The sequence below is a fragment of the Podarcis muralis genome, chromosome 4, assembly GCF_964188315.1.
Source record: "Podarcis muralis chromosome 4, rPodMur119.hap1.1, whole genome shotgun sequence".
In the NCBI taxonomy this organism is placed as follows: domain Eukaryota; kingdom Metazoa; phylum Chordata; class Lepidosauria; order Squamata; family Lacertidae; genus Podarcis; species Podarcis muralis.
The window spans coordinates 58,525,542-58,597,630 of NC_135658.1; positions in this window are offsets into that span (position 1 = coordinate 58,525,542).

Sequence of the window (72,089 nt, forward strand, 5' to 3'; positions counted from 1 at the left end):
TGTGTGTGTGTGTGTGTGTGTGTGTGTGTGGTGAATTTGCACTTTTAAAAGAAGACTTCAGTTTTGCAGGAGTCCAAAGAAGGTGAAATGGATGAACAGTGAAACTAGACCTTTCCAAGAGAGTAACCTTTCTTCTAAGTCAATAAATAGATTCCTGAAATCCTTCTGTGACAGTTCTGGGACTGCAGTCTGATATTAATGCCAATGCTTGATGTAAAAGTGTAGTGGGGCAGAATTGCAGTCACAGCAATGCAAATGTTTAATTTCAATGAAGTAATTAGACTGACTCAGACAGAGCTACTTCGGAGTCACTGAATTGTAAATTGGCTCAAATTTTTGCCCTTTGTCCATTCCGGACAAGCGTCTCATATCACTACATAACCGAGTCTCCTTTGAATATTTATGAATGGCCTCCTGTTAAAAAAGAAGAAGAACTGAAATGGCCAATATAGTTCAAATGAATAATGGAACTAATAAGTAAATAAAACTTACCCATTTAAAACACATCTTTTTAAAAGAACAACAGCAAAGTGAGTGTAAGTGAAAAAAGGGAGATTTTGTGCCGTTTCCTTAACACCAACTAATCAGTATATTGTGAAGCCACACCAGTCAGAAACTTCTTCACAGAGACTGCCTTTGCATCTGGCGAGTGGGAGTGAAATGGTAGGTTGCTCACCTGCTTATCTTCCTTTTCCACTGCAAGGCCTTTGTGTGAGATCCTACAGTTCCTAGGTACACAACTTTAGAAGTTTCTGCACCACGCAGTGAAGATTCGTGAGTGTTATACCACATTAATTTAAGTGTTAGATGCAGATGTTGCTGAGTGATTTTATTGTACTGAGCCTTAATGGAATCTTGTATATATGCCAATAAAGGTTTGAGAATTGAATTGAAAGTGTCTCTGCATATCATGAGAATCTCCAGCTAAAAACAGAAGATGCTTTATACTGAGTCAGACCATTGGTCTACCTAGCTCAGTGTTGTTTACTCTACACTGACCCATAGAGACTCCCTGGGGTTCCAGGTAGGTGTTTTTCCTAGCCCTTCCTAGAAATATAGGATATTTTGCATACAAAGAATGTACAGTGGTACCTCGGCTTAAGAACAGTCCGGTTGAAGAAAGATTTGGAAGAAGGGCTCCAGTGGCGGGAGATCTCATTAGGGAAAGCACGCCTCAGTTTAAGAATGGTTTTGGTTTAAGAATGAGCTTCTGGAACAGATTAGGTTCGTAAACCAAGGTACCACTGTACTCTGGTATTGAGCTACAACCTTTCTGGTATATTCATATAGGTACACACACACACACACACACACACACACACACACACGAGTTAAAAATAAGCTCAGATAACTGCTAAAGGAAAGAATTAAAAAATATGACATCATGTGTGCACACACAAATATTGGAGACATTGAAATAACTTCCACACAGGAGCTGAAAGCCTGGGGTGTTTTGTTCTTCCACAATTTGTCCAGGATTTCAATATAGTGTTATAGCAATTCCCAGTAATGTCAGCTACACAGATTTGGGGCCATACAATAGCATGTCTAAGTTCTTGCACACTGTGTGTGTGTGTGTTTGGGGTGCAATTAGAGGCGCAGAATGGGCCTGTGGATTGTATGCAATATGCGCAGAACCAAAAAAGAAAGAAAAGAAATTAATAACCTTCTGCATTTTTAAATTAAGGCAACCCTAGGGGTTGTTTAAAATAAATTGGGATTTTAAGGTATATGAGGCAAATTCCCTAGAACGCTGCTAGCAAGTTGATTCACCGAGAATTGCACAGCTAAATCAGGAGCTATCCTCACAGTTCAGTGGAGCGCAGCTGTTCTCTAGGGATGCCAGTATCAAAGGCAGCTTTATGGATGGGGCCAGGCTGCAAAAATAGCACTGATCAGGATGAGAGAAAACAATGTGGTGGAGGGGGGTGGGGTGGGGAGGGTGTTGCTACTTCTGTTTGATTCTGCTCCAGGTATTTGGGGGAACCTTCCTCTACCAGACTCACATTCTTTTCTTTTTATTCTTGTTCAAGGAGTATGTCAGGGGAGCAACTAACACTCAGTGTAAACAAAGCAGTGCTATATTTCCCCTTTCCTCTTCAACCACATGTGAAACCCTCTTAACAATACTATTTATTTCTGGAAGGGGTGCCTTCAGTCCCTGAGCCTGTCAGGATCTGAACGGCTCTCTGCACCACAGCTCAACTCCTCTAGTAAGTCAGAGCCACAGTTGACATGGAATGACTCCGAGGCGTATTGTGCTGAGACTAAGAACCATCATGAAAAGATCTCCTGGAGGTTTCAGTAGCTTTTGACAAGAGTGCAGTTGCAGATGATCTGACCAGATCTATTCTTAGACGAGCTGGAAAATTGTGAGGGAAAAGAAATGGGAAAACTGGATGGGGACTCATACTTGCAGCCTGAAATACAATCTAAGTTCCTGTAGGCATATGTAACATTGGTAGGGTGAGTGTGTGTGTGTGTGTGTGTGTACGGCAGGGGTGGGAAACCTTTTCCAGCATAAGGGGGCAATCCCTCATAGAGGACCTTTCAGGTACATGTGCCAGTGGTGAGTAGGGTGAGGGGCAAAACTGACCAGAGCAATGGATATGATGTCTCTTTCTACAGTAGGTTAGTGCTAGCTTGCAAATGTCAGAGGTTTCTACACACACCACCTCTCCATTCTACATCTGGCAAGCAAAAAGACATGATCACAGTTCAAGGACACAGCCACACATCCACAACCTCAGTTTTGGGATATGGTTGGTTCAGACATTAAATCAAACGATAGTTTTGCATTATATCTGAACCAAGCTCCTGGTGGATACATGGAACTAGTTGCACAGTTATGACCCATACAAGCAGTATTTCCAGTATTTGGAAGAAGATGAAGAATGAGGAGGGTCCTTCTCTATATCCGTGGAATTTGGTTGTGATGCGAGAGAGAGTGGTTGCACCCAGATTGTAGAACTGGCTTCCTCAGGAATGCCTGGCTTCAGCTGCCTACTTAAGACATTTGATTGGTTTGTCTTTATATAAACAAGTGTGGGCTTCAATGCAGCTCATTTTAGATGATCCTTATGTGCTGTGTAATTTGTTTTCATGATATATTGTTCTTTTGATGTAAATCATCTTGAACATCACTTTTACTGTGGAAAGGCAGGGTTACTTTAATTTGTTAAAGTAATTAAATCTTTAGCACCTTGCAAGCCAACTCTCTTTGTAGAGTTGCAACTAAATAGCTCTCTCTCTTTTTGCATGCTTGTATGTGGTTGTCTGCATGCATGCAGCTTTCAAAACATAAGAAATCAGTTCCACTTTCCTGTTTCTCAGTACAGTGGTACCTCTGGTTACCAACTTAATTCGTTCCGGAGGTCCGTTCTTAAGCTGAAAACGTTCTTATCCTGAGGCGCGCTTTTGCCAATGGGGCCTCCCGCTGTGCATGTGCCTTCAGCGTGCATTTTCATTTGCATCCTGGGGCAAAGTTCGCAACCAGGAGCAGCAACTTCCGGGTTAGCAGAGCTTGTAACCTGAAGTGTTCATAACCAGAGGTACCACTGTAGTGACAATAGAAAGAAATAAAGTGTTTGGGAAGTATTATTTGAGGGTGGTGAATAGAGAAATTGAATGGAATGAGATTTAGTTTGGATTATCACTTAGAGGTATGCCTGAGTAAAAAACAAACAAACACTGTCCAAGCTATACAGGCAAATAGAGTCTATCACATTTCTGTGGAAAGTATCCTCGGATCCTGGCTTGTGTCCAGCTCATGCATCTGTGATGGCTTTTGATGTGTGCATCCAGTAGTACTAAATGTTTTCTTGCAGGGAGGGGGGGGGAGTAATGCAACATGAAACCATTAATTGACTTTGCCCACTGTCCAAATAAAGAATTTCAGTATGGATTTGATTCAAGTAAATGCCCAAGCCAATGTTTTATCTTGTTTGGATCACTTTGCTCATCCCTCATCAGAAATGAAAAAGTGAATTGATTGCTTCTGCCTACACTGCTTCATTGATCTCCTCTGTCCCAATTGCTGAATTGATTCCTCTGTCCCCTCCCCACAGCCACCTGGCTATGTGCCTCCTTTGCTTTTGTCATTGGCAGCTTCAGATAGGGCAGGATAGCTTTGGTCCTCCTTTCTGCTAAAATGTCAGCTGTGATTAATTTTGCTGACATAAAAAAATGTTCCTGAGCCTAGGGATTACCACTGTGCAACATTAATCACATATGTAAATGTTTGCATGCTAGGGGTTTAATTTTGGGGATTACTCAGATGAAAGATGTAATATAACTAATTTACAAGACCCTTTATTTACTGAGCTCACACAGACAGCTTGACAGCGCTTAGGACTAGGCTTTTAAAAGTGTAGTGGATGTGCTGCCATTTTGAAAGTACCCCCAAATCATTTGAGTCTCATTCCAGAGAAGTGCTGTCAGTTGCTATCATTTTCAAATCAAATAATCCTGCTGCAGAACATGGTCATTTTTTATAATATAGATGGGTCCTCCACACATTGTCTTGGCCTTCAGCTGAGATTCTAACCCTTTGATGAATACCATGTTTGAAAACAGTTCTTCTGCTGGAGATTTTCCTAAACATTCAAAGTCCACACTTTGTGTTAGCATTTCGATGAAGGGTGGTATACAAACTTAAAATGGTATACATTTTTAGAGGCAGACAGGCATGTGTCCAGAAAAGTGGCCTTAAAGTATATTAAGTAATATGATCAGTACATAAATAATGCCAAACACATTTTGTACTTAAGCCTGGCTTCCACACTGATACAGTGGAACCTTGGTTCTCAAACGGCTTAGTTGACGAACAAATTGGCTCCCAAAAGCCGAAAACCTAGAAGTAAGTGTTCTGGGTTCTTGAACGTTTTTTGGAAACCGAACATCCAATGCGGCTGTCGGCTATTGTTTCCGGGGTGCCTGCACCAATCTGCAGCCACACCTTGGTTTTTGAACATTTTGGAAGTCGAACGGACTACAGGAACGGATTGAGAACCAAGGTACCACTGTATGGAAGACAAAAGATCTACCCACCGTGGAAGAATGGCAGATGAATGTGATAGACTATATGGGATTGGCAGAAATGACCGGCAGAATCCGAGACCAGGGAAGAGAGACGGCGGAAGAAGATTGGAAGAAATTTAAGGACTATCTTAAGAAACATTGTAAAATTATTGAATGTTAGAACTATGTTGGTTTAGAAATTAAGTGGTTTCTAGCTGTAATGATCATGCAATTAAGAAAAGAAAGGTTGAAAATCAATAGAAATTATGGGAGGGATTTGTTGAATTAAATAATTAGAAATTGGAATACAGAAAGGGGAGGTATGAGGAGGTCGGGAAAGTAAGGTATAAGAAAATAAGGGATTGAAATTATACTTGTTGTTGTCTGGGTTTTGTTTGTATTTTTGTTCTTTTTTATATAACTTTTTGGAAACTTCAATAAATATCTTTAAAAAAAAGAGAGAGAGAGAACCAAGGTACCACTGTATATGCTTGAGCTCTTAAAAATGATCTGTCCCCAAACTGAGAAATATTTTAAGAATATGGGTGGATCCCACATAAGTATGATGTTCAAAGAGGGGAGAAGTAGCAATGCCACTACCATTCCTGTCTTCATTGCACCCAGGGGCTATTTACCAACAGCGCTAGACCAATATGAGATAGGGCACAACCATTGTGGAATTTTGTGATAGCGGGCAGCACCAAGGTTCATATTTCTAAGAAACCATAACCAGCACCATGTTTCTAGAAAAAGAGGTGCCAGAACTCACCAGGAACGCCTCCCTTGTTCTCTTATAATGGCAATGGCGCCCACCTAAGAGGTGCCAAAACTGAGTTCAGGTGAGTTCCAGCTGAAAAAAAGCCCTGACCATAACCATATTTTGAAACTTCTCTCTGTGCATTTAATGAACATGCAGATGAACAACAGGCTTGTGCATCCAAAGTCAAACCAAATAATCAGAGAAGAACCAGCTTCTGCTTTGTATGCAGAAGGTCTCAGCTTTCATCCCCAGCATCTCCTGGGAGAGACCCCTCCCTTAAACCCTGGAGAGCCATTGCCAGTCTGTGTAGATAATACTTAGCTTGATGGACCAATGGTCTGACTCAGCGTAAGACAGCTTCCTTCCTATTTTAAACACATGAATGGCTTGTCTTATTAGGACTACTGTGGAGTTTCACATGTCTGTCGGGAGCTCTCTCCTCTTAACTTTATTATTTTTTTCAGCTTGAAATGTGGGAGTTCGTACAAAAGCACAATAACCATACGAGCCAACATTTCCTTTGCCTAGGAAATCCTAGGTAACTTTGCAGAGACCATACACAAAGAATAATCCTTTAAGCAAATTGCTGGGATCAGGAATGCCAATTTGATTAAAACTGGCAGCAGGGGGTGGGCAGGTAAGCTCTGCCCTGCATAATCGATCACAGGCTGCGGCATATGCACACCATTGGAATGGCAATGCCCATTAACTTTGTAACAGGGCTCAGCCCCTAGGAGTTGGCTTGTATGGATGGGATAAGGTAAAAAGGTAAAAGGTAAAGGTACCCCTGCCCGTACGGGCCAGTCTTGACAGACTCTAGGGTTGTGCGCCCATCTCACTCAAGAGGCCGAGGGCCAGCGCTGTCCGAAGACACGTCCGGGTCACGTGGCCAGCGTGACAAGCTGCATCTGGTGAGCCAGCGCAGCACACGGAACACCGTTTACCTTCCCGCTGGTAAGCGGTCCCTATTTATCTACTTGCACCCGAAGGTGCTTTCGAACTGCTAGGTTGGCAGGCGCTGGGACCGAACAACGGGAGCGCACCCCACCGCGGGGATTCGAACCGCCGACCTTTCGATCGGCAAGTCCTAGGCGCTGAGGCTTTAACCCACAGCGCCACCCGCGTCCCGATGGGATAAGGTACACTTTAACAAAACAGACCTTTTGCAGCTGACTTTATTTATTCTCAGACTTGCCAAATGGATTTCTTATTGAAGATCTATATTTTACATGGAAGGGATCTCATGATAGCGATATACAATTAAGGAACCTATTTTTTGCTTGTGTTTTCTTTGCTGTATTTAGCAAGCTTCATATCTGTAGTGTCTACAAGCATATGCACGTACATCTAATTAAGATCTGTTGTTTACGCTGAAGTGTATTTTTTCTCCAGTTCCTGCTTATCTTTCATTTCTAGCTTCGCTTTGATGAGGAACACACACAAACAACAGTATAAATAAATCCTCCCTGGAAATAAAGAACATTATAGCAAGGTGATTATAGCCTCTCTCCCTGGTGTGCTAGTTTGTTGCTTTTTAGTATTTACTTGCTAGAAGTTTGGGGTTTTTTATTTTTATAAAACCCATGATATAGTACACTGAAAAATGACAGGTCCATCTCTAGGCGGAAGACTAAATGAAAACAAATCTGGCATCGGAAATGTCAATATCATGAAAAAAGTGAGAGGATCCGTTTCAACATATCAGAACACTCTGTAAGGTGACCATTCAGGAACCAAGGAACTTCAAAGGAAGAACACAGTGTGAAACTGCTCAATTGCAATTCATCAAGAAGTTCACATGTGGGTTAAACTGAGACGAAGGAAGCATTTTTATCACACTACATGTATTAATTAGCTAACCATACATATCTATGACTTTCTTGTGAATGATTCCTTGAGCCATTACAAGTGTTGGTACAGTCATCTCAGCAAATTATCACCAATCTGTTACTGTGAAAGGTATGCCTATTTAACATATGTTCAAGCTCTAATTATCCCTGACATTAATTTTTGCCAATCCACTTTCCCCTTATCCATTTCTCACTTATATGGCTACCAACTAAGTTTTTGCTTTGTGAATTTGATGAATTGGGTTGGAGTCCACAAACAGTTATGGCAATAATACTTGCTGGTCTTTGTGACTTTTACTGAAACACATTGCAAAGCAATTTGCAAATAAAACAAAATAAAACATTAAAATTATTCATAAAATACAGTGGTACCTTGGGTTACAGACACTTAAGGTTACAGACGCTTCAGGTTACAGACTCCACTAACCCAGAAATAGTACCTCGAATTAAGAACTTTGCTTCAGGATGAGAACAGAAATTATGCAGCGGCAGAAGGAGGCCCCATTAGCTAAAGTGGTACTTCAGGTTAAGAACAGTTTCAGGTTAAGAACAGACCTCCAGAATGAATTAAGTTCTTAACCCGAGGTACCACTGTACAGTTAAAACATTCAAAACTATGGGGTGTTTTCCTCAATATTTCTAGTAGTTCTGCTTTTTAACACATTAAGCATTTACACAGCTTTCCCCCCCTCCAAAAAACCGATAAGATTGTAGGCAATAAGTATATCATGCAAATTATTATTATTATTATTATTAGTAGTAGTAGTAGTAGTAGTAGTAGTAGTATTTCAAATCCCATCCTTTTCCCTTGTGGGACTCAAGGTGGTACTTTTTTACTATGGGGTCTAAAATCAATTGATGAAAAAGCAGAACAGAACATCACTGGCTGGCAGGCTAATTAGATAAATAATCATTCACTAAACCTTTCTGTTTCTGTTTAGATACATCGAGACACACATATTGGAAGCTATCCATTTTTACTTTAAGTGAGGGTTATGACAAGAAAAGCAAGCATGATAAAACAGGGCAGGCAACAGCCACAAACTTGATTCACCGCATTTACTGAACTCAAGAGATCTATTCTTATCCTGGACTTTCAGATGCCATATGCAATATATGTGTTGCTTCTGTCTAGATGAAATAACAACCACCAAGCTACGGAGCTGTCTCAGTTCACAAACAGCCACAAGACATATTTCTTTCTCCATGCTTATTTTGTCCATGTTAAATTAGCTTTCGCACAGAGAGGTTTTCAGTAAACCCTATATAATGCACTCGCAAACCTCCACCAACAACCTGAGAAAATTTATTTTGCCATATGTACTGAGTCCTATCATGATTTACTGTAGTTAGTTGCCTGTTCTCAATAATTTGCTGCTTTGTTTAGGGACAGAACGAAGTTCCAGGTTGTCTGTGTGTGCTCAAAATTCACTTAAAGCAGAATGCTGTATTAGATGAGCCGTGGGTCGGATTCAGCAGGCTCTTCTAATGTTCTGTGGCTTGAATAGCTCAGTTGGTTAGAGCATGGTGCTGATAATGCCAAGGTTGCAGGTTTGATCCCTGTACGGGACAGCTGCATATTCCTGCATCACAGGGGTTTGGACTAGATGATCCTCAGGTTCTCTTCCAACTCTACAATTCTATGATGCTATGATTCTATAAGATGTTGCTGAACTACAGTTCCTATCATCCCTGACCACTGGCTACGCTAGCAAGGCTAATGGGAGTTGGAGTCCAACAACATTTGGAGGGCCACAGAACATAAGAAGAGTCTCCTGGATCAGAACCAATGGCCCATCCAGTCCAGCATCGTGTTCTCACTGTGGCCAGCCAGATGCCTATGGGAAGCCAACAAACAGGACCAGCACACTAGAGCACTCCCCCTTTTGTCGTTCCCCATCCCTGACACAAAAAGCTACAAGGCTCTTTGGATAACCTGCCATTTAAAAAAGAGGGACTCTGAGGACTTGCTCACACTTTTCTGTTTGCCCTGCGACTTCCTGCAGAACGTGCTCTTTAGTGCTCAGTTCAATCCAACATCAGTCCACAGAACACGTGACTGACATTTACTCTGACACAACAATAAAGAATGGGTTTTCCTGGGGGAAAGCAGCAGGACAAGTGGAATTCTGGACAAGCCCTTATATCAGCTCCTCTTTAGCCTCTCAACAGGGTTGTGCGTGACCTCCCCACCTCAGAAGGAGGATGGGGAATCCCCAACATAGAAGCATATTACATTGCCAACCATATAATCCCATATATACTAGAAGATGACAATGGATACACCTAGAGAGGGACACAATTGAAAATTCCTGCACCACAGCATACCCACTCCTCCCAAACAAACTAAGGAAAATTCCCACAACACTTAACAGGTACACACAGACCATGCTCAAAGCATGGAAAACAGAAATAGGCAAACTATCCCCAACCTCATCCCCACTAATTCCCCTGGCGTACCACCCATTATCCCACCATGCAGCACAAAACCACCCATCTCTCTCCCCCTTCCCCCCCTTCTTCTTCCAAATGTCTCAACAAATGAAACTGATCTGTAAAAAATGTTACGGGGGGTGGGGGAGAGAGACATTGCACATACTTTTGTAAACTAAGAAAATCTTTAATAAAAATACATTTAAAAAAACAGGGGTTTGTGTGTGCTTTTTTAATGGATTTCTGCATGCATAATCTTTTACACCTCTTTCGTGTTTTTATAACCTATAGTGGCAATGCAGCCATGCTTCATCATCTACATGCACCTGAGACTGGGGAGCGGGTGGCGCTGTGGTCTAAACCACTGAGCCTCTTGGGCTTGCTGATCGGAAGGTCGGTGGTTCGAACCTCAGTGACGGGGTGAGCTCCTGTTGATCTGTTCAGGTTCTTGCCAACCTAGCAGTTCGAAAGCATGCCAGTGCAAGTAGATAAACAGGTACCGCTGTGGCAGGAAGGTAAACCGCATTTCCATTCACTCTGGTTTCCATCACAGTGTTCTGTTGCACCAGAAGCAGTTTAGTCCTGCTGGCCACATGACCCAGAAAGCTGTCTGTGGACAAACACCAGCTCCCTCAGCCTGAAAGTGAGATGAATGCCACAACCCCATAGTTGCCTTTGACTGGACTTAACCATCCAGGGGTCCTTTACCTTTTTTACCTTTTGCACCTGAAACTGCCTCAGCATATGGAAATGAAAGCCTTTGTGGTGATGTCATGGACCAAATAAAGGAACCAAATTAACAAAAAAAAAGGAGCGCAAAGAGACCTCTGATGATCATGCAGAGAGAGAAAAGAGAGAGTACTGTAGGTGAGGAGAGAAAAAAGAGAGAAATATGCATATTGCACTGAGTGAAATACTGGGGGGGAAAGCAGGCGACTGAGAGGTGAGGGTGCGTTGCAGATCTTTGATGGCGGGAAGAGAGAGAATGTGCAGGGGGAAGAGAATGATTGCAATGGGTTGAGAGAGAAAAGAAGGGAGAGTTAACAAAGAAAGAGGTTTAGCGATAACTGGCAAATAGAAGGTATGCTATGGACTGAAGGGGGTTAACAAAAATGTCTGTAAAAAGAAACTATGGAAATAAATTTATTATCAGTTCTTGTACTGTTTGCAGAGGGCATCTAATGAGTTGAACAAAATTAATTTAATGAAATTTATAATTGCTGGAGACATAATTCTCCTACATAATTTCTTTATTTCTTTTTTGCATATGCAGTGGAATTGTCCCATTGCATAAATGTCCTGAGATAAAATATATTAAGGAAATACATAGAACTGTGATAGAAGATAACATATAAAGCGTATTGGATAGAAGATAACATATGTTGCGTATTGGAAAACAGATAGATGGTGCTAATATCAATGTTAATTTGGCACTGGTGTTATAGGTTCTTTATGCATGTGTTACACAGTGATACATGATATAGAATCCCTTCACTGGCAATAAATTTAATAAAATAATAATAAATAATGAAAATTCACACACACAATATTTTGACGTCTCTTGACGTATTTTTGGGTGATGTAGCGGTAGCTGTCATACTCAATGTGACATTTGTATTTTTATATAATACATATTGATTTTTGTTGAAATGTGTTAACTGCCTGGAGACTTATTGAACTATAAGGTGGGATACAAATTAAATAAAGAAAAGGACATAAAGCAAAAATGAAAATGAGGCATTGCAAGGGATTATGGGTAATCAGCAGTGAGAATGAATTTTAGGTCTCCCCCATGACCATAACTTGCAGAAGGCAAGCCTAGGCCTTCTTACATTCAAATAACTAAAGCACACACTTTCCAATAATTCACCTGCTTCTGACTCTTGGTTCCATGAAAGTGACCATTGGAGGCCAACAGCTGTCTAACAGTGAAACAGAGTGCCTTGGAAGGTGATGGCCTCTCTTTTATTAGATGTTTTTGAGTGGAGGCTAGATGGCCACCGACCAGGGATTTTCTGCATTGGCAGAGGGTTAGGCTACATGATTTTGGAGCCCTGTGCCTTCCAGCTCTATAATGCTATGATCAGCCAGCAAAAGTTTCTCTATTTGTTGAAGTTTCAGCTGTTGCTGAGCTACAACTCCCAGCAGCCCCATCAAGCATAGTCAGGGATGGCCAAGGCTTCCCAGTGCCTTTTAAAAAATGCCCCCTTCCTGATTCTTCAAGCCAGTTTACATATCAAATTAAGAATACTCCAGGTCTAATGAAATTAAACAGCCTGAGAACAATGCACAGAACAATTCAAATAGACAATTCTATTTGGTTGACGAGGAAATGGAGAGCATTTTTTATCCTTCCCTCTGACGACAAGAAGCACTTCCCAGCTTTTCCCTTCCCATTTTTAAGCCTTTGTGGGAAACCTCCCAACATGTTTTCAGGTGTTTCAGAAGCAAATTATTAATAAACCTGAGATGGTTACTTAAAAGGCAAAAGGAGGGATTCTTAGGATGAGAAATTCTCCATGCCTGTACAATGAAGCCATGGATATCTAGAATACATTGAACTTTGCTGGTAAGGAAGGGATTTCCAAATTCAATTTAACCTTCCATGTTAGAAACACTTTACATAATTATAACTTAAAGTTGAAAATTATATATATACAGTTCTGGGCACAGATGAAAAGTTAGTTACCAAAACTTTGTGTTACACATAATATTGAGTTTCCTATTACATTATTTTTCTCTGATTCTTTGCCAATCACTAGTTTCTCCAGACAAAGAAAAGCTATTATCTACTCACGTTTTGGCAACCAGAGCAATCCTGCCTTACATGCGAGTTTAAAAGGAGCAGCCTTTCAAACTATGCATTAATAGAGAATTCCTTGTGGTTAAGATGGAAAATAAACACTTTAGGTTTTCATGCACCTTCATTTCAAAGATAACAGGCTTGGCCAGTGTAACTGCTCTCATTGACATCAATATTGCTTTTTCCTGTGTGTAGAATTATAATGAGTTTTTTAAAAAAAGGTTTTCATTTTCTTATTAACTGAAGTATGAATTGGATACATCCCTGCACAACTGAACTCAGTCGCTTTGATTCAGTAGCTTGTTGTGGAGGTTTTATTTATTGTAAAAATGTCTATCCTACTGAATCTTCCTAAAAGCAAGACAGCTAACAAATCAGAAGCAGAATACTATGAAAGCAAACCACTATCCTCAAATTAAACCCAGCCACGCAGTCGAGACATTAACATAAAGCTAAAACAAATTGAACAATTCCAAAACAATCATGGAAGAAACAAAGAACTATGCTGGTGAAGAAACTAATTAGCCGAAGGCCCTTTTAAGAAGCCTCGTTTTCACCAACCACCCAGAGCAGTATAATAATGGGGTCTGAACAGTGATGCTTTGTAAGCATTGGAATTGGTAGGGTGGAAGGCTAGGAGGCCAACAGTAGGTGGAGCCAGAGCAAATGAAAGGCAGAATATCCTAGTCATACTTTTGTCCCCATCCTCTGCTGAGATCTTCAAACACAAACACGGTTTTAACAATAAGTCCATAAGTGACTGTGGAGGCCAATTCTGGATCCACACATCCTTCCACAGTGGGGACATTGGTTTTCCGGTGGGAGTTGATTATGGTGTGGATTTGCCAAGCGTGCCTTCTCTTAGCACGTTTCTCCCTTGCGTCCTGAGTTTGAGTGTCTTCAAAGCCCATGACACCTTTGGTAAAGGCTGTTCTCCAACTGGAGCACTCACAGGCCAGTGTTTCCCAATTGTCAGTGTTTATACTACATTTTTTTAGATTTGTCTTGAGAGAGTCTTTAAACCTCTTTTGTTGACCACCAGCATTACGCTTTCCATTTTTAATAGAGTAGTTGCTTTGGAAGACGATAATCAGGCATCCGCACAACATGACCAGTCCAACGAAGTTGATGTTGAAGAATCATTGCTTTGACACTCATGATCTTTGCTTATTCCAGTACACTGATATTAGTTTGCCTGTCTTCTCAAGTGATTTGTAAAATTTTTCTGAGACCGTTGATGGAAGCTTTTGAGGAGTTGGAGATGGCGTTTATAAGTGGTCCATGTTTCACAAGCATACAGTAAGGTTGGTAGTACAATAGCTTTGTGAACAAGCATTTTGGTTTCCCTGTGAATATCCTGGTCCTCAAACACTCTGCACTTCAATCGGGAGAAAGCTGCACTCACAGAGCTCAGGCGATGCTGGATTTCGGCATCAGTGTTGGCCCTTGTGGAAAGATAACTGCCTAGGTAGGAGAAGTGATCAACATTTTCCAACTTTACACCATTGAGTTGGATTTGTGGTGCTGCAGGGGGGTTATTTTGTACTTGTTGGTGTAGCACTTTGGTTTTTTGGATGTTGAGTGATAGGCCAAGCTTTTTGTAAGCTTCTGCAAAGATATTTAGGATGGTTTAGAGGTCATCCTCTGAGCGTGCGCACACTACGTTGTCATCAGCATACTGAAGCTCTGTGACGGAAGTTACGGTAACCTTATTCTTTGCTTTCAGCCTGCTCAGATTGAAGAGCTTTCCATCTGTTCGATATATGATTTCTACTCCGGTGGGGAGTTTCCCTTCGACAAACTGTAGGATCATGGCAATGAAAATAATGAATAGAGTTGGGGCAGTAACACAACCCTGTTTAACTCCTGATCCCACTGTGAATGGTTCACTTTGAGAGCCATTGTTATCTGCGATTGTTGCTGTCATATATCATGGAGGAGCCGAATGATGTTTACCCAATTTTCAGAAGGATAGTCCACAGGGCATTACGATTTACAGTGTTGAAAGCCTTTAAAGCATGTGAGGAGGAATATGTTGAAGAAGGTGGTCTTGAAGGCATCCAGGTTCCAAGCTGGTGAGAGCTTTAAAGGTTAACACCAACACCTTGAATTGAGTCTGAAACCAGTTCAGATCTTGAAAAATGTGTGAGGGAATCAAATTGCCTGGTACTTGTTTGTAACCTGGCTGCAGCATTTTGCACTGGTTGATGTTTTGAAAAGGATGCAATAGACAGAAGTGGTTTGCCTGGCAGGGCAGAGCCACAACGCAAGTTTCCCGGCAGGAGAGTTGCTGCCACCTACTGGGAGGGAAAAAGGAAGGGGTGAGGTGGTGGGGAGGTCAGGGCACACTGGCGGAAGCACCAGATGGGATTTACCGGTGCACCTACACAGCCCTGACTTGCCTGCCACCTTGCTCCTACCCACCCGCCTCCTGGTAAGCAGCAGCAATAACACTTTCAGGAAGCTAGCATTGCAGCTAGCCACTTCTATGCATGGAGATTCCCAACCATGAAAGATTCCCCTTTCATTTGGGCAGATGATGGGTGGGATATACAGCAAAATCAAACCCAGTTGTTGAAAGGAAAATTCAGGGGCTTTCAAATCACATGAAACTGCAGATAGCTGAGTGGAGAATTAGTTCAGCATACTTACTCAAAAGTAGAATTTGATTCTTTGGGGCTAAAGAAATAAATGAAATATGGGCTTGATTAAGATAGAATTGTAGGTATTATCTGCAAAGTTTTATTAACCTTGCAGTGCTTTTCAGCATTTGTTCTCAATGCTTTCTGAAATCTCAGTTCTTGAGAAAATCCATTCCTGCTGGGACTGCAAGTGCCATTTCTCAGTTTCAAACCATTTTTGAGTTGGGAGGTTCACCTTACCTCTGGGAAAGCACTGCAAAAACATTTCTGCAAATACTGCTTTAAAAACGTTGTTTGCCTCTCCCATGAGTCGGGCTCCCACTCACTGTTCCATCAAATAAGCTTAATGGCCAAAATACTGACTGGAACAATAAACTGTAAAAGGGAAAATGTTTCCTTTTTATTTATTTTTTGCTTTTAATGATAGTATGTTCCCTATTTGCTTTTCCCAGTCAGACACCTCAAAACTTCAGGGTCTAAAATCAGGCAATAAAATGTGCTTGTGGAAATATTTAGCTTTATCTTCTGAAATATTGGTACATGATACAGGCCGGTGTGTATAACAAACCCCAATGAGTGCTTCTGTTGGAAGGGGAAAAACAACTTTAGGGTGGGATTATATAGCTTGGAGAAGTGGTGAGTGAAAGGGTAAACAAGACTCTAGAATCCCATGGGAAGGACCCAAATTGGGAGGAGTTGCAGTGAGAAAGCGATGGTTTGAATAAGTGCAAAGCTCTTGCACCCCCCCCCCCAAAGTTAACTTTCACAATAGAAGTGGTCATTTGGGCTTTCTTTGCATTCACTTTATATTTCTATCCCAAGCCACTGCTTGTGAGTAAAGATATATATTCCTCCCCAACTCTGAGATTTCAAATAGCCATTTTTGCCAATACAGTACATTTCTTCACAATACCTCATAGTGTATTTTCAGTAGATGATTGATGTATAAGTATTGGCTGCCCATACTATTGTTGCACCCCACCCTGATCTCTGAGCGGCGAGAGATTCCAGGGGATCCAGGTGTGCTTACTCAGAGTTCGTGTTTCCTTTTGGAAATGAGGCACAGCGGAGACTGTGGTGTCTTATGATATATGGTTTACTTACACATATATACAACCTGAGGGGTTCACAGCATAATTAATACAAGAGGGTCTTGTTTCTCCCATAGCTACAGCCCTGGATGCAAACATAGATATCAGCCATCGTGCTCTGACCCTCTCTCCAGCTTTCCGCCTTTTCCAAATTGCAACCTTTTCCCCTCTAGGTCACATTTCAGACAATTCCACTCTGAGACTCTACTTCAAACTCTGCTTTGTCTTCAAAACTAACACCTGGCACAGAGCCCCTCTTTCTGGCTTTCCTAGTTTAATTTTATTTTTTATTAAATTTATATACTACCTGCAGGTCTCAGGGCGGTTTACAGGATAAAATCACAATATAAAAACACAAAATAATCAAAATAAAAACAAGAACAACCCAGTAACACCCCCCAACACATTTTAAAAGAGCATTGCATGTCAGTCAACCAAAGGCCTAGTTAAAGAGGAATGCTTTTGCCTGGTACCTAAAGGTGTATAATGAAAGCGCCAGGCAAACCTCACCTTCCTTTTGCCCACTCCAAAAAAACCCTCCAAGAACCAGACATCTGTCCACAGATGTACATCTGTCCACAGATGTACAACAAACAGCGCCTCCATAGAAAAGTAACAGAAAAGTTACATCTGAAGGCAGCCCTGTTTAGGAAAGTTTTTAAAGTCTGATGTTTTATTGTATTTTTTATATTTTGTTGGAAGCCACCCAGAGTGGCTGGGGAAACCCAGCCAGATGGGCGGGATATAAACAATGAATTATTGTTATTATATTATGATTACTGAAGGTATTAGAACACACATAATCAAAAACAGATCATAAAACACAATTACACTTTTAACCCAACACACCAAACAATAGCATCTTATTCCTTTCAAGCGAGTCCACATCCCTCAAGGCCTTCCTTCTGTCCTTTGTGCTAAAACAGCACAAGATAGCTAAAACAAAAAACAAAGAAACCCACAGTTATCAGGACACTTCCTAAAAATCATTAAACAGTCCCCATCACCACAAACATGCAAAAAGCACAGATCAACAGCATTTAAAAAACCATTGCCAAAACTTGCAAGAATGATCCCTGCACCAAGTAAGTAAACATTTCCCCAAAGCAACAACCGTACACCCTGAATGTTGCCTGCATAGCTTATTCTCAGGCTTTATTCCCAACCCTACCCTTGCCCGGCTCCCACTTTCAGCGAATATTGAGCCACAATCAGAAATGCAATTTCCATCCCTCCATTTACATTTGTGCATGTATGCACAGTTATTTAAATGTAATAAACAAACCGGCAGAGATTGCTGGAACTACTGAACCCTACACACCGCAGTGAGTTGAACTTCATCACCATGGAGGTTCCTTCCAGTTCTGTAACTCTGCCTATTTTTAAAATTCATTAACCATGGAAGTACTTTCAAGGGGTAAGGTCTTTCCCCCTTAATAAATAGGGGTTTGTGCTATCATTTTTCCCGATTTTGAAACTGTTCGGCATCAAAACAAAGCATTAAACTCACCATACAGCACAAGCCCCAGTGCCACAGTCATCAGCAGGGAAAATACAACTTTCATACAGCAGCTGTAGCTGCTTTAATGAGAAATCTACATAGAGAAAATAGGCAATCAGATTTCTGCAAAGTATGAAAATTTCCATTAAATTGTCTCTTCCTTTTATATAGCACAGCTGCAAGTTTTCTCTATAGTCTTTTGCCCTCCCAGTGCTTCAGCTTAGTTGACATTTGGGCACAGAAGCATTACTTCAGAACAATTGATTTAACATTCAGTAGATTCCATTAAAGGGGGGGGGGCTCATTTGATTTCCAGGAATTTAGGGAGGGGGAAATGGATGAAATCATCAGCAACAAAAATATAAAACTGGCCATTCTAAATAGGCATACTTCTAAAAGTAAAAAAAGAAAAAAAAAACCAAAAAGAAAAAAAAAGCCTGGAGAATGGGGAGGGGGATATGCCATTGGTTTCCTCATGAATATCTCCTAATTTTGTCAAAATATTAATCTTCAAAGGTCTTTGATGTTGTGGGCCATTTTTCTTTGTCTACTGAGCTTCACAGTTTGGGTTTTAATGAGGAAGGGGTTCCGTTGCTTTCATCAGAACAAGCCACTGCTGGTAGATGGAATTTCCTGAGTTACTGTAAAATAAATAGTAAATGTCAGACAATCATCCGATGGGAGTTGTGAAAGCTTTGAATGTGTGGTGTTGTTCTTTTCGTACATTAATTATCACATCTTCATATATTATAAGATTCTCTTTCCAATCCCCTGGGGAAATTACATTCCTTGATCTTGGCAACTATGGGCCATGCAAGCCAAGCAGCTTCTGCTCCTGTTCTATCAGTCTAAAGGTAGTCGCATGGCAATATACGCCATGTTCGACCTTTCCCACCCTTGGTTTCCTAGATATTATTGAGTTTTCACTAGCTCCAGCCAGCACAACCAATGGTGAATGGGGAGGGGAATTATAGCCCAACAACACTTAGGTACCCAGGTTTGGGAAAGGCTCACCTAGGTAAACAGGAGCTGCTGTGTGGTGGGGCAGGACTGGCAAGTCTGCCTTCACCTGGATGTTGGCAGGGCCTAGCAGTGGTGAGGTCAGGGCTCATGGGCATACTGGTGGATCCAACCATCATCACTTTTCATCATCACTTTTAATTTGTATACCGCCTTTCTATCTTACAATACTCAAGGTGGTTTACAAGCTGAAGAGACAAAGAATGTACAGTGGTACCTTGGGTTACAGATGCTTCAGGTTACAGACACTTCAGGTTACAGACTCTGCTAACCCAGAAATAGTGCTTCACGTTAAGAACTTTGCTTCAGGATGAGAACAGAAATTGTGCTCTGGCAGTGCGGCGGCAGCAGGAGGCCCCATTAGCTAAAGTGGTGCTTCAGGTAAGAACAGTTTCAGGTTAAGAACGGACCTCCAGAACAAATTAAGTTCTTAACCCAAGGTACCACTGTACACCTTATAACAATCTAATGCAATACAAAATGTGATAATAAAACATAGCTTTAAAATAGGCAATCTAAATCAAATAAAGTAACATTCAGCAATCATTAGAATAGTATAGAATAATAATATCAGCATATAAAAATTAAACAGAAGCCCACTCTTAACAATTACAATAAATGACTTTGAAACTACAATCAATAAAACAACAGCAAGCCACAATGCATGAAATAATAACTAGGCACTCCTGTCTGTACACACCACTGAAGTACCTCATTTTTCCATGTATACTAAATTTAGCTCTTTGCTAATTTTAGTATAAAAAAGGGGGGTCGTCTTATACACGGACAGTAGCCTTACACACAGACTTTTGGCTTGGGCGGGCTGCAGTGCACGTTTGGCGGGGCGATTGGGGGCTGTGGTTTGCCCACTCAGACAAAAATAGCTTAACAACTTTGAGGGTGATTCCATATGCCTCCCTAAATACTACAGATTTCCATCTGCTTGTAAGTTGCAATGTCATGTGTGGTTTTGGCAACCCTAATTTAAAATATTGATTTGTTAATTTGGGGTTTGAAAAAATAAAGCTCGTCTTATGCATGGGGGTTTCTTATACATTGGAAAATACGGTAAGCTGCAGTGCTGCCAGTGTCAAGAGGCTGGCTTCATGGCACCACACTAGAGCCAGGGCATCACATTGGACGGGACCTCAGTGGTGGCAGCCTCTCCTCCTCCTTGTCTGCTCTCCAGAAGCCACTACGAGCTGCCCAAGGGAGAAGGCCAGTAGCAGCAGCCATGGAGAGGCAACAGGACACTCACTTGAGAACACTGCTCGGGACAAGTGGCAGCTCATCATCTTTCTTGAGCTCAACAATGGCAGCATTGGTGAGGGAAATAGGGACATTCTGGGATCAAATAAGAAGCTGGGATGGCTTTTGTAATTCCAGGATTGTCCCTGGAAAACCGGGACACTGACATTTTTATACAAAAACAAAACAGTTCACAATTTAATGTTAGGAGTGCTATATTAATATATAAATTGAACAACAAGGGGCAAAGATCTCCCTGTTACAATCCGCATATAATCTAAATTGGATCTATCACAAAACACCAACAATGTTGCATGTCATCAGCTACACCACCGAGCTCTGGGTTTCTATTGATCATAAAGGCCTAGTAACTCCCTAGCCCCTCTCAGCTATTCAGAGAAGGGGTACTCCAAACATGGATAAGGTATGGAGCTGAACCTGTCCCCATAATTGAGACCTCTGTCATCTCTTGGCTTTCAGGCCTCACCATTCTGCCCCTACAAGTATTGCTTGTGTTCACATAATATGAGTTTTAGTGGAGGGAGGGAGTGTGCAGCCAGAATAAAAATATATATTACAGTTTGCATAATTTATTTGATTTACAGAATTTGTCAGGGCAGGTATTCATCCTCCTGACCCTAAGCTTTACCTTATATTCCTTATGAATTACAATGGCATGGTGCATGGAAGCATCATGGTCAGCAGGAAATGAATGGTTTACAGTCAATCAGAAAACTAAGTAGCTTGGAAGTAAGCATGTAGACTCATGCCTAAGAAAGAGAGAGAGAGAGCCAGGTAGTCAAGTTAAAAATATACCATTCACAGCTCAGTTTTGTGTGATCTTAGAAGTTAAGTGAGTGCTTTGATTAGCTAATCCCAAATTCATTGATTTAGAAAACTGCCTTACAGATTCACATGAAGTAGATGAGAATATGTACCAAATAGGTGAGAATGTACATTTTCCATGCAGTTTACATTCTTGTGGGATTCAGAAGGGTCTTGGGTCATTTGTCTGTTCTTGTACAAAAGGTAATGCCCCCATTTATTTCATTCTATGAGCTAGATCGACTATATCCTGAAAAGTGCTAGCTGCAGAGGTTATGTTTCTTCTCTGTAGCTGGTATTTCTTCCACTAAAAGAGCCATTATTGTGAGCTAACTAAGAGAGAGAGAGAGAGAGAGACAGAGAGAGAGATGGAGTTTCCTTTTCTATTCTTGTTAGCTTAGAATTGTTTGTATTAAAACATTTTGAGGCATCAGCAAATGCTCCATTGCTTCTGAGGCATGGGAGTCAATCAGCATTCATGGCATGGGCAGGAACAAATGCTGCGGTCTCTATGCTGTGAGGTCTGTAGGAACAAAATAATCTTGTAACCTCTCACCCTTTCACTGCTTTATCATTACAGAGTTGCTTTGCTGGTGGGATGGCGATTTACTGGTTGAAGGGAAATGGCCCATATGATAAGGCAGTAAGCAGTCTAACTCCATCTAAGGTCACGGTAATCTTCTTACTATCACCTTCATTCTGAACGGGGTTAATGTGTGGTTGCCGAATGCCAAGACAAGGTGAACCTTGGCACAAAGAGTGAGACAGTGAGGAATATTTGAGTTAAGCAATGGCCAAAAACCAAAGCAGCAAATTCCAAAGTTGCTTTGTTGCACATATGTATGTGACTACCACAACATCTGGTTTAAAAAAAGGTTTTGCTTGCAATTTCATTTACCCAAGAGATATGGTTACACCAAACAGAAATGCACCTGGAAATGGGTTTGATTTCTTTATACCACTGCAGGCACAGGCAAACTCTGGCCCTCCAGATGTTTGGGACTACAATACCCATCACCCCTGACCACTGGTCCTGTTAGCTAGGGGTGATGGGAATTGTAGTCCCAAACATCTGGAGGGCCAGAGTTTGCCTATGCCTGAACCAGTGCCTCCAGTAGCAGTCAGTGGGATGGCTAGAGTGCATTGCTCACCTGGGTTCCCAATACCATGTGGTGCTGGTGGTTACTGTCAGGGGAAGAGGTGAAGCAATTTGGTGCTCCCACTGCTGTGCCTGCAATGCACCAAGCTCACCACTCCTTACCCTCTCAGTAACCATCAGCAATGCACAGCATTATGAAGCCAGGTGATCAATGCCACCTTGCCTGTATGACCCCTCTGAGTGCTGCTGAGTGCTTTGCTTCCAAGCGATTACATATGGGCACAATCCTCTCTCATGCAAGGGCACAGTGCTCGTGTGTGGAAATATCCCCACGAGGAACAAAAGGAGTCCTCTTTTCCTTACCTCTCACTTCTGTGCAGACACCTGGGTGCATATGGAACCAGCACTTTGAGTGTTGCAGGGAAAATAGCAGGGTCCATGCATGCCTGACAGCACTGCCCTATCCAGTGCCCCCCTTCCCCAGTCTAGTGTCCACCCCCATCATTCAGCCCAGACACTGAGGTCCAGCTCAGAGGGCCTTCTGGTGGTTCTCTCACTGCGAGAAGTGAGGTTACAAGGAACTAGGCAGAGGGCCTTCTCGGTAGTGGTGCCCGCCCTGTGGAATGCCCTCTCATCAGATGTCAAGGAAATAAACAACTATCTGACTTTTAGAAGGCAGCGCTATTCTGTTGGAGCCACCCTTATTTATTTATTTATTTATTTATTTATTTATTTATTCATTCATTCTATTATTATTATTATTATTATTATTATTATTATTTAGTCAATGTTGGGGGTGGGGAAGAAATTCAATCAGTTTGCACCTTCAGGCAAACCCACCCAATACTTTCTGAATTGAGCCAAATCATACCTGTCCGAAATTTGCACTTCTCCGAATCTTGTGATGTAGTTCTTTGACCGAAAAGGTTCACACAAACAGCATATATCAGTCGAAATAGTGTACAAAACTTCATTATATTATGGGAAATTTTCTTGCAGAAGTGCATATATTAGGTCAAATTATGTACAAAAAATGCAAATAGTAGAAATCTGCAGAAAAATGCATAGTGCAGATTTTTAAAGGAGCATTCACTAATTGAGGCAGAAAGCGGAACCTAAGATCAGAAAAGTGAGAAATGGAGAGAAACTGAAATTGGCAGGCTCACCCATCCCTAGTCAAGGTATCAAGAACAGACTCTGCAGTAATTTCCAGCATATGGTGAGGGAGGCCCAGTTGGCAGTATAGGCAGTGTGTAGAGGTCTTACAGTGTTCTTCATTTGTCTATATGCATGTACTGAGGGCAGGGAAGACAGAAGATGCTATCGAGCCCCTATGAGGACTCAATGGCACAGGGAAGGATCACACACTAATTGTGATAGCAGGCAAAAGCTGGATTCTTTCCCAAACACTCCCACTGTAAAGCGTCCCTCCTAATAACACGCTATCACAAGCGCCACAAAGCTGGTCTTACAATGCTCCTGGAAAGTAATGAGATCCTTGATGAGAAGCGGATTGTGCTTAAGTGTTAACTTTAAATATTCATTAGGGAAAGTGGTGTGCTGACAAATCCAATATTGTTCAGCTCCTCGCCCTTCTCGTGGCGTAGTGGCATTAAGTGACATAGGACACCGCCGCTGTGGAAGGCGGCTCTCTCGTCGCTCGTGTGCTTCCCACAGCAGCTGAGAAAAATTAACCTTCCATTCTTGCCATTACCACTCAAGCTGTGAATATTTAATAAGGACAAATCCCCTTTCCTTCTTTGTGTTTATTAAACCAATTACTTACTTTTAGTCATTGTTAATGGCTGAGCTGTAATGTGTGCCTAACGAACTTGGAAACAAGCAACAGGCCTGCAACAGAAGGCTGTGAATCACAGGCTACTTGTGGCAATACAGTTAAAAATCAAGCTGGCTTAGCCCCATTAAAATCAATAGAACTGAGCCAGCTTGAGAGTAGATACGGCAGTGTAGTTAGCATTGTATTTTTTAAAAAAAATGTACTATGCACATCTCCATTTATTATTGCACACATCAATACATTTTAATAATGAATCATTTGATGTTGTGAAGGAAAAGCACTAGGCAAGTTGAAGACAACTTGTTTCAGGGATTAGATGCACATGCTAAGTATCTGATCTGTTGCATTCAATACTAGTATAAATAAATGAAAAGAAGGAACGCTAGAGCAGGCATAGGCGAACTTGGCCCTCCAGATGTTTCAGGACTACAGCTCCCATCATCCCTGACCGCTGGTCCTGTTAGCTAGGGATGATGGGAGTTGTAGTCCCAAAACATCTGGAGGGCAGAGTTTGCCTATGCCTGGGCTAGAGAGTTCAGTTTCTGTAGAACAACAAGCCCCACCCCACCTTGTATAGCAGTAGTGGAGGAGGGGGTTTGTTTCCACTCCTTTGAAGCACAAGGAAGCATCTACACCAGGGTTTCTCAAACTTAAGTCTTCAGTTGGACTACAACTCCCATCATCCCCAGCTAGCAGGACCAGTAATGGGAATTGTAGCTCCAAAACAGCTGGATACCCAAGTTTCAGAAACCATTATCTACACCAGGCACCCCCAACCTTTGGCCTTCCAGATGTTTTGGTCTACAACTCCCATGATCCCTAGCTAACAGGACCAGTGCCGGGGATAATGGGAATTGTAGTCCAAAACATCTGGAGGGCCAAAGGTTGGGGATGCCTGATCTACACCATCTACAGAGCCATGTGCAACTCAACCAGCCCAAGGGAGACATGACTAGATCCCTTTATGGTGACCACACCTCTCCCAAGCAGCAGTTCCCATCCACAGTGGCAAACATCTGGCAGTGGAGGTGAATTTGTCACCAGCAGGGCTGAGTAGGAATGTTTTTGTTCCCAGCAGCTTCTTTTCTTCTTCTGACCTCCACCGCCAATGCATTGTCTGGGTTCAAATCACTGGTTTATTTCAGCCTTATCTACATGGGTCAAAAGTGGAAAGTTCAGAATAGCCCCCAGCCTTCCTTGTTTGGTGGGGCAGCCACTTTTCTAGCGGGGGCATCACTGGTGGAGAGGATAATGCGAGGGCCAGGCCAGGGGAAGGGAAATAGTAGAGTCATAGAATTATAGAGTTGGAAGGGACCCTAAGGGTCTTCTAGTCCAACCCCTGGCAACGAAGGCATTTCAGCTAAACCATCTATGACAGATGACCATCCAACCTCTGCTTATAAACCTCCAAGGAAGGAGAGTCCAGCACCTTCTCCATGCAGAGAGTGTGTTAAATTACATCAGGGGTCCCTAACCTGGTGCCCATGACTGCTTTCACTGGTGCTCCTGGGCAGGTGACCCAGACGCTTGAGTTTTCATTCCTTTTTTAAGAAGGCAAGTCTTCTAGTTCTCCTAGAAAAAAAATGGAGGCAAAGTGTGCAGGTAACTTCTCAGTGATTTCAGTGAAATGAGAGTGGCTGTGGTATGGCATGGCTATCTTGTACAGTATATTTTTCCTGTTATACAGTAACAGCATAAATGTGGGGTGTGTGTGTGCGCGCGCAAAATCAATATTGTGTCACCTCCACAATTGAGACCAGCAGGACATAGCTAACTTCCCATGGTAAGCATAAGGCTATTGGGAGCAACAGTAAGAAGACTGCTTTAAGCAATGGGTGATAAACTCAAGCACCATCTTCCTCACCCTCCAACAGCAGGAGGCAGAGTATTGTCTACTTCAGGCCTTCCAGGTGTTGCTGGACTCCAACTCACACCAGCCCCAGCCAGCATGGCCAATGTTCACAGATAATGAGACTTGTTGTCTAGCAACATCTGCAAGGCCACAGGTTCCCCACTGCTGGTCTACTTTATAAAATGATGGTGCTGGACCTTTAACTCTGCACTTAGTTCTAGATACCTTTAGAATCTGACTGGTGCTACTCAGGGAGAAGAAAGGGGCACTTTTGTCTATTACTATCCCACAAGCTCCAGAGTTAAACAAGAACTTGCATTTCAGCCACATTCGCACCACACATTTAAAGCATGATGATAGCATTTTAAACACTCATGGCTTCCCCCAAAGAATTATGGGAGCTATAGTTTGTTAAGAATGCTGAGAGTTGTTGGGGGGGGGTCAATATTCCCTTCACAGGGCTACAATTCCCAGAGTTCCCAATGAAGAGGGAATGATTGTTAAACCACTCTGAAAACTGTAGTTCTGTGTTGGGAACGGGTTCTTCTTACAGCTCTCTGCCCCCTTAATGAACTAAAAAACCCAGGATTCTCTGGGGAGAGTCTATGACTGTTTATCATAGTCTGTGGTATCAGAGAGTATGCTGTGAATGTGACATAAGCTTCAGGATTGAACTGTATGAACTACATACAGGAGGAGGAGGAGGAGGAGTTTGGATTTGATATCCCACTTTATCACTACCCTAAGCAGTCTCAAAGCGGCTAACATTCTCCTTTCCCTTCCTCCCCCACAACATACACTCTGTGAGGTGAGTGGGGCTGAGAGACTTCAGAGAAGTGTGACTAGCCCAAGGTCACCCAGCAGCTGCATGTGGAGGAGTGGAGATGCGAACCCAGTTCACCAGATTACGAGTCTACCGCTCTTAACCACTACACCACTCTGGCTCTCAGTGAGAGGTGATGCTGGGTAACTGGCTGCAACAGGCAAGTGGAAACGGGTGGGGGATACCCTTCCCTCCTGAAATACAGCAAGGCACTCCTGCATGCATCTATGACAGGACTCTGAGAAGAGCTGTTTCAAATTCTGTTAATGTCCAAGCGGAACGTTTCCTTTTTAACATGCTTGTCACTCACATCCACTCACATGCCTCGATTCTTGAACATATCCTTGTTAGTGAGAACAGATGGTTTCAGTTTCAGCAGACAAACCTCTCAAGTTTGTCAGAATTGCTGTTCAAATTCCAAGATAATTTGCTTAAATTGGAGCCTAAGCCACTGTGCCCTTGTGATGTCATTCCATCTTCCACCTTTCTTTAACGCCGCCTGACAGAACGAAAGAAAGAACAGCTTACCCCTGCAGATGCCGCCAATCACCGAACATTAGTTGGCCATTTGCAGTAGGTAGTTAATTAATTCCTATGCTTTCTAATTATATTCAGTGTAACAGAAGGGAAACTTGGTTCTGAAAACGAAGCTTGCTTGCACACACTCTTGGGTTTGAAAAATCTTGAGTGCGCCGTGCATTAAAAATTCACATTCACATTCTGCTCAGAACCTGTTCCAGCAAGGTCAGGTGTAGCCCCGTTCCTGTTTGTATGACAGTTGAATTATACTTTAAAATAAACATTAACACAAAGAAGAATTGAAAGGGGAGGACTCTCAGCTTCCAGACTCCAGGTTCCTAATTAAAATCAGAATGTTTGTAAAATGACAAGTGGAGGGGGGGGAGGGTTTGAGAGGAACTGCTAGAAAATAATTACAGTATTATATGCGATTTCTCATTAAAGCTTCAGCAATGCTTTGAATGAAAGCCACACCAGACAATCTGTTTAGGGAGACATAACACTGTTGAGCATTAATCCCAATGAAAAACTGCTCTGCTTTCAAGGAGTGGCTCTTAGCTGTCCTGCTCAGCAGTGAAAAGGGTGGGTGTGCCAAAGAACAAATAGCTGAGTCTGTAGAAATCTATTTTTGACCTCTGGGAGAAAATATATCTCCTTTCAAAGAGTGTTTCCACAGTCCAGGATGGTGATGATTCTTCATTGAACCTGGAAACCATTGGCAAATGACAGATTATTATTAATCTCACTGACTAACAGGTTGTTAAGAATACAATGCTTCAAATATTCACACAGAGTCTGTGTCTCTCCGCCACCACCCCTTAAAAACAAAGGCTTAGAGAAACAACAGTCAACATACATAACACAGATGTCTGATTTGCACCTGCAGATGGTATTACCAATGTATTTGTAATGCTGTGTCTTTAAAAAAAGAAAAGCTTTCTGCCGTAAAGTTTTCCTCAGGCCCAGTGTACTGGAAAAGATAGCCTTGCTCATACAATACAAGATCAAAGAGGTGATCTGCTGTAAGCAATCAATCCAAATTGAGTACAACTATCAGGCTGATGAAAATTATTTGGAGCTGGCTAGGAGAAAGAGATGTTTTCTTTCTTTAAGGTTTGATTTGGTTTGTTTTCCACTTCTTGACATCCTTCATGGACAACTGATGTATATAATGCACATGTGAGAATCTGCTTTTTAAAAAAACAAAACAAAACTTCATTTCATGTCTTGGGTTGTATCCAACTGGTGTCCTCCACTGACTGAAGATGACTGATCCAGGAGATTGTTCTGCCATTTAAAGAGGAAAGGAGGAGGGTTATGGCGGTGCTGCCTTCACCCCTCTAGCCCCCACATGACTCCAAAACCTGTTCCAGGCAGATGGACCATTTGAAATACCAGGGGAGGTGGCATGATGGGACTGCAGGAAAGAGTAGGGATAATCACCAAGAATCACCTCCCTCTGCTGATGGAAGCCTCCATTGAGGAGTCAAAGAGCTTTTCATTTCCAGAGGGATACCTCCAGGTTTTTTTAATATAATATACGAGTTTCAGTTTTTATACTAGTGTTGTGTCCAAAAAGTAAGAAAATACATACCTATTCGGGGGAAATTCAGAAATTATTTTGGAATTGTGAATGCTATGGTGCAACTTATTACACTATTAGCTATTTTAAAAAATCAGTAGTACAAATGTTGTGATAACTAGATAGTGTTACAATACTATTTTAAAAAATGCCAGTGTGATTTTAGGCTGCATTAATAGAACTAGTTTCCAAGGGCTGCTCCAGATATATTTTTTGATTGCATGTCCATGTGCTCATGATGCTGTTGGGGTAGTCACAAGCAATTCCACTTTCAATATTGGTAGCACCTGCAAAATTTTGGGGACTGGCATACTTCTTCATTTCCAACCATTTTAACTTAGGAATGTAAGAAAAGCCCTGCTGGATCAGGCCAAAGACTCATTTAGTCCTGCATCCTGTTCCCACAGCAGCCAACCAAATGCTTACCAAAAGCTTTCAAACAGGACTTGAGGACAATCGTGCTCTCTGGCTTCTGCTCTTAGCAGCTGGTATTCAGAAGCACATTGGCTTTTGAGGTTGTAGCCATCGTGGCTAGTAGTCATTGGTAGCCTTATCTGCCATGAAGATTAATGTGGTGAATACAAACACAGTGTAATTGCTAGAAGTAGAAATATGATGCAAAACCCGAATGCATAATCTGTACTTAGAGCCGTGAGCTCTGGGTCCAGATCTCACTTCTTCCATGAAGCTCACTGGGTGACCTTCAGCTACTTCATGGATCTGTAGTGATGATGGGGCAAAGCCTTGTCTACTACCTGGAGCTCTAGTAGAAGGGCAAGGTAAAAATGGAATGAGTTAATAAAAAGCTGAGTTGGAGCATAAAATACAAATAGGAAACAACTGATGAAACATTAAGCATGAACATATGCCGCACAGGAAATTTACGCCAACAGGAATACCATCCACAACCCTTGTTCACATTTGAGAAACACATCCAAGGTTTGTTCATAGATTTTAATTTTGTAGTCTCTCACTTTAATTACAGTCTAATTTCTCTCTCTTGCTCTTTTTATATATAGCATCCCTAAGGTTGGAGATGGTGACTCCAGGGAGAATGAAATGCTCTAGGAATCAGTGAAGCAGTAAATAATTGACTCATCTCGAACTTGGTTTAGGTCTGCACTAGATCTCTGGCCGCAAACATGATAAGTATATTGTACAGAAGATGAGTTTTTATTTAAAAGGCTCTCAGTTTTCTTCCTCCAGCTACTGCCTCAGTGGTAGGTAGACATAAAAAGTGGAGATTTTTCTCTTTAATGACGGAGAGAATGATTGTCTTCTGCATTTTTATGGATCTGTTGTCGACTCAAACATAACAGGGGAGAGTATAAAACCATTTACAAAATATCATTGCTTTGGGACGGTATGCATTTTGAAGTTTTTCCTGTGGTGAGAATGATTGTAATTTATACATACTTTGAAAAGAATTGCAATTTGCTTTTATCATAGGTTTCAAGCAGCTTCTCACTTTCCCTACCGTGTGTCAAAAACCAGAATGGCTAACCATCAAATAAGAAAAATATCAAGTATATTTTCAAGCTTCTATCTATACGACTTCTATAATACAACTTGACGACAACGTACATATTAAAAAATCGTATTAATAAAACATAAAATACACATCAAGAATTAAAAGGGGGATAATAAACTACCAGAAAACTCAATTCAAGTAGGACAATCCTCAAAATTTATGCAAAGATGGATATTAAGATCCACAGGTCATTTGGGTCAATGACTTCCATAAATACTGGGCAGTAGCAGCCGGTGGAGCACAATATTGAGGAGAGCAGTGCTGCTTACCTGGCTCCCCAATGCAGAAGTCACTGCCATTAACTGAAGGGGGTGGCAAGTCGATGGGAGGGTGGTGTGGGCACCACATTGGTTCCATTGCTGTATCTACACCACACCAGCTGCCTACCCCCCCCCTCAGTTACTGGTAGCTATCTCTGCACTGGGAAACCAAGTAAGCAATGCCATGCTATTCCACCCCAGTCTGCTCCACCAGCTACTGATGTTGAGACCACCCAAAAGGCCTTGTTGTACACCAGCTAGACTGGTGACTGGGAGTGGTCGCCGAGACCACATAGCACCGGTCCTGGGAGACCTACATTGGCTCCCAGTACGTTTCCAGGCACAATTCAAAGTGTTGGTGCTGACCTTTAAAGCCCTAAACGGCCTCGGTCCAGTATATCTGAAGGAGCATCTCCACCCCCATCGTTCAGCCCGGACACTGAGATCCAGTGCTGAGGGCCTTCTGGTGGTTCCCTCACTTCAGGAAGTGAGGTTACAGGGAACCAGGCAGGGGGCCTTCTCGGTAGTGGCGCCCAACCTATGGAACGCCCTCCTATCAGATGTCAAGGAAATAAGCAACTATCTGACTTTTAGAAGGCAGCCCTGTTTAAGGAAGTTTTTAATGTTTGATGTTTTATCACTTTATTATTATTATTAATATTCTGCTGGGAGCCACACAGAGTGGCTGAGGAAACCCAGCCAGGTGGGCAGGGTATAAATAAGAAATTATTATTATTATTATTATTATTATTATTATTATTATTCTCTCACACACACATGGGCCTCCCTCCCTGATCTTTTTTCTTTTACCGTTTTATTTGTTTTCATGGTACAGAAGTTAATTTTTGATAAAACAATTGTTACAACAGTAAACAACAAGTAACTTGTTCTGATAAAATTACAGACTTTTACAATGCCATGTGTTGAAGTTTCATTTGATTACTCAAAGAGATCCCATGAGTGCTGGGTGGATTCCTGCCACAGTCTGAACAATTTACATATTCAATAAACATTTGCCATATGTTATAAAAGGAATATGGATTGTATTTGCCCTTTGCCTCTCTCACCTGACATGTTAATTTCTCAGCCAATGCTATTGACCATACTCTGTTATACCAAGAATCAATGTTCAGCCCACCAGCTGTTTTCCAACATCTGGCTATCTCCATACAAGCAGCAGTCAATAGAAAAGCTAAGAGGATAATCATGAGCAGACGGATCCTAAGTCCAAGTAGTGCTATTGCAGGGAACTTTTAAAGTGTTCCTTCCTGATCTTAAAAGGTGGGTAAGCTAATGTGGATTTGGCATTTATGGCTGATTTGCACCAGTTTGATCAGGAGTCATTTTCTATAGCTTAAGCAATATCCCTCTCCTACCAATGATTTCCTATATAAAACCAGTGTCTCTCTCTTTCACACTCACCCATTCCAGCATCCAGCTTGGAGTAAATAGTTCCCTTCCCTTAAGAGAGAACTGTCACAAATATCACATCATATTTTACTGAGTATAGGTTGATAGGTCCACAAATTTTGCATTCCTCTCCTGTCACTTCCATGACTAATAACCAAGTTCATTTTGAGATAAAGCTTTTCTACAGCCATGTGAGAGATTTGCCGCATCTACAATTATAATTTATAAATTTCCACTTAAATCTAAAAGGAGTGTTGACTTCCTGATAATCAGATTCCTTACAAATGGAGTTCCTCTCATGTTTCCTTTACAGTGGTACCTCGGGTTACATACGCTTCAGGTTACAGACACTTCAGGTTACAGACTCCGCTAACCCAGAAATAGTACCTCAGGTTAAGAACTTTGCTTCAGGATGAGAACAGAAAGTGCGCGGAGGCAGCGGGAGGCCCCATTAGCTAAAGTGGTGCTTCAGGTTAAGAACAGTTTCAGGTTAAGAATGGACCTCCAGAACGAATTAAGTACTTAACCTGAGGTATGAATGTACATCCTTTGAATATGCAGGTGTGGCAGTGGATGTGCTGAACCATCAATGGACTGGATGAGAACCCACAAACTGAAGCTCAATGCAGGTAAGATTGAAGCAGTGTTAGTAGGTGGTTCCCTAGACCAAATGCATTGGAAATCACTTGCACTCATGTCTGAATCCTCAAAGAGTAGGCAGATTTTATTAGGTATACTTTCATTTATGGTGTCTTTGCAAAGCAACCTCATGATTTAGAATTGAGGTTATGAATGATTTAGAATTAAGCTCAAATCCACCCAGGCCTGAACCCTGAGTCTCAGTTTTAGCAACTACTGTAGTCTAAATCAGACCAGAATCGCCACAGCCAAACTCACACACTTTGCAGATATGTCTCTGGTTTAGTGTAACACAAGGGAATTGTTTAGTGAGGCTCTAGCCCATGAGAGCTTATGCCACACTGAATGTGCTAGTGTCTAAGGTATTGCACATAAGATTGGTCGCAATAGCTCTTTTCTTAAGATAATGGTCAATTAAACAACCTGAATCACAGCCAGTTTATCAAGGACCAATCCCAAGACAATTAACCTAGCCATTACTTTGGTATTTTGTTGGGTTGCAGTTATGAGTCATCTCTGTTCTGGGGGGGGAACAGAGAGCACAAAAAGTGCTGATTGTGGAATTACAGGCTCTCTTTTACCCCCAGGGTATCATCCCTGCTGGAAAAGACATTTGTTTTATTGGCCATCTCCACCTCTCACCTTCATGCCTGCTGAGGCATAAACACAGGGTATCTCGCCTGATTTACTGTATTGCCAGTCAGGGTCAGGTATAATTTACAGGTCATATTGTTGGTTTGTACCAGTTGATTATTAAATACTTGATAAGGACAAAGACAAGCCAAACACCACCTGTAGAAACAAGGCAATCTATATTTCCTTGGATATAGATTGGATATACAGCAGAAATCCAGCTGTTCAGAAATTTGCAAAATACGGTTAGGGGACCTGCGCAAGATTGCAAGGAGTGGATTAACAAGCAGGAAATCTCCTCTAGTGCAGTAGTGAAAGACTGAAAAGTTCTGGGCTGAATGAATAACTTCCTGCCCACTTAACTCTGAACCAGGCAGAGGGCCTTTGCAGTAGTGACGCCCGCCCTCCCATCAGATGTCAAGGAAATAAACAACTATCTGACTTTTAGAAAGCAGCCCTGTTTAAGGAAGCTTTTTAATGTTGGAAGTTTTATTTTGTTTTTAGCGTTCTGTTGAAAGCTGCCCAAAGTGGCTGGCGGGGCAGAAATAATAAATTATTATTATTATAAATTATTATTATTATAAATTATTATTATATATGAACCCCAGCAATCCAGCACTGTAGCAAAATTGCCTTAACACACAGATGACTGATGTTGGCAGCTGGATGATCTGGACACTGGTTCTCTGGAAGATTTGATGGTGAAACTGGGGTACAGCAATGCATGCAACATGATATGTTTGATTCAGTAGTGGAGGGTGGGGCATGTCGTGGTGGCAGCCCTTACTGCACCTCCCAGTTGTGCAGTGGCTGCTGTTTACTAGGAGCCAGAGTGGGAGGGTCTTCTTTTCTGATCACTTAGCTGTTAGAGTCTTTTACCACCTTACATCTGAAAGAGCCCTTGAGGATCGGGACCAAAGAAAGTGTAATTCCTTTTACTATAACAAATCCGTCCTCAGGACTCTTTAAACTTCAAAGGTAAAAAACTTCTATCATTCTCAAATGGGGAATGTTAAGGCTGGCAGATGCACGCTTCGTTGCATGTATCCTTCAGTCGGAATCCAGGATATTATAAGCTGTTAGGGGCTTAAGCAGCCAATTTCACTCCTGATTTCCTTTCCCCACTTATATTCAATTGCGCTCAACATGCCAAGGCTCTTGGAGGTCAGTGATTATCCTTGTCAGGGTCTTTCACTGCCCACCTATGGGTGGGTAGCTAGGGAACTCTTCATCCCTGTGAGAATAGGATGCTGGACTAGATTCAGCAGGCAGGGCCGTCTTACCCATAGGCCCTAGGGGTGCGGGGCACCCAGGCACCGGACTCTCAGGGGCGCCAGGCCGAGAGTCTGGGGCCTGAGAGTTGAGTCCAGGGAAGAGCCCGTCCGTTGGTCGGAGCACTGTGGCGGGCTCTTCAGCTGTGGGCAGCTCTGCGCTGTGAGTTCAGGGGCAACTGAGCCAGTGAGATGCTGAGGCAGCCAGCCAGCTCCACCCTCCTGCGCGCCTGGGACTGGGCAACCTGGGGGGGGGGGGGTCGCCGGGAGGATCTTTGCACCCCGGTGCCGCATATGCTTAAGACAGCCTTGCCAGCAGGGCTTGTCTTCTGTTCTTAGGGATCCACTTGCTAAAACAGGATGCAGCATAATCACTTTTTCTGGACTTCATTCCATAGAAGTCACACACAAGCAGCTTTTAGGATTCTCCCCACCACCACCACCACCACAGCATACATTCTGGGAGAGTTGCAAATTTAAAAAAGCAGTGATACATGGTTTGATTGGTTGTATCAAGACGTTCAGTCACAGCTCAGCTGTGCTCAGTGGTATGCAGCCCTGACACTGCCAGGCTCTTCATTGCATAAATTTGCTCACACTGGGAGCTTTGGTTTTTCTTTAATAATAACGAGCTAGAACACTTTGCTAACATCCTCTACTTAAGCAGTGGGGGAAAGCCAAGTTTAGGGCTTTAATTTCAGCACTCATTACCTCTCTTTTTAAAGGCATAATTGCAATTTTAATGGATCCATGCAGGAACCCAAACAGCTGTGTCTTTCAGCGATTCAGAATCAACAAAGCGCTCAACCTGGGAAGAATCTTTTTATCAACTGAAGGCAACGCTGGCCTTGGCCCCAGAACTGGGATTCTTCTTCCTGTGCCAAAACAATACTGAGATGAAGAGGCAAGGCTATAACCCTATAGATGCTTACCTGGGATTAGATTCCACTGAACGCAACAGGATTTACTTCTGAGTAGACATGGATTTACTTCTGAGTAGACAGGATTTACTTCTGAGTCCCCTAAGGGACGCGGGTGGCGCTGTGGGTTAAAGCCTCGGCGCCTAGGACTTGCCGATCAAAAGGTCGGCGGTTCGAATCCCCGCGGCGGGGTGCGCTCCCGTCGTTTGGTCCCAGCGCCTGCCAACCTAGCAGTTCGAAAGCACCTTCGGGTGCAAGTAGATAAATAGGGACCGCTTACTGGCGGGAAGGTAAACGGCGTTCCGTGTGCTGCGCTGGCTCGCCAGATGCAGCTTGTCACGCTGGCCACGTGACCCGGAAGTGTCTGCGGACAGCGCTGGCCCCCGGCCTTTTAAGTGAGATGGGCGCACAACCCTAGAGTCGGACACGACTGGCCCGTACGGGCAGGGGTACCTTTACCTTTACCTTAGACATGCCTAGGGTTGCATTGTGAAAGTAACCTGTGCAGGATAATAATAAAAAAAGGAAGATTCTTCGGCAGGCAGGGCAGGTACACTTTGCCTTCCACACAAGAAATAAGGAGGAGATGGAAAGAAGAAGAAGTGCCAACCAGAGAAGAGTGGCAGACCAAGCTGATGGAATATGCAGAAATGGCAAGACCGATGGGAAAGATCAGAAATCAGGAAGACCAAGGATTTTTAAAAGACAGGAATAACTTTCTAACATATCTGAGAGATCACTGTAAACAGTTGAAATCATTGGCAGGAATACAATGACACTCATAATGTAACACGGATTTCGGGTACTAGATTACGGTAAAACATGCAGAAATAAAATTTAGAATTGGAACCCATGGAGGGAAGGAAGGAGGTCTCAAGGTTCAAAAGAACCCCCGTTTTAATGTGTAATGTAAAACTAACAAAAAATTATTTTAAAAGAGAGAAAGAAATAAGGAGGAAAATATCTCACAGCATCCAGCAGATGTGGTCAAGCCACAAACATTTTCCCTTGGCAATCATTTCAGGGTTTGATTCAATTGTTTTTTGATGCCTCTATTTGATTTGACAGAGGAGAAAATTGCTGTGGGCTCATTGACAGAGGTTTTTGAGAAGTATTTCTGCATACCTTAAAGATAATCTAGTATATTTTCTTCTAGTTTACAACCAGACTCAACCTGTTGCTTGAGCAGTGTGCCCTAAAACCTAAAGCCTGATCAGTCCCATGGCCATAGTGAGAGACTCCTATTTGCAGGGCTCCTTAAAAGGTGAGTTCGTTGCTGGATTAAGACCTTTAGAGACCCCAAGCACTATAGGAGCCAGCTCCTTGGAGCTGAGCTCCTGCCACAGCTTCTAGAGGGCTGCATGTTCCCAACCCCTTTTACACAGCTCAGGTGCTTTCCAGAGAATAAAATTAAGACTGTCCAATTTTGTTGCTGTGTTGTTATTAAAACCAGAGTATAAGGTTTACTAAATACAAGGGTGATGTTTTGTTTGTTTATGAGTCTATAATAAGTAAATAATGAACTGTAAATTATTTCTGGGGTAATTGTTCATTTTTTTCATACCGCTTGGCATGAAAATATAAATGTCACGAGTTACCAAATCATCTGTCTAATGAGAACTTTGGGTAATGGATTAGGGAAGTGTATGAAATCCAGACTGAAATGTGCAGACTTGCTCTATTCCCATTTGGCTCATTTTAAGGTTGTTTATGTTGAGCTTCATTACTAGCTGTCATAATATGAGCAGCCTAATTTTAACATCAAGGATCACACTTATAGAAATAATAGACGAAGTAAAAAAACAAGGGTGGGTGTGTGGCAGTGTAGTGCCTATAAAGCATATAGACAAATTAGCACCACAAATTCCTCCAATAAACGTTTTGGCTAAGAGCCAAAAGAGATTATGCTTAGACAATTAGGGCACAATTCAGTCAAAGTTAAGCACTTTTAAGTCAATGGGAAAGAAGTAAGCCCATTTTTAACGTTTCTGTTAAAATCAATGAATGTAAAGTGTTCTTAACATTGGCTGGATTTTTATGTTTACCAAATACAACCTCAGGAACCTAGGAATCCCCCCTGTGCTGCTGCACTAATAGCCTATAAATGTCCATAACAAATGGCAAAAGTAGTTTCTTTCCAAAATATGTTTTATTTTGGAAAGGAACCACTTTTACCATTTTTATGGACGTTTATTGTTTGTTTACAGATAGTTGCCTTGGTGATATTATCTTGTGTCAATTGCAGTAGTCATTGTATCACCACCCTGTTCATTGTTTTATTGCACAAATATCCTGGCAGGTGGTTTGAGCAGAGGGGGCTCCTAGTAAACACTTGCTACTGGAAGGAGGCCTGAGGGCTCTGACAGGGTCCTAGAGTCCTCCCACCTCCTTCCCAAAGCCTAGTAAGCAATTTCTCAGTTTTGGGAAGGAGGTGGGACACTTGCCTCCTTCCCAAAGCTCCAAGGGGAATTTGGCTTAGCTCAGGGCACCATAGTCTGCTTTAAGCCTTCTGGCATGGGCGTTAGGGTGCAGTTGTACCTCTGGCTGCTGCTTAACAGAGTTTAGCAGAGCTATGGGGCCAGCAGGGCAGCTAGACAGGGCAGAAGACGGGGTACAACTTGGAGTTGCCACAGCAATTGAACCCAGATTAGGATTGGTGTTGTCATATGACATTAGTATGGCTAGCTGGGGATGCAACAGAAGAGAAATTAGTTTGGTCTGCATTTTGAAGCAAACCAATGTGATTCACTAATCCCAGACTAATATGACAATTGGAGCATAGCTCTTAATTGGATTACATACTCCTCTGAATTTTGTGATGGGTTTTGGTTTCAAAAAATGTGCACAAAAGTCACATTTCAAAGGAAAAAAACATACAAAAATATATATCTGAGGGGAAAGAATTGGAAGGCATACAAAAATGAATGCTTATGGGGAAGAATGTGTAGTTTAAATGTGATATTTCCCCCTTAAACGCATTTTTTAAAAAAATACAAAAAGAGAGTGACAGAATGGACCTATGACTGAGCGTTTGTGAAACTTAGATGGAACAGAACTGTCCCTAGCTGGGGGCAGTGCATAATATGTATTTGAGAATGGTTTGTCTGCGTGCCAAAGTGGAAAGAAGGTTATATATGGAGAATGGTTAGTGGGCTACAAACAGAAAATCACTGGCAAATTGTGTATTTATGAGACTGAGATTAAGAGGCTTATTCTCTATGGACTGAGCTGTCCCAGTCTTCTGACAATGAATAGCTTACTTGTAGCTGAAGCCACAAATCATATGGAAGGTTCCAAATTGCAAAACCAGTGGTTTTGTTTGTTTGTTTCCTCTGACCTTCCAGGCCAATGGCCCGTCTAGTCCAGCATCAAGTGGTTAACTTGATGCCTGTGAGAAGCCCAAAAGCAGGACATGAGTGCAGCAGCACTCTTTCCTGGAGGCAGACCATAGCCATTGTGGCTGTTGGCCATTGATAGACTGGCGTCCCCCAAATGTCCCATGCACCCTAAATTAAGAAATTTGCAATGACATCATATAATTAGGGTAAAAGCAATTAGGAATTACCAAGGAAAATGGGTTTTGAAAATGGGTCCCGTACCATATTTTTTGCTCTATAAGACTCACTTTTTCCCTCCTAAAAAGTAAGGGGAAATGTTTGTGCATCTTATGGAGTGAATGCAGGCTGCGCAGCTATCACAGAAGCCAGAACAGCAAGAGGGATTGCTGCTTTCACTGCGCAGCGATCCCTCTTGCTGTTCTGGCTTCTGAGATTCAGAATAATTTTTTTTTTCTTGTTTTCCTCCTCCAAAAACTAGGTGCATCTTGTGGTCTGGTGCATCTTATAGAGTGAAAAATACGGTACCTTCCCCTACTGTTGAAACATTATTATCGGACTCAGTAACATCAGATTATCAAGATTTCATTTGCTTGCCACAATTGTTGTCATGCACGCACACCAGCCAGCTTCTCGATCCACTTCATGCATCCTCTTTTCCTGCTGAAGCTCATTCCCAATGAAATCACCTTGGCCTTCAAAGTATGTTGAAATAAGGCTAAAGAGGCCTTAACTATCATCCCATTTGTATTTCAGATTGATAGACAGACACAAGGAATGCAAAACCTATGAGTAATGATGGTCCATTCTATATTTATGCTCAGGAGACACATTCAATGGTGTGTACTTCCAGCATAGACTTGCATCTTTACTCAGAAGTAAGGTGGCCAGGTAGAAATGAAGGCAGGACTTTTGCACCTTTCATGGTTGCATAGAAGAAGGAATATCAGGTATTTTCTAAAACCATAGGTAAGCAGGGCCATTTTTTAAAAAGGTGGGGGCATTTGAACTCTTCTGGCACCCCTCTAATTTGAACACTCAATTCCCACACCCACATATTGCTATTTGCCAAATGCTACAGTTCATTGTCTTCATTATTCCATCTAATGAAAAGCATTTTGTGCTTCCAGCATTGATGAACAGGTAAATCTAGGCAGGTTTTTTTATACATCTGTCTAATATTTCCATATATTTTCCTGTTCTGTTCCTCTCAAAACTGAGTGGCATCCTTTAGTATTCAACAGTTCAGAATGATGACATCTCAGGCTCTTAGCAAACAATGGAAAAAATGGGGCAAAACATAATTGTGCTCTCTGCAGAAGAACAAAGGTAGCCAGCTGTTTACAAACAGAACAAGGTGAGAGAGCTGTTCAGAAAATGTATTGCAAAGCAAGCACAGAGGGAGAGAGAGAACAAAAGGACTGAGAAATAGATGAGAGAGAGAGAGAGAGAGAGAGAGAGAGAGAGAGAGAGAGAGAGAGAGAGAGAGAAGTAGAAGCTGAGGAACTCCCATCTTTAAAATATTTGGAAAATAAAATGACATCTAAAATGACATCAGCGTCTCCACCCCCATCATTCTGCCCGGACGCTGAGGTCCAGCGCCGAGGGCCTTCTGGCAGTTCCCTCATTGCGAGAAGCAAAGCTACAGGGAATCAGGCAGAGGGCCTTCTTGGTAGTGGTGCCCGCCCTGTGGAATGCCCTCCCATCAGATGTCAAAGCGATAAACAACTACCTGACATTCAGAAGACATCTTAAGGCAGCCCTCTTCAGGGAAGTTTTAATGTGTGATATTTTAGTGTATTTTTGGTTTCTGTGGAAGCCACCCAGAGTGGCTGGGGAAACCCAGCCAGATGGGCGGGGTACAAATAATAAGTTGTTGTTGTTGTTGTTGTTGTTGTTGTTGTTTCATTTTCTGAAGACTCTCAGGCAGACCAATCTTAATGAAGGTCCAGGTAGGAATGACGTGGTGGATCTACTGTCACACCCACAAACCCAAACTTGCAACATTGTTTTCCTCCTAGACTCAAAGGTCAGACCCCTTGGAAGATCTGTATTGGCTCCTCAGGTTGTAGACACTGAAACACCTTGTTTGTGAGCTTACCACTTGCCAGTGGCATAATTTGGGTTGCCAGTGCCCGGGGCTGGGGGGGGGGGAATGTATGGAGTACAGCCAGTGGCAGCTTTCTGCCCACTAGGGCAGAGCAGAAGCTTTTTCTGCAATGGAGATTCCTCACCCACACTTACCAGTGGCGCTCCTCTACACAAGCAGTGTTTGAAGAGAGACAAATACAGTGGTACCTCGGGTTTAGAACTTAATTCATTCTGGAGGTCCGTTCTTAACATGAAACTGTTCTTAACGTGAAAACTGTTCTTAACCTGAGGTACCACTTTAGCTAATGGGGCCTCCTGCTGCTGCCACCACCGCACGATTTCTGTTCTCATCCTGAAGCAAAGTTCTTAACCCAAGGTACTATTTCTGGTTTAGCGGAGTCTGTAACCTGAAGCGCCTGTAACACTACTGTACACACTTTTCTACCCTCCAAGCCATCAACATAGATTGTGCTCCTACTTCCATTGGATTGATAAATGCTGATGCGATTCTTGGCTTATAAAACTTAATGGCATTATCTAAGGCAGCCTTGGCCAACCTAGTGCCCTTCATGTATTTTGAACTTCAGCTCCCATTGGCTCTGTGGAATTCCACGGACTCCTTCAGAGGTATGGATGGCCTCTACACCGTTAGGGTTCTCAGGCATAGTTAAGGTGCCTTTTGTTCATCCAGGCTGGTCATTGATCATTGTGTAAATTATGATAAACTGCTGCTGTTTTCCTTATATTGTTCACTTTAATAATTTTATAATGTGTTTATCATTGTTACAGTAATTGTGTTCTATTTTACATATTTTTTATAAACCCCCTGGGATCCATTTTTGATGAGGGACTGTTGAATGAATGAATGAATGTGCCTGCCCCAGGTTGTCTTTCATTCCCCATCATTGCTGCTGAACAAATTGTGGTACTGCTGGAGAAGTAACCAGGCTTATGAGAAGAACAGACTGAAGGCAACATGCTGCTTAAGAAAATAAGAGACAACAGACTAAAACTGTGCACCCACCCATCTCACCCTAAACAATTCAAACCCCCAAGAGTTTGTAATTTGGAACAGAGGAGAAGGACAGAACTGGGAGTGCAGTGATATGGAGCAGCTCCAGCCATTAATCAGATTGTGAAGAGAAGCTGAAGTAGTGAAATATGACCTAATATAAATTGTCCCAGTGAACCCACAAACAGCCCACTTTACTCAGGAAACAGATCCCAGCAAACAGATCTCTGAAAGCTAATAAGGAGACTTTATGAGCTCTATAAATAAAGAGGTTTATCCATTTGCTTTTGTTTGGAGACTAGGTAGGATGTGGATACCCACATGAAGTCATGGGAAGCAGCTGAGAGAATAGTGTCCTATAAAATTAACTTTTAGCTCTTATGCCATGATACAATATGTGAGAGGTTGTGAGAGCTGTCCTTTTTAAGTGGCTCATTCATGAAAAAACAAAGATGGAAGCATTGCAGCTAAAGGCATGATTTACTTTGAATTAATCCCTCTTAGGGACACGGGTGGCGCTGTGGGTTAAACCACAGAGCCTAGGACTTGCCGATGAAAAGGTCGGTGGTTCGAATCCCCGCGACGGGGTGAGCTCCCATTGCTCGGTCCCTGCTCCTACCAACCTAGCAGCTCAAAAGCACGTCAAAGTGCAAGTAGATAAGTAGGTACCGCTCCAGCGGGAAGGTGAACAGCGTTTCCATGCACTGCTCTGGTTCGCCAGAAGCGGCTTAGTCATGCTGGCCACATGACCCGGAAGCTGTACACCGGCTCCCTCGGCCAATAAAGCGAGATGAGCGCCGCAACCCCAGAGTCGGCCACAACTGGACCTAATGGTCAGGGGTCCCTTTACCTTTATCTTAATCCCTATCAGCACCAGGCCAAGCAGCATAGGGGAATTTCACCACTTGGGACTGCTGCAGAGGATGTCTTCTTTGGGGCCACCACCACCCCACAATGGCCTTTTATTCCCACTTCAGCCATCCAATAAGGTTGATTTGACACACACACCACATTGTTCCTGATGTGCATCTTCACTCACCCACTTTTCCCTGCTGAAGGTGCTTCACCTCCGGTTCCAAAATGTCTTGGGTCAGCCTTGGCCACTGTCTCTTCCAGATTCAGTTTCAATTTATTTCCTTCTCCGACAAAATGTGAAACCACTATAGACAAGAGTTAGCCTGGCACATTGAACATGGAAAAATGCAGTTTTGAACATCCATCTAAGTTAGATGTTATCTAAGATGATACCTTTATGCTTTTTTGTCAGTGAATATACCTACCAGGAAGCAATTCTGTGATTGCAGTCTCTGAATGTAAGGTGAAAGGCAATAAATCTACTCTCCCTCCCCCCTGCCCTGGTCCTTAGAGAGCAGTCTTATTGAAACAGATGTATCTGTATGCATCAGTTGCTTAGCAATGCTCTGGCAATGTATAGCAGCTGTGAATCATCAGACCATTAACCCAGATTTCCATGTGCTGGGCATAGCTGGAGAACCACAGTGCATTTGTTGTGATGTGTATGAAGAGTTCATGGTGTAATAAACACGTACATGGCAGTTACATGAGACAGAGCGCAAGCAGTGAATGTGGTCTTTTCTATACAACAGAGCTTTCCATGATGGAAAATGATGCCCAGATCTCTGCATTCAGGGTGGGGGAAGCTGGGGCCCTTCAGATGTTGCTGGACTACAATTCCCATCATTCCTAACTATTGGCCATGCAGCCTGCGGCTGATAGGACTTGGAGTTCAACAACATCTGGAGGGACTCAGGTTCCTCAACCCTGCTCTATACGGTTGTTATTTTAAAAAACAAAACAAAACCACAAACCAACCTGTGCAGCCTGCTTCTGAGCAGTGGAAGGACCAATGAAGTGAGACTTTTTGTCTCCTGTCACTTCCTCACTCAGAATTACTCTCTTCTCCCTGCACTGTTTGATCATCCATGGAGGGTAAGGCAGGACTCTTGTGCCTTTAATAGTTATGTATAGCTGTAGTTTTCCTCTTCTTAAAGGTGCAGGAGCCCTGCCCTCTTTTCCACTTGGCCCATCCGTATAATCACCATCTGTTTCAATGGCGTTCAGTGGATTTTTGCTCTAAATCTCTTCTGCAGAGCTTGGAAACTTTCCCCCCAAACAATTACCCCTCCAACCTTTGTAAAAGAAAGTTATATCTATAATATCAGGGGAAATTCTAACCAACCCCTGGTGTTGAAAACAAAAAAAATCAGTATCTAATTGTAATAAAACGTATTGAAGTTGTTTTCCTCTTTTCAGGATAACATTGTATGTCATGCTAATGTTAAGATCCAATTACTAAGATACTAAGAGCTAAGTGCTGTGTGTGTGTGTGTGTGTGTGTGTGTGTGTGTGTGTGAGAGAGAGAGAGAGAGAGAGAGAGAGAGAGAGAAATGATCCTAACAATAAATTTTCCTTAATCCTGAGTTCTAGCCTATTGATCGAATACTGTTCTCAGTAGAATGCCCTCGTACATTTTATAGCCATTTAAGCCATTACTTTTATATTTAGCACCATATTTTGTGCTGAGGAAAGGTAATAAATGTCTGCACAGTGATCTGGTAAGGCAACAAAAGAAAGAAAGGAAAGGTGGATACTGAGAAAACATTCTCATGAGCTAGTTTCCACAGTAGCTGTGGAAGAGCGGAATTGTTTGGAATAGTATGAACAATGAATCAGATATCCATCATGCCTTTGCAGCCCATAAGAACATTGTAAACAATTGTTCTACAGCCTCGGAGCTCAGTAAAACATGAAGTGAGGGAAGAAGTCACTTTGGAAACAACCCTTTATTTATTTAGGCTGTACATATATATACTGCTTAATTATTCACATTTCTAAGCAATGTACATAAAAAACAATCCACCGGAAATGGGACAATGAAAAACAAAATAATAAAAGCCAAAATCATAAAGCCAAATCATAAAGTCACTACTTAAGATGCCTGCTGGAACATGAAAGTCTTACTCATGTGCTGAAAATTCAGCAGGGAGGGTGCCTGTCTAATCTCAGATGAAAGGGAATTCTGCATGCCTGGGCCCACTGCACTTAATGCATGTCTTCTAGTGCATCTGAGCCATAGGGAATGACTAACAGAGATTCCCCACAAGACCTCAGTGATTGGTCTGGGATATAAGGGGTCAGCCTGTTGTCTTTGTCCATGGAGTTTTCTTGGCAGGGATACTGGAGTGGCTTGCTGGTTCCTGCTCCGGGTGGATCACATTTGGTCAAAACTCTCCACTATGACCTGTCCATCTTGGGTGGCCCTGCACGGCATAGCTCATAGCTTCTCTGAGTTATTCAAGCCCCTTCGCCATGGCAAGGCAATACTTTGGCCACCTCATGAGAAGAGAAGACTCCCTGGAAAAGACCCTGATGTTGAGAAAGATGGAGGGCACAAGGAGAAGGGGATGACAGAAGATGAGATGGTTGGATAGTGTTCTCGAAGCTACCAGCATGAGTTTGACCAAACTGCGGGAGGCAGTGGAAGACAGGAGTGCCTGGCGTGTTCTGGTCCATGGGGTCACAAAGAGTCGGAGACGACTAAACGACTAAACAACAACAACAACAGTAAGGGGTCAGGCAATCCTTAAGATATCCTGGACCTATGTTGCTAAGGGTCTTATAAATTAATACATGAACTTTGAACCTGGCCTGGTAAGGTATGGGTATTCAGTGCAAGCTTTCAAGCACTGGAGGTTATGTGTTGGTGGTAGTCTGTTCTCGTCAGCCGTCTACCCATAATGCATTTTGCAGTAGCTGGAGCTTACAGACCAGGCAGGAGGGTGGGCCTACATAGAGAGCATTTCAATAATCAAGGCTTGAGCCTACCAATGCATGAATCAGCACAGCCAGGCTATCCCTGTCCTAGAATGGCTGTAGTTGGCACACTAGCCGTAGCTGGTGAAAGGTACTCCCAGGCATTGAGGCTACCTGAGTCTCAAGTGGCAAAAGTAGGTCCAGGAGCACTCCCCAAATATGCACCTGTTCTTTCAGAGGGAGAAGGAGCCCCATCCAGGGCAGGCAGATGGCCACGCTCCTGGACAACGGAATCATGCACCCACAAGGCCTGCATTACCTAAGGCTCCAAGCTTAGTTTATTAGTCCTCATCTAACTGCATCCAGACAACATTCTAAACCATGCTCATCCTCCCTTGACTCAAATGTTATGGAGAAATAGAGCTGGGTATCATCAGCATACTGATGACATTTTGCGCCATGGCTCCTAATGACTGCTTCCAACAGGATGTGAAACAGCACAGGAAACAGGTTTGTGCCTTGCGGCACACCACAGCACAAGGACTGTGAGGCCAAGACACTATCTCCCATGTATTTACTCACTGCAGAATTTCCTCTCCCATTATCTATGCATTTGGATGAGTAGGGCTGCAGTGTGTTGGGTAGGGGGGCTGCAGGATTCAAAACATCATCATCATCCCTCAAAATATATATCAAGGTGCCTGAAGGTTTGGATCATCCAATATCATATTTGTCAATGCCCAGCTTCAGCTATTTATGAACTAAATGCAAATGGAAAGTGCTATCTTGGTTACTGAATATTCTGTAGTTAATTACACAATTGTAATTAATCATCATTAATTCTAAGCCCAGGACGCAGGTGGCGCTGTGGGTAAAACCTCAGCACCTAGGACTTGCCGATCGCATGGTCAGCGGTTCAAATCCCCGCGGCGGGATGAGCTCCCGTCGTTTGGTCCCAGCTCCTGCCCACCTAGCAGTTCGAAAACACCCTTAAGTGCAAGTAGATAAATAGGTACCGCTTTATAGCGGGAAGGTAAACGGCGTTCCGTGTGCTGCTCTGGTGCCGGTTCGCCAGAGCAGCTTCGTTACGCTGGCCACGTGACCCAGAAGTGTCTGCGGACAGCGCTGGCTCCCGGCCTCTAGAGTGAGATGAGCGCACAACCCTAGAGTCTGTCAAGACTGGCCCATACGGGCAGGGGTACCTTTACCTTTACTTTAATTAATCATCATAATATAAATATTCAGATGTTTGCTAAAATAATCCCAACTTTTAAAAAAACACCATCTAAAAGCCATGGAAAAACTATTAACCTTTATTTGAGAATAAGCTAACCATTGGCTTGGATTTAAGAGGAAGCTTGATTCAAAATGGTACTGTATGCTTAAGGTAACCTGGCCCCAAACTTCTCAAATTTGCATAACCCTGATACTTCTAAGAAGCTGGGTGGTGGCATGTGTACTATGGTAGGTGTTGCTTTGACTGTGTTCTGAAGCAAAGGTATGTTTGCCATATGGGCATACCTCACAAGCTGTGCTCAGCTGACTAATCATCATCAATGGGGATACCCATCACCAAGGATGGGTGATGACTCAAGCAAGGGCAGCTCAGTGGTTCCTGATTCCCTGGGCTGCCAATATGTCAAGTTAGGGCAGAACAAAGCAAAAGTCAGCATCTCAGGTCAAGGTGCGAGTTCAGAACCATGGATAGTGCTCCAATTTCTCAGCAAGGTCCTGGAGCAACTGGCCATGTTTTCTAGTAGGGTTAGGTCAGGCATCCCCAACCTTTGGCGCTCCAGATGTTTTGGACTACAATTCCCATCATCCCTGACCACTGGTCCTGTTAGCTAGGGATCATGGGAGTTGTAGGCCAAAATGTCTGGAGGGCTGCAGTTTGAGGATGTCTGGGTTAGGAAGACACCGATCATCTGAGTGCTGCCTTATGGCCATTTTTCTGCAGCTGTTGAATGTGCAGTTTCTAGCTGTGAAGATATTTCCTCAGGACTTGATCCTAGAGGAAGTCTGTGGACCAATCATTAGAATATGGCCTCAGAGATGCCTCTTCAGGGCTCTGGGGAGGGTCTGATGACCATGAATCCACCCAGGATTAATCAAGAAGTGGGTCTTTCTCTTCCTCAAAGCTGCATTTGCTAGTGGACTCTCTCCAAAGTTGGGGGCTGTGGCACTTTTTTTCTAAGGCAAAAGTGGGGAGAGATTTCCAGGACAGGAACCATGGTTACTGGAAAGATACCGGAGGCCATATGCTGCCAAAAATGTCAAAGGATGTTCTTGACCTTAATAGCTGTGAATCATATGAAGAATAAAAATATATTATTTCTTGAACTTATATGTTTTCTATGATCACTGGTTCTTTTTATTTGCTAGTAAAACCAAAAAGCTTGAAATTTGGACCATGTTAGTAAAATTATAATAATGGAACCCAATTTCGTTGCACTCAGGTCAGTTTAAGTGACTTGAGGAATTCAATTTAATGCAATTGGAGAGCAGAGTCGTCCTCATTGAAAAACCTATCAATGATAGGCTAGGTCAGTTGGGGAGACCACACAGAACTGGGGAGTTCATGCTGGAAATTGCATGTCATTAAGGGGTATTGTGTGGTTAAATCACCATGGGACCTGATTAACAACTCAACTCAGATGGCTCGTACTGTTGCAGAGTTGCCCCAAACTGGGTTGAACCATGTCAGAGTAAATGCATGTTGTATATTAGGTGCCTGTGAAGGTAATCACCCAACGGCTTCTGTATGGCCTAGTTTAGGCATACTCTGGCTTCCTCATGAGCACTTGAGACTCTCAAGAGCATTCATACGGAGGCACATTTGTGAGACAGGGCAGCCATGATTTGTGCTGTCTTAGTAACCATTTTCACTATGAGTTCTCACAAATTGTGCATGCAATGCTGGCTGTGAGCCCAGCAGCAGTGTCCTGGAGCTCATGAGGTGCTTTCATGGGTCCTTGGATTTGTCTGAACTAGGCCTAGACTAGAACTCTGCACTTATCATCAACCCACAGACTTGTGGATTGACCCTAATTGTTCTGTTCTGTGATGGTGGATTTTAATTTGCCTGTATGTGTTACATTGAGAACATATGATTGATTGGTGGGCTGGTCAAATTTTCTTTTAATTTCTTTGAACCAAGACTGTAATTTTGTAATTTATCTAGCACTTTTTCAGTCTCTCCTGGGTGATTTTTCACATGCACTGAGCAGATTTTATATGAAGCTGTCTGCTTGCAGCTCCCTGTGCTTTGTTTTTTCTCATTCTCTAGTATACACCTCCCCTCTTTGTCTTGCCAAAGGCCTCAACAGGAGACAGCAATCAGATTTTGCTGCCCTCTTCTGTAATAACTTATATATTTCCTTTGTGTAGTAAGAAAAGAAGAGGAAAATTATTATTTGAGGACTGATGCTCTCTCTCCTCCCCCCACCCACCACCACCACATGGTATGATAAGCAAGAAAGAACAAAATGGCACCAATCACATCCCTGTTTACATTCAACCTAGTCACTAACCTGCTTTTTCACAAACACTGCATAGATGTGCCATTTCCCTATTTCTAGATGAGGGGTAGTCAACATGGTGCCCCTCCATCTCCCATCAGCCCCCGTTAGCATGGCCAAAAAGCATATGTTTGGAATTGCAGTCCAGCAACTACTGGAGGGCAGCCCATTGGCTACACATTCTAGATGTGAGGGAGGAAAGAGAGATTGAAGGCTGCTCAACCAGCATGCCATGCACCTCCTATGCTAGCCTACTGACCTCAGATGCGGTGGAAAGTACTTCTTCACATAAAAGGTAAAGGGACCCCTGACCATTAGGTCCAGTCGTGGCTGACTCTGGGGTCGCGGCACTCATCTTGCTTTACTGGCCGAGGGAGCCGGCGTACAGCTTCCGGGTCATGTGGCCAGCATGACTAAGCCGCTTCTGGCAAACCAGAGCAGTGCACGGAAATGCTGTTTCCCTTCCCGCTGGAGTGGTACCTATTTATCTACTTGCACTTTGACGTGTTTTCGAACTGCTAGGTTGGCAGGAGCAGGGACCAAGCAACGGGAGCTCACCCCATTGCGGGGATTTGAACCGCCAACCTTCTGATCGGCAAGTCCTAAGCTCTGTGGTTTAACCCACAGCACCACCCGCGTCCCACTTCTTCACATAAAAAGGTAAAGGTACCCCTGCCCGTACGGGCCAGTCTTGACAGACTCTAGGGTTGTGCGCCCATCTCACTCTATAGGCCAGGGGCCAGCGCTGTCCGGAGACACTTCCGGGTCACGTGGCCAGCGTGACATCGCTGCTCTGGCTCGCCAGAGCCGCACACGGAAACGCCGTTTACCTTCCCGCTAGTAAGCGGTCCCTATTTATCTACTTGCACCCGGGGGTGCTTTCGAACTGCTAGGTTGGCAGGCGCTGGGACCGAACAACGGGAGCGCACCCCGCCACGGGGATTCGAACCGCCGACCTTTCGATCAGCAAGCCCTAGGCGCTGAGGCTTTTACCCACAGCGCCACCCGCGTCCCACTTCTTCACATAGTGCATAGTTAAACTATGGATGTTAAAAAAAAAAAGCACTGGACAAAATTGTGGAGGATAATGCGGTCAATGGCTACTAGCCACAGTGGCTATATTCTACCTCCATTGTTGGAGGCAGAAAATTTTGAACATCGGTTGCTGGGAATCGCAAGTAAGAGAGTGCTATGACAACCAGAATTTTTGGTCTGATCCAGCAGGACTCTTATTATGTCCTTATGATAAAGAGATGTGTCTTCAGCTTATGACAAGAGCAATATCATGAAGGTAGCAGACACACATCTGTGAATTCTGCTCCCCCCTCCCAAATCCTGCACTAACTGCAGCACTGTTCCTAGATCTCCTGCATTGCATCTAATTTAGTCCAGATATCAGGTGTGATAATCTGGCAGCTCAAATTTTTCAGTATGAAAGCTCTCCCTCTTCACATTTCCTGCACTTCACAACAAATAGCATTTTGCTAACACTAAATAAATATCATGGGTTTGTGGCAAAGGGTTTATGCTGCACTGCAGAGATAGACTCGGTGCCTACTCTGCTATTTTATACTAGAGAAATGTCTTTCTTTTTGTTTGGCTTAGGGCCAAGAGGTTGCCATGGGAAATATATAGGGGAAGTTTGACTATTGTTTAGACTTCTCTAATCACACCAAAGTCTAGACAAGCTCTGCTATGCTGGAAACACTACTGAAACAATAACCACCGGCTCCTAAAAACTCTTCAGAGAAGAGAAATTTTATAACACATCGCCCCCTAAGGCATATTCCTATCCACAGTCAATCTACACCAGAATAAGTACTTCCCAATTTAATTAAAAAGTTACTTCTCTGTTCCGGAATGTGGAAAATACTGAAGCATTGACCTCCAAGTTCAGGTATCTGAACAGCTTCCTAGATTATTATTATTTTTTAAAAAAACACAGGAATTTATTCTCAGAACTAGACTGGCACTTGCCTACAGCTGTTGTTTAAACCTGATTTTAACATTGTGTTTTAATTGTAACCCACCCTAATAATAATAATAATAATAATAATAATAATAATAATAATAATAGTTTTTCCCCTGGGCTGCTCTGCCTTTTTGCATCTCCGTGACAGGCAAGAATTCAACATATAAACCATTTTCTATCACCACAAAAAGTTCCCCAGTTCAATTCCTCCTCCCCCGGCCATGTCTCTGTTAGGGACTTTGGCAGGAAAGTGGGGATCCTAATTAGTCTCCGTCCAATTTAGTCACAAGATATCCCAAATCTTTAGATAAAAGCACAAAGGTCAGCAAGATGCAGTTACTGTTGCAGTTTTCCTTCTGTACGACTAAAGTGATTGTAAGTAAATTTTCAATTGATTGTCATCTGCACAGAAAGTGTAAGAGAAGGGCGGACAGATTTCCTGATTCATTACTTCCCCTGTGGATCAGCAACACTCAGCATCCTGCTCCGCCTGTCCTCCAATTATTTATAGCAAATTCCTACAATTAATTCCAGGACTGACATAGGTGTAATTTGCACTCGCTGCAGCATTCCAGTCCAACCATTTGGGTAACTATAGATCTGCAAAATCTATAGATTCCTAGACACTTTGAAAAGCTTTCAGCAGATGTCACAACTGCTATTTTCCATGCCCACCACCAGAACTCAGTAAATTTAGGAATAGGAGAAAGAGGGAGGAGGAAATAGTTGTAGAAATACTCACTGACACCCCAAACTAACTCTTTCTGGGGTGTGGAGAATTCTTGGGAAAATACTACTAATAATAATAATTTATTATTTATACCCCACCCATCTGGCTGGGTTTCCCCAGCCACTCTGGGCGGCTACCAACAGAATATTAAAATACAATAGTCTGGAAAAGCCCAGACTTTATTGAAAATTGTAGAAACATACTTGAAAATGTGCAGTCCCTTCTATATTGAGACAGGCAGGCAGGCAGGCAGGCAGGCTTTAATCCATCTCTCCTTCATCACAGGGCTCCTCCGGGCAACCTATTTATTGAGCACTCATACTGATTTGCTTGCACAAAGTTTACCTAGAGGTCAGATTATATCCATGTGTGGTTTTATGACAATGAGCATTCATCCTGATTTGCTTGTGGGGTGTTTATATGTCTTCCCAGTAGTCATTCATTAGGAACAGAATGTTGGACTTGGATTGGCATTTGATTTGATCTAGCATTGCCCTTCTTATGTAAAGCCTGTGATTACTTGCTGGGTGAAAGGAGGAAATATTCAAGGCAAAGAGTAAGACTGGAAAACGGCAGGAAAAACAATCTATATGTGAACAGTGTGACTTGCAAACCCCATAATTCCATTCCAGAAATGGATCCAGTGCTGCTCTATGACCAGAAAAATTTATGGTGCTAGTCTAATGTACGTCTACTCAAAAGTCATTGACCAGCAGTGGGGAAGAGGATTCAAAGAACAGAAATTGGAAACAGGTTAACATGTTCCCATTCAGTGCTCTGAAATACCTTTATTTAGCAGATATGGCAGCTCTTAATTTTCCATGAGATAAGAGGAACAAATTAAATTACAAGGATGCTGTGCAAAGGGAGAGAAACTCAGGCGATACGTGGAAGCCTTAAATAACTCAGCAGTGTCAGATTCCAGAAGCATGAAAAATGCCTCTAATTTAGAGCGTTTCCTTTGCATCCCAGTTTATACATTGGCAAAATGTACACTAGTAAAATCTTTACTAGAGAGTATGAAGGACACAGTTGCTACCAAGGTTGGTCCTACCATTAGGCAAAGTGAGGCAGCCACAACAGGTGGTAAATGCTAAAGGGCGGGAGTGCACAGAGTTGCATGTGCCACATAGTGGCCGCCCCTGCAGCTTCTAAGCTAATGTGCTGCCCTCAGGTGCAGTGGAGCTTGTGAGATTTGTAATGATAGAACTGAAAAAAATAGAAATAGTCCCTTGGCATTAAGAAATTGGTGGTTAGAGGACTATCCCTAAGGTCACATAATGCAGGCAGCTCCAAGAACCTAGAAGTTCTGAAGAATGAAGTTGTTTCAAGTCATTTTTAATTCCTCTGGCTTGTCTTCGGACCCAGAAAAATTACATGGTGTCAGAAGAACGGAATGAAGACTGTACTGAATAAGCTAGGAACAGTTTTCTGATGTTGAGTTAGATATAAGCAATAAGAAGAGGTGGAAGCCTCACTTTTATTTTATTTTATTTATTTTATTTCCAAGTCACATCTGCTTCTTTGGCCAAGCTCAGCTGAAGGCAGAGCTGCAGAAGGAACTGCAACCTTCCCTGGCATGGCTTTCATAAATTGTTATGGAATGTCATGTCATTATAAGTATAAAGGCTGACTTATGGTAGGTAACATATTGTAACCATCCATCAAGCAAGAACTGTAATGACTGTCAGTTCTGTGGCTTAGCTGCTGGACAAAAAAATATGAAATATGATGTTGCATGTGGTTATTCAGACACTTATATATGGTCTTGTATGGTGAGTGAATTTTGAACAGTGATAATAAATTCCTTAAACATCCATGGTGCATAGAGATCAACAAACTTCATGTAAGACTACAGGTATTGGTGTTGTGAATATTGGTTGGTGCTTTGACCACTAGATCATGCCACTGAATTTAATGACACACAACAGTTCAAGGCAAAAAACTTTGCTGAAGATTGTTAGAAGACTGTTAGACTTGGGCCCACCATCTGTTGTTGATGCTACACGTCATACATCAACCAGTGTGATCAGCAGAGTATGCACAGCTCTAGCAGAACATCAGAGTTTCCCTGCTTTCCTGTTGTCAGCCTTTTCCAGTGTTCCCGGTTAAGAAAACCTTTCCTACTCAGTTCAGTTCAAGGTGTAAAGTGTGTATTGTTTCATGGTGCACGACAAGCATAAACATACTGGCTACATAAACTTTAAGAACTAATCTGCTCTAATAAAGTTCTTCTGGTCTTCAAAATACAATAAAATACAATGCAGAGAGATCCACTAACACTTTACCATGCTAGCTCACCATACTACACTTTATCATATAGCTTATACCTTGCATGGAGCAAATACCTTATTGTCAGTGAATACCTCACATTCTTGCTTACTGCTACTAAATCCAGCCTTGACTTTATACCCCCCACTGCATGTGCACACATTTCTTAGACAAAGGGAGAGTGGGTGAGTCATTTAGCCCTGGACCATCCCATACAGCTGGGTCTTTCTCTAAACAGAATGCAGACATGGGGGATGGGTTGCTCAAGACATGGCCCAAGCACTTTGTGCAATGTCACCCATATTTCTAAATTACACCAACAGGCATGCCTGGCCTTGAGCAGACAAACCACCACCAATGATGCCTACACATTGGCTATTGAAGATTGACTACACCTCCATGACTTAAGGGACGTGGGTGGCGCTGTGGGTAAAAGCCTCAGCGCCTAGGACTTGCCGAACGTATGGTCGGCGGTTCGAATCCCCGCGGCGGGGTGCGCTCCCGTTGCTCGGTCCCAGCGCCTGCCAACCTAGCAGTTCGAAAGCACCTTCGAGTGCAAGTAGATAAATAGGGACCGGTTACTAGCGGGAAGGTAAACGGCGTTTCCGTGTGCGGCTCTGGCTCACCAGAGCAGCGATGTCACGCTGGCCACGTGACCCGGAAGTGTCTCCGGACAGCGCTGGCCCCCGGCCTATAGAGTGAGATGGGCGCACAACCCTAGAGTCTGTCAAGACTGGCCCGTACGGGCAGGGGTACCTTTACCTTTACCTTTACCATGACTTAAATACAAACTGCTGCTACAGACAATGGACATTAGTACACATTCCATGCATGGTCCACTGTTATCACCTGGTTACCAAGGCCGTCCTGTCAAAGTGAGGCTGTGATGGGGAACAGATTCTTAAAAGTGCACATGCTATTTGTGATCACTATCAGCATTTGGAGAAGAAGAGTACAATACTGCAGTAATTCAGGATGCTGCTACCCACTGGTACATCAAGCTGCCATAGTGATGCAAAAAGTAAGCCACCTTGGTTCGGCTGCCAGGAACACTTGTTATATACTCCTGACACTCTCCACTGTCCAGAAGCCACCTAACAGATCAGTCCTGCCCTGTGCCAACATAGCCCCTGAATGCTGAACTATTTTAGTACCTGGGCTAAGTTCACAAGTCCCTTTCCACCAGTGCAATGGTAGGAAATTTACCTTTTGCCAATTGCTCAGCTTCAGCAGGCACGCCCATCAAAGGACCTTTCACATGGAAGCACCCTGACAGTATCTTACGCTTCTTCTGGATGGCTGCCTGCTTGGAAACCTCATCTGCTCATCCCAAGCCTGCCAAGGGGCACTGCCACTCTCACTTCTGGGGTCCCTTAACACCCATCCTGGGTGTCTCTCTCACGTCAGACAAGGTATAACAATTCTATTACAAAACTAGGGGGAAAGAAATATTGCAAGGGTCTGAATTGTAAACCGGCACATTATCCTTTATTTGTTTTATCCTTCTTTCCAGCTGTATGCTGACATCTTGCACTGATTCTAAGGAATGCTGACAGAGGAAGCTTGACTCTTCCTTTGAAGCTGTTTGGAAGAGAGACATATGAAAATCCCCTACAGGCAAGCAGAACTCAGTCTGATCACTAGGCATAGTAAGTTTTGCTTTGTAACAGGAAGCATAAATCAGCAATTCATTATTAGCCTCCTAAACTATTCTTCCACGCTCTCTTCTAGATTAATAAGCTTTAATAAGGTGCATGATAAATGCACAGAATATGACAAAATACTCCTATGTGTTTTGCAATAAGATGTCATGTTGGCACAGCTGGAGGAGGCTGGAGGGTGCAGGGAGAGTTCCAGATACAGGGTAATTTATTTCTATTCTCTGCAAGTTCTTATGTCACTCTCACTTCTTAGACCAGTGGAGCTTGGCCATGGGTGAAATGTTCGGCCCAGCTAGGGCAGAGGGGCAGGAGCAAAGTCTTTGCCGTCTATTTTTTCCCCTGGCACTCCTTTTCTCTCTGGTTCATGGAACATGAGTGGTAGACGGCAGTCCTGAATTACTCTGTTTTCCCATGGCTGTGAAGGAAAGGGGGGGGGGGAATTGCTTCAAACACATTCAGCACAAGCCTGGCTAGGAAAAAAGTCCTTCATATGTGGAAGCACATGGAGGCAGCATGAGGGGGGGAAAGAGGTTAATGAAGTGTGCCAGAATTTATCCTTGCATGCTGTATTGTTGTGAAACTTATCAAATGCCAAAAAATAGCAAGTGTGAGGTGCACATCGAACTTGAGCCTTAGGTCAAATGCACACACACACCCCCCGATTGGCCCTTTTTGTTTGTCTGTATGCATGGATATGTAAACACACATCTGAGGAATTAGCAACACTCATCTTTGGATCTCTAGTGGAGACCATTGTGCGCACGCAGGCAAGACTGACTTATGAATATCTTGTTTATTTGGGGCAATTTACCACTGACCAAAAAGGAACAAATGTGAGTGAACTTGCTCTAGCAGTAACCACACCGTTCTTGCAATTGTAATAAGTGGATATAAAAGAACAAAGGGTTTACCTCGGCATGGGATTTGTATGTGTGTGTGGCACAGAGTTCACACTGCCTCTTTTTATCTCCTTTGGATTTATAGATAGAGATTATTTTGCACATTCATCATCTCTAGTGAATGAACTGGTATCATAACAAGATGGCTTGCAGTGCATTTATTAGCCAGTCATATGCACTCAATTACTGTGTGTACAGAACCACACTGCACTTACAGGCAATGAATAAAGAAACATAAACAGATGGGACTTTTATCTCGGGCAGGATGTAGAAGACATGCTTAATTATTTTGGTGTGTGATGTAACTCCAAGATTTACTGGCAACCAGCCACTGTGATTGTATGTATCCATGCAGGATATTATTCAGATGTGCTAAGATCTAAGATTTGTACTTCTCAAGTATTATATAAAACTAGAAACTCACTCCAGCATGTTATCGGAGTTCTCTCCCTTTTCCTCTTCCCTTGTAACTTTATTAAAGATCTACCAGGTTTTCTTGTCCCTCTCACAAGAAGTTAGATGTGAGTCATCAGATGTTCCACTAATGAAGGTGAGGGGAAGGTTAGAAAATCAGTGATACATGCAAGACACTCTGCAGGGATCTGCAGGATTCCTGTGTCTTTCCAGCAACTGCAAACAGTAAGTGGAATAAGGTGTTGCAATGTCTGTTTGATGCTCCCCAAGCAGACCTTTAGTGCTATAATCACAAATGCTTTGATCTGAAGAATGTGACACAGCAAGGCTTTCCTCAGAAATCAGTTGCCATTTGCTCTGGAGTGTATGAACCTAGAATTAAGTGCCAACCAGTGGTGTCTTTTTTATAAGGAGAACAAAAAAAAAGTAACTTCACCTTGATGAACTGTTCTGGAAACCTGAGCACTTGCACACCTATGAAATAAAACATTCATAAAAAAAAAACCTGGGAAATGTTGGCATGTGTCTAACAAAACAATACAGTGTTACCTCAGGTTACAGACGCTTCAGGTTACAGACTCCGCAAACCCAGAAATAGTACTTTGGGTTAAGAACTTTACCTCAGGATGAGAACAGAAATCTCGTGGCGGCAGCAGCGGGAGACCCCATTAGCTAAAGTGGTACCTCAGGTTAAGAACAGTTTCAGGTTAAGAACAGACTTCCAGAATTAAGTTCTTAACCCGAGGTACCACTGTAATGATATAGTCAATATTCTCAGTGAATAGAATTCAAGCTACATTCTAGCAATGATGTAATCCTGACCTCAGTTCCATTAAGTCCCAATTTACTTCAGTAAAGCTTATTGTGGCTTTATTTTATTTATTGTGTTTTTGATGATTGGATTCTCAGTTTTGTTTTTGAACATCTTTGTTGAAAGTCTCTTGCAAAGTGAAATGTGGGTTATAAACTTGATTAAAAATAAGTGTGTGAGTTAAATAAGGGGCTAATACTGTGCCTACCATGGGTGTTTACTATGCATGAACATCTAATATGTATTTTATTGGCATATCAGTTGCAGCATCTGTGCTGCACATAGTTAGGAGTCTCTGGGGAGTTTCAAAAGCAGTTAGCAATGTGGCAGGAGAGCCAGTCTTCAAAGAAAAGTCGTAAGTCACACAAGATGCATGCAGGGCCCTTGTGTGTGTGCAAATGAGCTCTCTGAACCGTGGCCTCTATCTCCCAAATGTTACTGGTGAAGTCTGGAAATAATTGATAGGGAACGAATGCCTTTAGAGTAGATAGAGCACAGAGCACTATGGATTATTGGACTGACCTAGCAGGAATTTTCTTTTTATAAGAAAAGATGTCAGACACAGCATTTTATTTTTTTTTAAAGAAGTATCTGGACCTCTGAAGTTGCCACAGTGCCAAATCCTTGTTTGGTGCCTGTGTACCTCAGATATGGGAGGACAGGAAGGAGCAGACAAAGACAGGCAAATGAACTGTAAGAAAAGGCATTCCCTAATTTCAAAAACTTGAGAAATCCTGCAGGGAACATGCAGCACTCTCAAAGACCCCATTTCAACTTGTGGATAGTCTGGTTTAAGTCACATTGAATTAGCTTCATGTCTAAAGGACATTTTTTTCTATTTCATTGCTGCTCAGGTTTTAACTAAGCTGAAGACCGCATAGCTAATTGCTTGCATAGTCTGCCACCAGTGCTGTGGCTTGTTTACCACAGCACAAGATGACAATGGGAGGAGGGTGGCATGTGGGGGAAGCCAGAGTGTCCTCTAAGTATCTGCTGAGTAAGACTTCACTCAGATTCTCTTCTTCCCTGTATGTGTGGCAAGATATTGCAGTCAGTATCGACAGCAATTTCACCAGACAAAGAATAAACTCCATGGTCCCCAAGATGAAATAATACTCTCTGTGTAAAGCTGAGGTGAAGTAGAAGGCTTCTCCTCAGCAGGAAATGATGCTTTCCACTTACTTATATGACTAGGTATAATCTCACATGATTTGGGTGCTGAAGGACTACAAGCCCCATGATCCACTGGAAATGGATACACAGAGCCTACCCTCTCCTACCCTCCTCTAAAATTAAGCACCAGTAGCTGGACTGTTCATTAAAAGAAATAAGAGAAAGGTGCAATTTCACCTGGTTAAACTGTTCTGGAATCATATAGTCTTGAGCATTGGCATGCCTATGAAAGCAAACATATCATTGGGAAATGCTATTCCAAGCTATTCAATCTTCTCCGTGAAGAAAATCTTGACAATGGTGTAATCCTGATCTTGATTCCATTTGCATAAGTCCCAAACTGTAAAGAATTTAACTGTTTGGACTGGTTCCAGAAGCAGATTGGATGTTCCAAAAATGGAGTCACACACTACCAAGAGGAGCCTCTATTAACAACCTAATGGAGACATGCCGGACCAAATGAAGTTTCTGGTTCCCATTCCAAAGGCAGCCCCATCTAAAGTGCATTGCAGTAATGTAGCTGCTGTGCCATAGGTTACTATCACCAGAGCTGCAGTATTCAGAAACATGTGCAGCTTGTGCAACAGCCTCAGCTGAGTGGAAGAAGGCACAAATGGCCACTACCATCACCAAGACAACCAGTGTTAAGGCCAGGTTCAAGACCTCCAAATAATTAGCCTTCATTTTCAAGAGGAGCACAACTCTCCCTAGCGTAGTGTGAATCTGTGTCTCCAAGCCAGCATTTTTAGTGATTAGGAATACCTCTGGGTTAAGCTTCAATTTGTTTGCCTTCATCCATTCCACTAGTGCCCACAGACACCAGTTCAGAACTTCAGCAGCCTCTCTGGATTCTTACAGAAAGGAGATACAGAGCAGACTGCCATCTTCATAAAGATGAAATTGCATCAAAGTCTCCCTAGATGTCATATGGAGCTGTGCCAGGCCATGGATTGCTTAGTGGTTGTGTGATTTCCTCCATGGCTCAAGCACTTTTAAAGCATTAAATTGTAGTTTAGATATATAATATCTAGGTAGACAAGACAAACATAGCTGTACTAAATAGGTTCATAAAGAGAAAAGTGAATTTGTTTAGAGGATTTGTCTTCATTAATGAAACTGACTGATATAGTCATACATTGTGGTCTTTTTCAATTCTAAATCCTCCTTGGACAGAGATGTTTTAGAGACTATTGGCATTAGCTTGCATTAGCCTCTTCAGGACAAAGCTCTACCATTTCATGCATAACAAGCAGCTTTTTATCGTTAATGTCTCTCCCGCATATGATGTAACATAGGAAAGGGGAACTCAGTAAAGAAGGATGTCATCTTGATTTTGTTTTTCCACTTCCAAAGACAGACAAAGGGATCTGCCTCCAGCAGTGCTCTCCCTTCAGACACTCAATAGCAGACAGAAATAGGTTTAGCATAATTGATTTAGCATTGTAGGGGGACACCGCATCATGTGATGACAAGTGGCTTGTGCCAGCTTCAAAGGTCATTGCTACGTAAGTGTGCCCTATGGTGTATTATCTGTAAACATGGCTCTTGATTTAGTGTAATTGATTTAAAGCTGGATAGTTTGCCAAATTGATTTGCAAGATGAATCACTGCTGAGATGAAAGTTCTGTGTAGTTGTAAAATATCCACAAATATAAGCCAACTCTCAGCAGTATCCAGTGGTAGTCCCACTCAGAATAGATCCATTGAAATTAATGAATAGGCTCGTCATTTTCAGTGGGTTGTGTGTAATATAGTGCAACGGTGAGCATTCTTTCCCTCTCCTCCCTCCATGAGCCTCCTAATTCTAGGTTTTTCCCCAACCCACTAGAGAAGATTTGGGCATGGTGCAGGGAGAGATGGAAAATCCCATGGTGCTATCATAACTATTCAGTTGAATAGCCCACATTGAACATAACTTAGCTGAATATAACCCTCTGTGTCTGCTGTCCTTCTTTACCATCCTGATGGCAAAATAGTGATGTTTCCCATAGACTACAATGTGAGGATTGAAAACAACCAAGGGACACAATGGAGCTCTTTTCTAATTATGCTTCAAATGTTTTGCAGATACCATGCAGGAAGAACCGTTTTTGGTCGAAAAGTTCCATGCTACACTTTGAATGACTTTGTTCCACTTTACTCCGTATTGAAATAGTTCTTGAAAATGGTTTTTTTTTCCTCCAATAATTTTTGACAGGTTCTTGAAAATACTTTTGTTTCTTGTTATTCTCCAGTACCCTTTCAAAGCTGGCTTTTCTCTACCATTTTGCAATGTTTCCTTATCTTTTGTAGATATGTCATTATTTGTAAAAAGTGAAAGAACAGAGAGTTGATCTGTAACCTTTCTGTCACTTGTTCAAACATTCTTATCTCGGCACAGTCTTGATAACATGGCATCCCCTTTTTCTTTCCAAATCTGAAAAATCACTCACTGGCCATCTAAGTTAAAACTTCCATCATCAAATATAGATGCATTATGTGATATCTCTAGAATCAGTTTTTGTTTACACTCACCCCATATCATTGAGCAAATGTTTATAATATAGTTTTGGCTGCTATAATTCACTTTCCTAACTTTTTTTTAGTAATCCCTATAAAATTTAATACTAGTTTTAACTGAGAGCTCTTCTACAGGTCTCAAATACCTATTTCCGTTCTGTTTCATTGTGGGGGTGTCAAACTATGACAGGAGACTCAGATGGGGGAGGAGGGACTGAGCTGCCACACACCCAGGCTGAAAGCAGAGCCCAAAGAAAAGACCCACAACCAAGGTTGGCCTTAGTGCGAGCCAATGCTCAAATGTACCGACCAGATGGACTGGGTGATACAATCAGTCAGCAGGCAGGTTGATTGAGGCTGGACCAAACCATAGTCTAGCTGTAGTCAATTAAGTTGTGGCATTTCCAACCCACTTTTGAACTCTAGTGTGTTATTGCCCCTGAGCAGCATGCCAGGATACATGTAGGCCACTACAGTGGTACCTCAGATTACAGACACTTCAGGTTACAGACTAACCCAGAAATAGTACCTTGGGTTAAGAGCTTTGTTTCAGGATGAGAACAGAAATCGGGCGATGGTGGTGCAGTGGCAGCGGGAGGCCCCATTAGCTAAAGTGGTACCTCAGGTTAAGAACAGTTTCAGCTTAAGAACGGACCTCCAGAACAAATTAAGTTCTTAACCCGAGGTACCACTGTATAGTATTCCTGCCTCAGTATGTCTCTCCACCTGGTATCCCTGGTCCACCTTCTTTCCACAATATTTTCTCTTCCTTCCCATACAAAATCACTTACTACTTTTTGCCATTCTCTTAATATTTGTTTAGAACATGGTACCAGTAGCTTCTGAAACATAAATGCTGTTTTGGGTAAAATATTGCATTTTAATTGCATTTATTCATCCTGGTATGGCTAGTCTCAGACAGTGTTAGAAACTGACATTATGTAAGCTAGGAGCTAAATGGCACCTTAAACCCTGGTTATGGGCACAACAACGGAATGTCTGGGTGTGCTTTTTTTATAACAAGAATACGAAGCTGAAAATGAATGAACTACAGCCAAAATCCTATGTTCATTTTTCACCTGGTCTAGTCCTCATTTGCAAAAAACAAAACAAAGCCAGGCTTCCCCTGCCCGCCCTCCTAATATTCTTAAGAGGGTCTCTTCTCCAGTCTTCAGAGAGTGGCTGGAAGTGGGGAGACAGAAAAAGGTCCTTTAATCTGAAATTAAAGGTGTGGTACTGCGCCCAGAGCTCAGAAACTGCTCGCACTAATGAAATTCCCAGCCACAAGACACGCCTAGAACAATGGGAGTTTCAAATGCTGGTCCTCAGATGCTTCCAACTTTTAAGATTTGTTTCCTGCTTTTGTTTTTGGAGGGATATATCATTACCTTTATGTCGATCATTTAGATATTTAGATTTCTCTCTATGTCGATGCCTAGACATTCAATCTTTCGATGCCACTTAATTCCTTGAATCCTCTTTGTCCTCAAGATGTAATAACAAGTTGGCTGCTAGCCTTATTAATTTTAATCCGAACTACTTCTTCCTAGTATTGTAATATTTTCACTAATTTATTTGCACAGGGAAGCCCTTTTCTTGTTCTGCTTCGAAAGGTTCACACATACTGGCAGTGTTGTTTTACTTCTCATTTTAAGGTACTGCGCTAATAGCATTGCTGTGGGATTTTTTGGGGGGCGGGGGTGGGAAATTGGATAATGAGAAAGTTGAATTAATATCTGAAATTCCCATCTGTGTATATGTGTGATGTTCACTACCATTCATACATTAAAGCATGCAGGCCAATTTGGGGAACACGTATATGTGAAGTCATCCTTAGATCACAATTTCTCTGGAGTGTTCTGCTTTTAAGAACGATCAGCAATAGATGAGCCTGTAAGCGAGGCTTCAGCAGAGTGGGGGCTACACCTTCTCACTTTGTCTCCAGTGGTGAAACAGGATGGGCTGCCCCTGGTTAACAGCACAGTTTACATACATTGTTCTTGTTCTGCGTTGTCACATAAGGCAGTCTCTGTCTACATTAAAATGTCTGCATTGAAACTAGCACACTGCTATCACAGGCCAATGCAAATTCATGGCCAGACAAGTCAAACACAATCTTCTCTCCCTTGGCGAGGTCAGGCCTCTGTAGAAAACTCTCCCCCAGACATTACATCTGAGTAAATGTCATGCTTTGTCAAATCGCACAATACTAATATGCAGTTGGAGCACACACTGGCTGTTTGTATGAGATACATTTTGCTGCAAACCTAGACACAAACATGTACAGCAGTGCACTGTTAGTGGCTTTCTAGCCCTTCCTCCCCACACATCAGAGGAAAATTAATGTAATAAGCCACTAGAGTCTGTTTCAAGGTAACATTTTTGGCAGCATTGTCCCTTCCCCTTGTGACCTTCCTCAGCATTCAGTATGCACACAAACAGATGCATGAGTCAGATAATGCATCTACCCTGCACTTCTTTTCCATTTTTAGTTTGAAGGCAGAATCGAAAGCCGCATCCCAATGCACATAGGTCATAGTGGAATGAGTGGTAATGATCTTCACAACATTCTGAATGGACAAGTGAGCAAGGATTATAATCAGTTAGGCGAGGGTTATGGTAGCCAAGCTACAAGGTAATTAGTCTGTAGTCATTATGCACTCTTTTCTGATGTGATATGAACACTGCGATGCTTCAGTGGATCCACCCATCATTGGGAATAAGGAAATCAGAGCTACACCATCTTATCTCTTACAAGACAGGGGCTGGGATCACTTTTCCAGATTTTCCCAGAAAAGCATGTAAAATATGAAAAGCTAGTTTGCACCAAGTTCAAATACCATGCGAAAGAAAGTGTACTGCACAAATAGAAGGTTTCTCCATGCATTCAAAGGATGTCACTCTATTTACTCCAAGCTCTTACACACTGCTCCAAATCATTCCCTCTCTCACACACACATGCACAATGGCTTGAGCAGGGGTGGGATGAAGGATGGGGAAAGACCCAGGGTATGTGGTGCTCTGCACATGGCAGTTTGGATCCTGGCCTATATAACCCATGTAAATATATGGGGCCAGCAGACATTTGTGACAGAATGTGAGTGAGTGAGTGAGTGAGTGAGTGAGTGAGTGAGTGTGTGTGTGGTCAGGTATTAACCAGCGTTCACACAACATTAACCTGTGTGCAGATTTGTTGGTCAGTGAGGTCACAACCAAAATAAGGGAGAAGAATGCTGCGGGCATTTCCCAGAGCAAATGTCGATGAATTCCCAATTAAACCTCAACTCCTTCCTTGGACAGTTGGACAGGCAAGGCGAAAGGAAACTGCAACTAGTTAACTACAGCCTTTTCCATATGTTATGCTGCTCCTGATCAGAACATTCAGTTCACCGTGCAGTGGGTAGTAGCAGCCTTCGTTCTGATGAATGAGAATCCTCTGAATACTTGAACAGCCCTGTGTCCTTAACCATGAAAAGGAGGCCATCAGTTATTATGCATGCCTAAGAAGGGCTTAGTCTAGCAGGTGTCAGATAGGGTTTGGCTGGATTACAGGACTTTGGATAGCTCCAAGCAGGCACTTTTCTCTGACAACAGCTGGAGCTCAGGGGAGACCTGTATGAGGATGTGCAGGGACCGTGGGATCCACCCTTTGGTCCCAGATTGGGCAGATTTATCCTGTGCTGCCCTGGAGGCTACCCACTGTGCCCTAGATCCACCCCTCAAGCAATTTAAGGAGCAGCTCTAAGGGTTTTTAAAGAGGTTTTTTTTAATATAAAAAAAGCAACCCTATTTTAACATGACATTTCAAATAGAGTTTAAAAGGGGCTGGCATGCACCAGCACTGCATAGGATTGGATCCTCCTATTTACCAGCTGTTAAGCAAGAGCAGGCACCCCCAAACTCGGCCCTCCAGCTGTTTTGGGACTACAACTCCCATCATCCCTAGCTAACAGGACCAGTGGTCAAGGATGACGGGAATTGTAGTCCAAAAACATCTGGAGGCCCAAGTTTGGGGATGCCTGAGCAATATGATTCAATTCTGCACAGTGTAGGTTGCTTGAAAAGCAGCACCTGCAGCCCACAGATACAATGCACACCTGTTGTGTGTAGACACTGCTCCTGGGGGGAGTCAGGCAGGAAGGGGCATTGTTTAACTGGATCAACCTTCTCCCAGGAAGACACAGCAGCTGGTCAGGTAGGTCTCAGCCCTCTTCCTGTGGTTTTCCTACCCTGCCTGCCTCTGATTCCTGCCTGATGCCCCACCTGATGCCTGATTCCTGCCTGCTGACAACCACAGGCCACTCTGTGTCCATCCAACCCAACATTCTGCAATTCATGGGTGTATATGTGACTCATCCAAGGATTCCCAATTTGGCTCAAGATTCAGGCCTAGGCCGAATCCAGTTCATAACCCTACCCTGCACCCATTTCAGGCTAGGCTACCCTACCCAGGCTCCATCTCCCACCTGAACAGCAGATATGTAATGTTCTAGCCTGGAGCCCAGCACACCATAGTCTCTCAGTCAGCTCCCACCTTGTGCATTGGCTGCACTAGCAAATGAATACTGAGGATATCCCTGCTGCACATACAGGAATATTTTTTTCCACACATTCAGTGACTATGTCTATATCAGCAGACGGAGTCTACCATTGCGATGCTATCATCTATACAGAATGCATGGAGAGGAAAAGGAGGAGCTAACAGAAGAAAGGTCTGAAAAGAAGTCTTTCCTAGCACTGTTTTTAACTAGATATACCTAAGATTAAGCTGATCTACCTTACAGCCTGAATCAATTTTTCTTTCTTGTTTTGAGCTACAGTGGTACCTCGGGTTACATACGCTTCAGGCTACAGACGCTTCAGGTTACAGACTCTGCTAACCCAGAAATAGTACCTCGGGTTAAGAACTTTGCTTCAGGATGAGAACAGAAATCATGCGCCGGCGGTGTGGCGGCAGCGGGAGGCCCCATTAGTGAAAGTGCACCTCAGGTTAAGTACGGTTTCGGGTTAAGAACAGACCTCTGGAAGGAATTAAGTACTTAACCCGAGGTACCACTGTATTTACTGCTATCCTGCTTATACATATGAGTGTCTTGGAGGAAAACTTGCACTTTCTCTCCAACATTCCTCTGAAGCAACTGAAGATTCAGCCTGAAGTGAGAAACAGAAGTCCAAACTTTTTTCCAAGTCAATGAAGCAAGCATTTTGCTTTCAGTTTAGTAAATCAGTTTCTTGAGATGCAAAGGTGTGGTCAGTGCCTCTTTCTCTATGGTGGGGGGAAAAGGCTTTCAAGCATTATGGTATGGCATCATTTATTGGGTATTATAATATTATTTTGTTCAATGTGGAACAAAACAATTTGTGGATCTTGCTGCAGTTATCTTCAAGTGAACAGGGGATAACTGTTTTTATATACCGTGTGCTTCCTACTCAGCTGAAATATTTCGGAAAACCAGCATCATGAATAGGTCCAGTAATGTGTTATTAATAGGCAATGTTGGTTTTGTTTCAGATAATGTTTCTGTATTCCTCCCTCAATGAGTGTCTGAGCAGGAATCTGTCAGGTCCCTCCTTCCCTCCCTGGAAACTTTTCAATGTGTTCCAAAATCTTGCATCAGACTATATTGCTTTTCTTTTTTCTTTTAATGGAAATACTGCACCCGTATTTTGTTATCATTTCATGTGTTTGAGCTTCCACAAGACAGTTTCTCATACTAAAAAGGTAAGTTCATAATAGTTGTCCTCACAGCCAAGTGATCATGGACCAGCTCATGAACCATTGCTAGGGTTTATATTCAACTCATACTGATGTTTTTGTTTTCTCAGTGTAAACTGAAAATGCACATTAGCTCTATTCAGGCATTCAGTGGAGGGAGCTCCCAGTCCATATTCTGTCATTGCAGAAGCTCAAACTCCTACTCCTAACAGTCCGCTGATGGGCAAAATGGGATGAAATGTAACTTGGAGCACACGAGCAGCTCCATTCTTCTTTGGTACATTACCTTAGTTCTTTCCCTATTCCTTGTAAACATGGCAGTATAGAATTTCACTTGCGCACCTCTGCCCACTTGAAACAGGCTTTAGCTGCTTGGAAAGGCATTAGGTGAACAAATGGGTAATCAAGAAAACCAGCTCTTTTTGTTGTTCTATTACTTTTCTACTCCATCCTTCTTTGTAATAGGAACAAGGTGGTGTCTTAACCCTGTTCTTTACAGTATCTTGTTATTTAAAGATCACATGATGGATCAATGGAAACTCTTCGAAGAGACAAATGTGTCATTCAGGCAACCTGTTTTTATCCTGGAGACGGTTCAGAATATGTTGGAAGTAGGTGCCATAATCTCTCATTTTGGTGCACAAAAATAAATAAGGAAGACCACTCAAAGGAAATGCTGTTACAACTAGAGCACAAAATTGCTTCGTGCTCTACAGAAGCAGGTCAAAGAGGGAGGGGGTGTTAGCTCTCTGTGACTGCAAGCAGAACCATGAGAATTCGGGTCTACTTTTGACTCTGACCCTCTCGAACTATGTGGCCCCATTAATATTACAAGCATGAGAATTAATCAAGAGAGACGTTCACCTTTGGCTCATGGAGATTTCACATCCAGCCATAAGGCAGTTTCATCCCACAGGGAGCAGAACAACAGCAGCAACTTCTCTGCGTTTCCCTAATGAGCTCCCAAATTAGAGAGAACCTCTTGGCATGATAAGATGCCAATTGCCAAGAAAAGAAATACTACTGAATCATGTCACAGCAAGCGGGCACAGAGTGTCCATGTGGGGGAGGGGGGTTCTGCCTGAGGAATCCAAATTGCATTCCCTACCCCCAACCCAACCTACAATGCTAGGGCCAACACTTTTAAAAGTCTCAATGCATAATTCAGACATCAGTTACTGCCATAATTTCTTCCCCATCTGAAACAGGTCATCTCCTTCTGCTGCACGGTAGAGAGAGTATTATTATTTGTAATGTCATTATAAAGAGAACTGAGCGGGATCAGGATTTGATTGGAGTCCATACTCAGCTTTAGAAATTTGAGCACTGGGTGTAATTTGATCACTATCAAATTACCAACTTTGATCAAAAATCACCAACTTTGATCAAATTAAATAAGCTATATAGAACACTTTCTATATAGCTTATTTAATTTGATCAAAGTTGGTGATGTCACATCATTTTTAAAAACTGTAATGATTGAGATGTATTTTTTACAATTAAAAGTGTAACAAAAGGGGGGGGACTAAGAACAGGAGGATGGTCTAAACATACCTGTAATCACAGCCAGCCCTTTCACAAATGAAATTAAAGAGCTCATCTTTCAGATCAGAGCTTCTCAGCAATTTATAGTCTCAACACTCAAGCACCAGTATGGAATGATTTTGTGATAATATTTAAAACAACAACAACAAAAACAACAACAACAACAACAACAATTGATATAACATGCACTTGGTGATTATTATAATAACTCTAAAAGGCTGGCACTTCTTATCTTTGCATTTTAGCACCAGAGGGCTGAGGTTACAAGAAGTCATTGTGGCGCATGGCTGTTAACCAGAAGGTTGGTGGTTGGAGCCCCCTCAGGGATGGCTGTGGGCAGGATTATTGCATTGCAGGGGGTAGACAAGATGACCCTCAGGGTCTCTTCCAACTCTACAATTCTGTGGTTCTATGACTATCTTAAGGCTACCAATGAATTCATGAGGAAAGGGCAATTTGAACTAGGGACAACCTGTTCATAACACAGGGATGATGAGAGTTGCAGTTCAGCAACATCTGCAGGGCCAGGGTTACCCACAGCTGTATTAAAGGCTGTAGTAAAGAATCTGAGGGGCAAATGGCAAACCTGCTTGCCAGGGAGACACAGGAAAAGGACATAGAAATGCCTATTATCATATCACAGCCTCTAAATTAAAATGGATATTGGATCAGCCTTCCAGTACAGGAACACTGGTCCTTATCAATCAATATCTTGCCTCCAACAAGAGCCTAACTCAACCAGTTGCTAGGGAACTGGAGTATCCAATGATAATTCCCATTCCTTCTCATGCTTCCTGTAAGCTTATGGCAGATTTTAACCCAGGGGACCCTCACCACATACACTCACCACTGTTTTGTGTGATTTTTAAAGTCCTATTTTGAATTCATTCATACTCCATTACTGTAGCCACACCATAGCTGTCAACGTTTCCCTTTTTTAAAGGGAAATTCCTTTATTCTAAATAGGATTCCTCACAAGAAAAGGGGAAAGTTGACAGCTATGATCCACACCCATCGTCTAAATGAGGTGTGAGGTCTCTGGTTCTTTTTATTGTGTGACTGTGTAAACAGCTGTTTCCTACCTGGCACTTTCAAACCCATTCATGTTTTTATGTACTTCTAGCCCAAACTCAATTAGCCTTCTCCTTTGTAATAGCATGAAGTGTAAAAGCTGCCAGGCCTTGGCAGGCATATGTGGCAACTGTCAGCTTGTCGAATACTTTGGATATGTTTCTTCCTGCTATTTCTCTACAGGTTTTTGCTGTGTAAGCAGGGCCCTTGTAACTAGCTGTGGACTTCAGAGGCCTGAGAGCGAGGAGCTGGCGGGAGTCGGCACAATTTTGCTGAAACTTCATGAAGGGGAGCGGGCCGTATCCTCATCAACCACAAATTGTCAGCTTGCAGCTGATGCAGACTGACATAATCTCCAATGGAAATGGGAGGAAGTAACCCGAGAATGTGGAGGGATTGGTGCAGACAGACAGAGAAACAGACTTCAGAACACCATGGAGATATGATCAAGACTACATAAAGTACAGAAGTTAAGAATGTTCTATTCAGCATAAAAACTAATTCCATAAACATTCGAACTGGTGCCCTCTCATTCTTGGATGACTTATACAGTCTGACTATACATTTGCTCTCTGCTGCTCTTCTAGTGAGGAGAGAGGTGTTTTTCTAAGAACAATAGTAGTGGAGGGAAACGTTTGCACATGCATTGTTGTGGTATGTGGGAAGGGGTGTCAGACAACCCTCCACACACACACACACACACACACACACGTCACATTAAACAAACATAAGGTTAATGCAATTGAAATATCAGTTTATGTGTCCCAAAGTGATGTTCCACATCCAATCTTCAAGGTGAGGGTTAACCTTAGTACTTACACGTTCAGGATAGTCTTCAAAGAATTTTCTCCCCTCCCAAGTATGGTACAATGTGCATAATAGGCAGTTTGGGGTTAGGGCATATCTCAAGATTGGGACCTACAATGTCAGACATTAGTAGATGGTAGCATGTATGCACGTACAGTGGTACCTCAGGTTACAGATGCTTCAGGTTACAGACGCTTCAGGTTACAGACTCCACTAACCCAGAAATAATATCTCGGGTTAAGAACTTTGCTTCAGGATGAGAACAGAAATCGTGCGCCGGCGGCGTGGCGGCAGCAGGAGGCCCCATTAGGTAAAGTGGTACCTCAGGTTAAGAACAGTTTCAAGTTAAGAACGGACCTCCAGAACGCATTAAGTTCTTAACCCGAGGTACCACTGTACAGCATTAGAACACAAGCAAAATACTGAAAAACGTTATCTTTGTGCAAAAAAAGCACACATAATCCATATTGATTTTATCTTCCCGAAAGCGACTGATAAATACCTAACAGTATTTTTCCTACATTTCCATTCTACAAATTGCCAACTCTGTTTCTATAGCAACTCTTTCGTTTGTCACTTGCAAGCCACACTGGAAATAGCCTATTTTTTTAAGAGGGACGAATCTAAAAAGACTTTGATATAAATAGTTATAATAATCCTACAATGAATGTAAACCCCACTAGAAACTCAAATAAGGAGGAACTCATTTGCCAGATAAAGAAAACTGAATAGAGGATCGCTATTGAATTAAAAAAAAAAATAATGGGTGTTTTATGTGTAGATTTCATTTTCTTCACTGGCACTGGAATGGCAGCTAAATTGAATTACGATGGTGTTCTCACATAAGCATTCTAGCTCTGTAATGTACGGCAAGCACTGCTGTGAGCACATACGCACATTGTATAGCTATGGCTCCCCAGTTGTACATGGAGACCATTTGTGGAGTTTCTGGGTCAAAAAGGCAAGAATTAGCTGCCCAGGGCATATTCCTGAGCACCATTCCATTTGTTTACTTGCAGTAGATGTCTTATGGGGTGGAGGCGGGTTCACAGAACCAGAGAGATTGCTTCGACCCAAACATACATAAGAACACAATAGCTGCATTGTCCATTTTTATTTTTATTATCTTTATGAATTTGCTGCTAGCTATTTCCCCTCACTTACCTGAGGAATCTTTTCCTCCACCTTTTTGGCAGACAGGACTTGTTTGTTTGGCAGGCATTAAAAAAAAATCTACCACTCACCACTCTGGATTTGGTAT